Source organism: Arachis hypogaea, chromosome 1 (assembly GCF_003086295.3).
Source record: "Arachis hypogaea cultivar Tifrunner chromosome 1, arahy.Tifrunner.gnm2.J5K5, whole genome shotgun sequence".
In the NCBI taxonomy this organism is placed as follows: domain Eukaryota; kingdom Viridiplantae; phylum Streptophyta; class Magnoliopsida; order Fabales; family Fabaceae; genus Arachis; species Arachis hypogaea.
Genome location: NC_092036.1, coordinates 18051647 through 18123735, shown reverse-complemented (window position 1 = coordinate 18123735; position 72089 = coordinate 18051647). Strand labels below are relative to the sequence as shown.

At 39.1% G+C, this 72089-nt stretch overlaps 1 non-coding gene across 1 annotated transcript; it reads left to right on the top strand.

Annotated features, from left to right (window-relative positions):
• Nucleotides 1–45746: 45746 nt before the first annotated feature.
• LOC112711571 (small nucleolar RNA R71) lies at nt 45747–45854 on the top strand. The gene has a single exon (XR_003157529.1). It is a non-coding gene; the product is annotated as a small nucleolar RNA R71 (small nucleolar RNA).
• The last annotated feature ends 26235 nt before the right edge of the window (nt 45855–72089 follow it).

Below are 72089 nucleotides of genomic sequence, written 5' to 3'. Positions count from 1 at the left end.
AGAATCTTCGTGGTATAAGCTAGATAGATGGCGGCATTCATGAGGATCCAGAAGGTCTAAACCTTGTCTGTGGTATTCCGAGTAGGATTCTGGGATTGAATGACTATGACGAGCTTCAAACTCTTGAAGGCTGGGCGTGATGACAAGCGCAAAAGAATCAAGGGATTCTATTCCAACCTGATTGAGAACCGACAGATGATTAGCCGTGCTGTGACAGAGCATAGGAACGTTTTCACTGAGAGGATGGGATGTAGCCACTGACAATGGTGATGCCCTACATACAGCTTGCCATGGAAAGGAGTAGGAAGGATTGGATGAATGTAATAAGAAAGTAGAGATTCAAGAGGAGCACAGCATCTCCATACGCTTATCTGAAATTCCCACTATTGATTTACATAAGTATTTCTATCCTTTTATTTCCTTTTTATTATTAATTTTTGAAACCCATAAACATTTAATCTGCCCAACTGAGATTTACAAGATGACCATAGCTTGGTTCATACCAACAATCTCTGTGGGATCGACCCTTACTCACGTAAGGTTTATTACTTGGACGACCCAGTACACTTGCTGGTTAGTTGAACGAGATTGTGGAAAGAAAGTGCTGAGTTAATGTTTTTGTGCACATACTAAAGAGCTATTATTGTTGATCACAATTTCGTCCACCAAGAAGTATCTAAACAAGACATATAAACCAAAACAGAGTCCCGAAAACAAAGAATCTTTGCTAATCCAGAAGTCTCCAGCATGCCTCAGCGAGAAACCTCACGTCCTGCATCTGAAAACCACAAAATCCGTATGGGTGAGAATCAGAGGTTCCCAGCATGGTAACAGTTCCCATATATAAAACACGTAATAATAGAGGAAAGCCGAAGACAATCCTAGAACTTCCTCTAGATAAAATCAAAGCTTATAAACAAGCTAAACCATAAGTGGCAACTGACTAAAGATCCTTAAGTCTAACTAATACTTCCCTTTCCAATTCCTTCAGACCTCCCAACCACCAGCAGGAGTATAATATGGCAAACATAGTTATTTCAGACAAGAGATATACAATTAGGAACAAATAAGGCATTTAGACAAATAGCGAGTAATATGTAGTCAAATAAGCAATCTCAAACAATTCCATAGTATGCATATAATGAATGCCTGTCCCTAATGGCTGATGATATCATCTGTCGGTTATAGAGCTAACCCGACAAGTTCTGGTAGCTAACCATTGGACTGTCGCTCTGTCGTGTCTCCCCAACTCGAGTTATACTCAATATAAATTTGATCATAATCATGATCCATATCCATCACCCTCACTGGTGAATATTTATGGGGGTGAGCTTATCTGGGGCTTTCACAATGCCCGGCCACCCTGACGACATAGGGTCAAAAGAGTTTCGAGTCTCATCCTGGACCGCGTGGTGGCTAGCCACTGCTTTCTACCAGGGAAACTCTTATCTTCAATAGTGAAAGTGCAACATTCACAATTCATTCAACAACATATATGCATTTATTCTTAGCCATAATCGTGGCTCTGCCGTAACATGGCAATAATCTAGCCATCCAGCTCACGGTTAAATCCATAACCAGCCAATTCATTAACAATTATGGCCCTTCGGCCCATGGCATAACAAGGACTTCCACAGCCATCCTCCGCGTCTCACATAATCATCTTTGATCCTCATTGATCATTCATTTTCCCTTGCTTCACTTGCAAGTTACCACATTCACTAGCTCCTTTTCTCATTGCTAGGCATATCATAATGATTTAAGACATAAGTGGTGAAATCGGAGTCTTAGAAGTATAAATTTTGGCTTTTAAACTCAAAAATCAACTTTGGAATAAAAACTGGGCCACACGCACGCGTGGATGGCTACAAAGCTCACCGACATGTATGCGTCATTCACACGGATGCGTGGATTGAAAAAATAGCCAAACAAAGCATACGCGTTAGCCACGCGTATGCGCGGGTACATTTGTGCCCCAGGCACAAAACTGGTACAACTTTGGCATAACTCTCGAAAAAATGGCTGGGCAACCATTTCAACACATCGACGCGTACGCGCACATGACGCGCACGCGTGGATGGTGCCATCTAGAAAAATGACACGTGCGCGTCAAGGACGCCTACGCGTGGGTGGTCATTCTGCTAAAAATTTTTCTAAGTTAAAAGCTGCGGAATTCACAGATTCAACCCTCAATTTTTCGACGGACATAACTTTCTCATTTTAAATCATTTTTCGCCCGTTCTTCAAACAGCATGGACATCCCGGATCCAATTCCATTTCTAAACAAGTTTGGTACAAAACGGAGATCTGTAGTCCAAGTTATATCCCATCAAAGTATGCCCAAAAACTATGTTTTCATACAAAACCACAAAGTGCCATTTTTGAAACAAGCCATTTTCAACCCTTTTTAAAATCAACCAAAACATGCAAATTTCATCCCTTTTTGAAATCAATCAAAATATACCAAAGACAACATCAAGCCTCCTCAACTCTCACTTTAACACTTTACCATAATTCCCAAAACATCATCCCACCATTTTAATCCACTTCACCCAAGTGGCTGAAACTCAAACACATTTACATATCATTTACTCTTCTTCATGCCAATTTTCAACAACACCATTTCCAATTAACCATCATTGCACATAACCAATAACATACTCACCATCAACATGGTTTCACCCACAATTCAACCTTAATCAATCATCAAGCATATATCACAACATGCATATTTCTCATACCTCATGTCATCAAGGCATCAATAATCATCATCACATATATGACCACATCATATATCTCAACCATTCAACAACAGCAATTCAATGCCTATCTTAGGGCCTCTAGCCTAAGTATTTCCTACCACATTATATATTAGATATGAGAAACCGAGACCATACGTTAGCCGATTTCCCAAGATCAATCGGAGCACTTCCAAACCACTTTTCTTCAAGCTCTAAAAGTTTCAACACCTCCAAGAACAGATTTTTGCATACAAAACCCTCTTCAAGCTTTTCAAAGTCTCAAATATTCACATATACACAACCTAAGCTACAATCATCATACCTATACACAACATCTCAATATCCAAACATCGTAGAATAACAAATTACACTATGGTTGAGAATCTTACCACACCTAAGGTCCAAGGAGACAAGATTAATCTTCTCCTTCAAGAGAGTTGGGTCCTATAACATCAAAGAACCCAAAATCTCAATATTTTTGCTCATAAAACTCGAAATCAAAGCTGGAAATTCGAAGAGAAAACTATGGCTTACCTCAAGATTGGTTGTATGGGTTTTGTAGAGCTCTCCACGGTTAATGCGTGGCCGCAAACGGTGCGGTAATCAGAGCTCTAGATCAAAAGTTATTGTGGTTTGAAGATCAACCAAGGGAGAGAATTTGAGAGTGTTCTTCCCTTGCTCTCCATCATTTCAGCGTGAATTAGAGTGTTGTGAGGAGAGAGAGTGCTGAAAACTAGGGTTTTGGTTTAGTTTAGTTGGGCCAAGGGCCCACTTTGGGTTCGGTTGGCCCGGTTTGGCCCGTTCGGTCTAATCTTGGTCCGATTTCTATAAAATTGGTATCGAAATTCTCGTCTCAAACTCCACTGTCATATTAAGCCATAAAAATCACATTTTTGGCTTTCTAGAATAAATTCTCATTTATGAGTTAATTAGCCAATAATTAACCGGGTTTTACAACACACACATACAAAATATACATCAAGGAAAATTTGCGGCAAACAAGTATGATGCATGTCTGTCCTATACAAACCATGAGCTCACGTGTCGGTTTACACTCTACAGTCCGACATTACCTCCGCACAAGTTCCAAATATGGCTTTCCAGTTGCATCAATTGCATATAAGTCGTATGCCGAAACCACATCAATTGACTTTTAACCCCTTTTCTACAGATATGCATACCCCTAGAAAGCAGTTCTCAATTTATGGGCGTTCCTACTATACAATCGACACCAAGACCCAATCAATATTTACCTATCAATTTTTCTTTTCTATAAATCCTTTTTAATTCATTTCTCTATTCTTTCTCTGTTTCTTTTTACTTAACCGTTCCTTTCAATTACTAGTTCTCAATTACTATAACTCCTCTTAATTTCTCTTTTTCTTTTATTCTTTTCTCTCAATTACATTTTTTGATATCCATTTTTCTGTCATTTATTCTTATGTGTCATTATTCTTTTTCTATTTTCTTTTATATTCTTAATCAATCTTAGTCACTTTCACTTACTTCACTTTGATCTTTTAGAGCATAGCCCGCTTCTAGTAATCTTATTTTTCTTTTCTCTTATATTAATGTCTTCTCTTAATATTTTTAATTTTTTTTAGTATTATAATTAATTATAAACCTCTTTTTGAGCCTTTTCCTTAGTGTTTTATAAAAAATCTCTAGAATTTAGGATACTAAATTATCTTTCTACGTCTTTTATTATAATTACTATTATTATATTCTTAAATTTTACGTTACTTACTTCAACCTATACTTCAATTCTTTTTACACTTTTTAATTTCTAATATTAATTTATAACTTACGTTTAATTTCAAAATTTTAACTAATTGTAATTTAGTTCATAAACTTTAATTAATTATAATTTAACTATCTGAATTTTTACTAATATTACACTAATATTATACTTTAATTAATTTCAAAATTTTTGCATTAGTTACGTTTTAATTCTATACCTTTAATAAATTATATTCTTCTCATTATTATTATTATTATTATTATTATTATTATTATTACAACAAAAGCGGCACTTAGCGGCGATTTTTGGAGCCATTTAGCGACAGTTTTGAACTGCTATAAAATATTTCGCGGCAGTTTAAGGAAACGCCGGAAGATGGGGCGTGGCTAAATGGATAGCGGCGGTTTTATTCAATCGCTGGAATAATCGCGTTAAACGTCTATCAATTTTGCGACGGTTTGTAACCGCCACTAAATAATAAATAAACGAAAACAGCATTTATTTTGCGGCGGTTTTAAACCGTCGCCAAATTTCAGTATTTCCGTTCATAGTTATTAGAATCAGACCAACCGGTGGTCCAATGGTCCAACCGACTCAATCACTAAACCCGCGCTTCCACCCATAGAATATCAACTCTATGTAAAGCTCGAACCTGGAACCTGGAAGAAGGAATGTCATGTTACCACCAAGCCAAATGACTCTTCGATGTATATAGCGCTAATAATTATATATATTATATGAACACATTTGATTGCCACACAATTTTTTGTTGTATACTTTATATCTGATCATAGTTATTATAGGCACCTTATATATTGGGTAAAATGCACAATTAAATCAAATGGAGGACCAAATTACACAATTCTAGTAAATTGAAAAACATTATCAGGATCTTCCAAAAGTACATTCTTATGTAATTCGAATCAGTCTCGTTCGAATTAGACAAACCAACGCTAATTTGAATTAGTCCTATTCGAAGTAGTAGTAATGCTTGTAATTCGAATTTGTCCAATTTAAATTATGCTTGAATGTAGTCTTAGGGTAGTTCGAATCACGGTGATTCGAATTTTGCACGCTAGGACGTCCATAGTAATTCGAATACGTCTGCTTCAAATTAATTTTGGACCATAGTAGATCGAATTAATTTACATCTATTTATATATGATCCAAGCGTATACAAAGAGTACAATAAATAGTACATTTAATAATATTCATAATACATTCAATCATAAATAAAACAAAATAATAATTATAAATATTTTTTATAAATTATTAAAAATCAAATATTTTCTAGAAATATTTAATATTTAAAATTAGTGAAATATTTGCCAAAACATTATATTTTGTTGGTCAGTTAGCATTATTGAATCTATTAACTACGATAATATGCAGATGATTGATTGGTTTTCATATAAAAATATTTTTATTCTATTTAGTATTTAATTTTGATAAAATATTAATTAATTTTAAATTCAGTTATTATGAATTCTTATATCTAAAAATACAAGTTAAGATTGTTATTAAAAGAATTTTAATTTTTTTATTTTAATAAATGCTCAACAAATCAATAAAATAAAAAATTTAAAATTTAAAAATATAATTTTGGTAAACTTATAAAGTTTTGAATTTTTAATGACTTGTAAAAAATATTTTTAATTATTAATTTTTTGCCAGGTCAATATGATGTTGTAGAGAAATTTTGATTTTTTATTATAAGAGTTATGTTGATTCCCTTAATTTAATGATTTGGGTCGCAGGTTTACATGTTTATCTACTCTTAGAGTTTCTTAATTTATGTTTAGTAAGGCATAACTTTAAAGAGGAGTAATTTTAATATATTCTCGTTACAACTTTATTTTAACTTTATAAAATCAGCCTATGACTATATTTTCTTATTTTACATTTATATTTAAATGCAAATTTAAATAACAATAAAGTAAACGAGGAAATCTTATTGGTAAATGTGTTCACATGAGTTAACATATATAGTTTATTTAATTTGTGAAATTTTTTACGTAAAACGGATTTAAAAAAAAGTGTTACAAAATTAAGTAACAATGATTAAACCATATGTAGGCTAAAATAGTAGTATTAAATTAACTAGATTATACCCAGATGATTGTTATTAAAGGAAACCAATAAAATATGTCGTTATACGTATTTTGCGACGGTTGGAATAAAAATTGCCGCAAAATGTAAAATGATGAGTCACTCGACGTTACAGATAGCGGCGGTTCGTTGAAAAACCGCCGCTAAATACAATTCTGATTGAAGCATCGCCACTAACCGCCGCGATATGCGCCGCAATATGTCATTTGGCGGCAATTCAAGAAAAACCGCCACTAAATACAATCTTGATTGCAGCCTCGTCTCTAAGACTCTAACCGCGATGATATGCACCACAATATGTCATTTGGCAGCGGTTTTGTAAAACCACTGCAAAATTTCTGCCTGTCATATTTATTGTAGTGTATTATTATTATTATTATTATTATTATTATTATTATTATTATTATTATAATATACGTTATTAATTATATAGTATATACAATATACATACGTTAATGATTATTATGTAAAATATATACTATATGTTATATCTTATAGGAAACGTTTCAGGTGAAACAATCATGAAAATAGTATTTCAGTGCTTCAAGTAAGATTAGGTATCAGCTATTAGTTTGTTATATAGCTCGGATTAGAATGACATTGTATCCTTCATTTATAGTGTCCCAAAACGGTAATGGACAGCTTCAAAATGAGAGAGAAGTGGACAACAACTTATTGAAAGATGGACTAAAAAAAGAGCTCGGCTCTAATGGTGAGATATATATATTATTAAAAAAATTATGATTAAAATAATATTTTGATTTAGATTGATTTACAAAATAAAAAATGATACAATTTATTATTATTAAATCAAATTAAATAAATTTACAAGTAAAATTTAAATATAATATAAATTTAATTAAAAAATTAGTTATAAATTGACATTGTTGTAATTTACGAGACTTAGTTTAAGTCATTAATAACTACTCTTTTTATTCCAGTTTTAAGTATTTTCTATCTCCCAATGTTGTAAAATTACATGATCCTAAATAGTTAATCATTCCTACAAACTTATAAATCTTTTATTTTTTTGAAATTCTCAATATGATAAATGACCATGCAACAAACAGAATTTAAAATATATAATTTAAATTTAAAAATTAATACTCAAGAGAATACATAAAAATTTAAAAATTTAGAAATATTAGATAAAAAATAAATACTCCTCTTAAAAGAATACATAAAAATTAAAAAAATTAATATTTAAAAGAATACATAAAAAATTTAAAAAATTTGACCAAAGTATAAGATTTTTGTTCATACCCTGACCCAATACTATGACCTAGGTCTAAATAAGCCAAAAAGACCCAATCCAAAGATTGGCTTTCACCACTCACCCGACCTCTTCTAAAGAGGTCGGGCTAGAGATGAGCTGGCAGATAACACTTATTCAAATAAGTAACTGCCCCTAAAATCTCTCAACCCACTTCTAGGAGCAATATCTCAACAACCCTAAGATAAAGGGACGGTTATCCACCTTCAGAAGTGGAACTACTCTAACGGTAGTTATTGGATCACTACTATATATACCCTAACACCCCTCAAGTATCTCTAAATTCCAATACATTCTAAACTTGCTAAACCCCTTGCTAACTTAAGCATCGGAGTGTCTTTGTAGGTACCGCCCCCTATTCCTTCGCACACACAACTCGGACGGCGCCTCCCGGACGTGAATCAAGTCGGAGACCACCTTCTATTAACACTTGGGCCAATCCTTCCAGCCCAATCCACTTATCTCAGGTTAAATACATAACATTGGCGTTGTTGCCGAGGACCTGGGAGATCAACGCATGATGGTGGATGGCCTGAACGAAGACAGAAACACCGTGTCCAAATCTGGGAAAGAAAACCAAGACGCTGGTAACAACGACAGAGCTATAATCACTTTACAAGGGGCTGGTAACTAGCATAGAGAAGGCCTCTAAGGGGTGAAGGATCCGAAGGGGATCCCCTCTGAAGCGAACAAACCAAAAAAGGGGATGAGGGACAACCTCATGCCGCTGACCTCCTGGGCCTACTTCACGGCCATCAGGGACAGCTAGAACAGTTGGAGCAAGAAATGGAGAGACAATGAGAAGTAGAAAAAAACCTAAGAAGGGAGGTCGAGCGACGAAAAGAGCTTGAAGAAAAGCTCTTAAGATTGGAATCCAACCTCCGAAGTAAAAACTCTCGCAGTGATCGAGAAAATTCTCCTTTGGGAGGAGAAGATCCATTCAATAAAGATATAATGAGGGCGAAAGTTCAAGGAACTTCAAAAGCCCCCGACATGGATCTGTACGATGGGACCACCGATCCAAAGCATCATCTGAGCAACTTTAAAAGTCAGATGTACCTAGCCGATGCCACTGATGCTACTCGTTGCAAAGCCTTTCCAACAACTCTGACAAACGCAGCAATGAAGTGGATCGATAGCCTCCCCCCAAGGTCGGTCACCGGTTTTGACAACCTCTTGTGTAAGTTTCTTATGCGATTTTCAATCCAAAAAGACAAAGTCAAGCACGTGCCGTGTCTCTTGGGAGTAAAACAGGAGGTCGGAGAATCTCTGAGGGACTATATAGAAAGGTTCAACAAGGCGTGCCTAGAGATTCAAGACTTGCCCACAGAGGCGGTAATTATAGGCCTGGTAAATGGACTACGAGAAGGTCCTTTTTCTCAGTCCATCCCGAAAAGGCATCCAACTTCTTTAAGTGACGTACAAGAAAGAGCTGAAAAGTACATCAACATGGATAAAAACGTCAGGCTGCGAGAACCAAGCTGGTGACCTGGGCACTCTCACTCATCAAAGGAGAAGGAAAGAGAGCCCAAGAAAAAAGAAGTCGGGTCCAAAAGACCCAGGAGATATCACTCTTATACTCCTCTGCGAATTTCCCTAGTTGACATCTACAGGAAAATTTGTCACACTGAAAGGCTACCTCCCCCTCGGCTCATTAAGAACAAGAAAGGGGGAATTCATAGCGAATACTCTGAGTACCATAAGCTGTATGGGTACTCAACAAATGATTGTTACGACAAAAAAAATGTGATAGAAAAGTTGGCCAGGAAAGGTCGGCTTGACAGATATTTCATGGAAAGGTCAGATCATCATGGCAAGAGGAAGAGAGATGAGGAGGATCGAAGAGATCCGCCACCACAGACCCTGGAAAGACATATACATATGATCTTAGGGGGGTTGCTGGAGGAGGTCTCGCAAACTCATCTCGCAAGAGGCACCTGAAGGAAGTCTATCAGGTCAGGGGTGAACTGCCTGACCTCCCAACGATCTCCTTCACCAAAGAAGATGGACAAGACATTGTTCCCAGATATGATGATCCGATGGTGATTACCATGATTCTCGCCAATTCCCATCTACACAGAACCCTGGTGGATTAGGGGAGCTCGGCTGATCCTGTTTAAACCAGCATTTGACAAGTTGGGATTGGATGAAAAAGAGTTAATAGCATACCTTGATACCCTATACGGACTGGGGGGATATACCCATAAAACCACTAGGATTCATACCCCTACATACAACTTTTGAAAAGGGGATGAAATCCAATACTCTAAGCATCAACTTCATAGTCGTTGATGTGGGTTCAGCCTATAACGCTTTAATAAGCAGAACAACCCTAAATCGGCTTGGAGAAGTGGTATCCACCCCCCACCTTTGCATGAAATTCCCAACACCAGATGGAATTACAACCATCAAAGGAGATCAGAAGTTGGCGAGAAAATGCTACAATGAAAGTCTAAACCTAAGAGGTAAAGGCAAGGAAGTTGATACCATTGAGCTCGGGGGAATCCAAGCTAAAGAATAATTACGACCACAGGCTGGGGGAAAAACTAAAGAGGTACAGATTGGGAAGGAGGATGGAAAGAATACCAACATAGGAGCCCACTTGAAAGAAGACTTGAAGCAGAAGTTGATAAGGCTCCTACAGGAGAATTCAAACCTCTTCGCTTGGAAAGCCTCCGACATGACCGGGATAGATCTCGAGCTCATGGCGCACAAACTGTCGGTATACCCCGGATCATGACCTGTTTAGCAGAGAAGACGGAAGCTCGGCCCTGAACGAGCTCAAGTGGTCGAAGAGCAAATACAAGCTCTCTTGGAAGCCGGCTTCATCAGAGACGTCCAATATTTGGCTTGGCTGGCAAATGTAGTGCTAGTCAAGAAACAGAACGGCAAGTGGAGGATGTGCGTCGACTATACTGACTTGAACAAGGCGTGTCCAAAAGACCCATATCCTCTCCCAAACATTGATACCCTAGTAGATTCCAGCTCAGGATATCAATACTTGTCGTTCATGGATGCATACTCGGAATACAACCAAATTCCGATGTACAAGCCGGATCAAGAAAAATCATCCTTCATCACACCTAGAGCAAATTATTACTATGTGGTTATGCCTTTTGAGTTAAAAAATGCAGGAGCCACATATCAAAGGCTGATGAATAAGGTGTTTGCCCCTCACCTTGGAAGTTTAATGGAGGTATATGTGGACGACATGTTAGTAAAAACCAAGGATGAGGCCAACCTTTTGATTGATTTCTCACAAGTCTTCAACACCATAAGGACGCACGGGATAAGATTGAATTCCACAAAGTGCACCTTCGCGGTAGAGGCTGAAAAATTTCTAGGGTTCATTCTACCGCAAAGGAGGATAGAAGCTAATCCCGACAAATGTAGAGTGGTCCTAAAAATGAAAATTCCGACTTGCTTATGAGAGGTCCAACAGCTGAATGGCCAACTTACAGCTCTCTCCAGGTTCTTAGTAGGATTAGCATTAAGATCCCTGCCACTTTTCTCTCTAATAAGAAAAGAATGCCAATTCGAATGGACTCCAGAATGCGAAGAAGCTTTCCAAGAGTACAAAAGGTTTTTAAGCCAACCTTTCGTTCTGACCCGACCTAAAGTCGGGGAAGAACTTATCTTGTATTTGTCCGTAGCTAACAAAGCTGTAGCATCAGCTCTAATACGGCAAGACGAGGTCAGATAGCATCCAGTGTATTTCACCAGTAAGGTTCTACAAGGCCCCGAGGTAAGGTACCAAAAACTCGAGAAGTTTGTATATGCCTTAATAGTGGCGTCTCGAAGACTACGACCCTATTTTCAAGCTCACACAATAAGAGTTCGAACGAACCAGCCCATGAACAAATTCTTCAAAAAATAGATATTACAAAAAGCATGGTTCAATGGGCCATAGAGCTATCCGAGTTCGACCTCAGGTATGAAACTCAGACAGCAATTAAAGCTCAATATCTCACCGATTTCGTGGCATAATATGCAGGTGACCAAGAGGAAACCTCCATAACTTGGGAGTTGTATGTGGATGGTTCTTCCAACAAAATTGGAAGCGGTCCAGGCATAATACTTGTCAACCAAGAGGAAACTCAAATTGAAGTCTCCCTGAAGTTTGAATTCCCAGCTTCCAATAATCAGGCAGAATATGAAGCCTTGATTGCCGGGTTAAAACTCGCAGAAGAAGTTGGTGCAACCAAAGTAGTGGTATTCAGTGACTCTTAGGTAGTGACCTCTCAAATCAATAGAGAGTATCAGGCTTAGGGGTGGTAATGGGTAGGGTAGGGTAGGTTTTGGATCCAACCCTAACCCTATCCGCGGGTTGAGATTTTTATATAAACTCAACCCTACCCTACCCGTGGGTTGAGAATATTCCAATATTAACCCTATCCGCTTTTAACCCGCGGGTACCCGATCCTACCCATGGGTTACAAAAAATATACAACATTATTATATAACTTGATGATAATTTAAAATAGAACTGATTTTTATGTAAAAAATATTAAATTATCAATTAATGATTTTCTTTTAGTGGTTAAGGATCTTTTGCATTTAGTGAGAGGTCTTTGATTCAACATCCACTTAAAACATATTTTTATATAAGTATATAACATAACTTATACAGAGTGCGGGTTGGTCGGGTACGGTTGAGGCCCAACTTGCACCTTACTTGACCCGCACGAGAACCCTACCCTACCCGCTGCGGATCGGGTTGGCAACCCTACCTGATCGGGTGGGGTTGGGTACCCGCGGGTAGGGTACATATTGCCACCCCTAATCAGGCTAAAGACCCCAATATGAAGAGGTACTTAGAGATAAAACCTTGGAATATCTTAGGCAGTTCTCAGAGACCGAGGTCAAACACATAACTCGGGACCTCAACAGCAGGGCAGACGCCCTTTCCAAGTTAGCAAACACTAAACTAGGAGGGAATAATAGAAGCCTGATTCAGGAAACTGTCTAAGAACCCTCTGTCACAAAAACATAGGCTAAACTAGATGTCCTAGAGTTATCCGGGTTGGACCTCAGGTGGATGACTCCCTTGATCGATACATGAAATTCGACATCCTACCCAAAGAAGAAAAATAGGCCAAGAAAATTTGGAGGGAGGCACAAAACTACATCTTAGTGAAGAATATCCTCTATAAAAGAGGAATATCAACACCATTGTTGAAGTGCGTCCCGACCTCAAAGATAATAGAAGTCTTAGAGGAAGTGCACAATGGTATCTGTGGAAACCATCTCAGAGCAAGGTCTTTGCTAGGAAAGTCATTCGAGCTGGATTCTATTGGCCGACCTTGCAGAAAGACGCCACCGAATTTGTGAAAAAGTGTCAACCATGCCAAATGCATGATAACTTTCATGTCGCTTCCCCCGAGGAACTCATCAGCATAACTTCTCCAAGGCCTTTTGCAAAATGGGGGTTGGACCTACTCGGACTCTTTCCCTAGGCACCTGGACAAGTGAAGTACCTAATAGTGGGAGTGGACTACTTTACGAAGTGGATCGAAGCAAAGTCATTGGCCACTATCACAGCCCAGAGAAGTCAGAAGTTCCTCTACAAAAATATCATTACAATGTATGGAATTCCCCATTCCATCACCACTGATAACAGAACTCAGTTCACCGACTCTACTTTCAGAAATTTGGTAGCCAACATGAAAATCAAACATCAGTTCACCTCAGTTGAGCACCCACAAGCAAATGGGCAAGCTGAGGCAACCAACAAAGTTATACTCCCTGGATTAAAGAAAAGGTTGAAAGATGCAAAGGGAGCTTGGGCTGAAGAACTCCTTCAAGTACTATGGGCATATCGGACTACACCTCAGTCTACCACAGGAGAAACACCCTTCCGACTTGCTTATGGCATAGAAGCCAAGATACCAGTTGAAATCAACAAGCAAAGTCCAAGGGTGAGATTCTATGACGAGGTTGGCATCATTCAGGCACACAAAGAAGAACTTGAACTACTCCCTAAAGTCCGAGAGCAAGTCCAGATAAGGGAAGCCGCGCTGAAATAAAAGATGACAAATACATATAACAAGAAAGTTATTCGAAGAAGCTTTACCTCACACGACTTGGTCCTGATCAGAAATGACATCGGCGTTAACAAGTTAGAGGAAGGAAAACTCGCTGCTAATTGGAAAGGACCATACAAGATAAGTAAAGTCCTAGGAAAGGGATACTTCAAGGTCTCCGACTTGAGCGGCACCGAGCTTCCAAGGTCGTGGCATGCTTGCAACATGAAGAGGTATTATAGCTAGAAGCGAACTCCATTCCCAAATGTACTCTTTTTCTCGACTTCATGGTTTTTTTCCCGAAAGAGAGTTTTCCTGAAGGGGGTTTTAACGAGACATCAAAGTGGGGGCTAAGGGTTGACAAGTCTTAAAATCCCTTAGTAGCTAAGATCAAAAGTTACCTCCATCAATAAATAAAGATTTTATTCTGTCTCTTTATAATTCCATTATCGCCATTATTGCTCTATGAAAGGCACTGATTTAAGCTCGAAAAAATGTGAAAATCCCATGCCCGACCTAAGTGGTCGGCAAGATAAAACAACGAGGTACAAATTGATGTAAAGAGGTTATGAAGACGATTATAATAACTCGAGAGTATTATCACTAAAATGACCTACTAGTCGAAAAACCCGAGAAGAATCGAAATACATCGCGAAAATAACCTAAGTTATGAAATTTAATAAGCAAAAATTGAATATGTGAGGAATACAAAAGAGATAAGAAAAATCCCTCAAAGACAAAGGCTGTTTCAAATCTTCGAGAAAACCTCACGGTAACTTAGACAAAAACAGCCTGCCTAGTAAAAAGATTTTTTTTCTATAGGTTTTTCATAAAAATCTCACAAAACATCACAACGAAGCATGCACATGCAAAAATATCTCTTAAAAGCCCTTATCCAAAAAAGGGCAAGCCAAACAAAGCAATTTTTTGTTAACGGCCATAAAAGGCCGAAAATGTCAAAGAACCACCACCACATAAAAACATGAAAAATAAATTGTTCGAGAAAAGGGCCCATAAGCTGGGCCCTAACATAGCTAAAATCATTGGGAAAGAATATTGGGGTCATTGATAAGCGGATAATTTGTACGCTTTTTGACATTGTTTTTAGTATGTTTTTAGTATGATCTAGTTAGTTTTTAGTATATTTTTATTAGTTTTTAGTTAAAATTTACTTTTCTGGACTTTACTATGAGTTTGTGTGTTTTTCTGTGATTTCAGGTATTTTCTGGCTGAAATTGAGGGACCTGAGCAAAAATTTGATTCAGAGACTAAAAAGGACTGCAGATGCTGTTGGATGCTGTTGGCGCGCTCTCAACGGCGTTGGAAAGTAGACATCCTGGGCTTTCCAGCAATATATGATAGTCTATACTTTGCTCAAGATTTGATGGCCCAAACTGGCGTTCAAAGTCACCCTCAGAATTCCCAGCGTTAAATGCCGGAACTGGCACCAAAGTGGGAGTTAAACGCCCAAACTGGCATAAAAGCTGGCGTTTAACTCCAAGAAGAGTCTCTACACGAAAATGCTTCAATGCTCAGCCCAAGCACACACCAAGTGGGCCCGGAAGTGGATTTTTATGTCATTTACTCATCTCTGTACACCCTAGGTTACTAGTTCTCTATATATAGGACCTTTTACTATTGTATTTTAGAGCTTTTGATCATGTTTTTATGATTGAACCCTCTTTGGGAGGCTGGCCATTCGGCCATGCCTAGACCTTGTTCTTATGTATTTTCAACGGTGGAGTTTCTACACACCATAGATTAAGGTGTGGAGCTCTGCTGTACCTCGAGTATTAATGCAATTACTATTGTTCTTCTATTCAATTCCGCTTGTTCTTGTTCTAAGATACCACTTGTTCTTCAACTTGATGAATGTGATGATCCGTGACACTCATCATCATTCTCACCTATGAACGTTTGCCTGACAACCACCTCCGTTCTACCTTAGATTGGGTGGATATCTCTTGGATTCCTGATACATGATGCATGGTTGATCGCCTGACAACCGAGTGCTCGCCTGACAAACAAGCCAGCCATTCCGTGAGATCAGAGTCTTCGTGGTATAGGCTAGAACTGATGGCGGCATTCAAGAGAATCCGGAAGGTCTAACCATGTCTGTGGTATTCTGAGTAGGATTCAATGATTGAATGACTGTGACGTGCTTCAAACTCCTGAGGGCGGGGCGTTAGTGACAGACGCAAAAGAATCACTGGATTCTATTCCGGCCTGATTGAGAACCGACAGATAGATAGCCGTGCCGTGACAGGGTGCGTTGAACATTTCCACTGAGAGGATGGGAGGTAGCCACTGACAACGGTGAAACCCTTGCATAAGCTTGCCATGGAAAGGAGTAAGAAGGATTGGATGAAGATAGTAGGAAAGCAGAGAGACGGAAGGAACACAGCATCTCCATTCGCTTATCTGAAATTCCCACCAATGAATTGCATAAGTATCTCTATCTTTATCTTTATGTTTCATTCGTATATCACCCATATCCATTTGAGTTGCCTGACTAAGATTTACAAGGTGACCATAGCTTGCTTCATACCAACAATCTCTGTGGGATCGACCCTTACTCGCATAAGGTTTATTACTTGGATGACCCAGTACACTTGCTGGTTAGTTGTGCAAAGTTGTAGTGATCACAATTTCGCGCTACCAAGTTTTTGGCACCGTTGCCGGGGATTGTTCGAGTATGGACAACTGACGGTTCATCTTGTTGCTTAGATTAGGTATTTTTTTTCAGAATTCTTGAAGATGAATTCTAGTGTTTCATGATGATCTGTTGAAGTCTGGCTGGCTGTGAAGCCATGTCTAATTTCATTGGACCGAGGTTTCAACTTATCATCACAAGAGCTTGTTGATTTCTATCAATCTTGCTGTTGGAGCAGTGATCTGCTAAGGCTTGGCTGGCCATTGGCCATGTCTAGTGTTTTGGACCGAAGCTTTCTTTGAAAGCTTGGCTGGCTGTGAAGCCATGTCTAATTCCTGGACCGGAGTCTTAGACTAAACATTGCATGATTCCTGGAATTCTCATTAAGAATTTTGATACCTTTATTTTCTTTTTCCACTTAATTTTCGAAAATCACACAAAAAAAAAATTACAAAATCATAAAATCCAAAAATTTCTTGTTTGAGTCTAGTGTCTCATTTTAAGTTTGGTGTCAATTGCATGCATTCATTCATGCGTCTTAAGGATCTTCAAGTTGTTCTTGATGATTTCATTGCTCTGACCTTTGAATTCTCTTGACTTGAGTGTTTATGTGTCTCATATGCATTCTCATTTTGTCAGTAGTACACAAACTGCTAAGTTTGGTGTCTTGCATGCATTGTTATTTAGTTGCATTTTGATTATTAAAAATCCAAAAATATTTTTAATTTGTGTCTTTTCAAGTCAATAATACAGAGAATTGAAGATTCAGAACATACAGCAGAGGAACTACACAGAAAAAGCTGGGCGTTCAAAACGCCCAGTGAGGAAGACAAACTGGCGTTTAAACGCCAGCCAGGGTGCCTGGCTGGGCGTTTAACGCCCAAAAGGGTAGAGTTTTGGGCGTTAAACGCCAGAATGTGCACCATTCTGGGCGTTTAACGCCAGGATGGCACAAGAAGGAAGATTTTGTTTTTAATGCAATTTTTTTTCAAGTTTTCAAAGTTTTTCAAAATCAAATCTTTTTCAAATCATATCTTTTCAATCATATGTTTTCAAAATTAATTTCTTTCCTTTTTCAAAGATACTTGCTATCAATTAATGATTTGATTCAACATTTCAAGTATGTTGCCTTTTCTGTTGAGAAAGGTTTAATGTTTGAATCATATCTTTTCTTGATAGCCAAGTCATTAATTTTCAAAATCAAATTTTTTAAAATGTTTTTCAAATCATATCTTCTCAATCACATTCTTTTAAAACCAATCATATCTTCTTAACCACATCTTTTTCAAAATAGCTTTCTATCAAATCTTTTTGATTTCTAATTTCAAATTCTTTTTCAAAAAATCACTTGATTTCTTTCCCACTTTTATTTTCGAAAATCAAGTAGTGTTTTTTCAAAATGTTTTCAAAATCTTTTACTTAATTTTCGAAAATTACTTCCCTTCTTCTCACATCCTTCTATTTATGGACTAACACTATTCCTTGATGCAAAATTCGAACTCCATCTTCTTTGATAAGTTCGAATTTTCTACTTCTGCCTTCTATTTTTCTTTTCCTCTGACACCTCAAAGAATCTCTATACTGTGACATAGAGGATTCCACATTTTCTTGTTCTCTTCTCTTTCTTATGAGCAGGAGCAAGGACAAAAGCATTCTTGTTGAGGCTGATCCTGAACCTGAAAGGACCTTGAAACGAAAGCTAAGAGAAGCTAAGGCACAATTCTCTGTAGAGGACCTAACCGAATTCTTCAAAGAAGAAGAACACATGGCAGCCGAAAACAACAACAATGCCAACAATGCAAGGAAGGTGCTGGGTGACTTTACTGCACCTACTCCCGACTTCTATGGGAGAAGCATCTCTATCCCTGCCATTGGAGCAAACAACTTTGAGCTTAAGCCTCAAGTAGTTTCTCTAATGCAACAGAATTGCAAGTTCCATGGACTTCCATTGGAAGATCCTCATCAGTTCTTAGCTGAGTTCTTGCAAATCTGTGACACTGTCAAGACTAATGGGGTTGACCCTGAGGTCTACAGACTTATGCTATTCCCTTTTGCTGTAAGAGACAGAGCTAGAATATGGTTGGATTCACAACCTAAAGAAAGCCTGAACTCTTGGGAAAATCTAGTCAATGCCTTCTTGGCAAAGTTCTTTCCACCTCAAAAATTGAGTAAGCTTAGAGTGGAAGTCCAAACCTTCAGACAGAAGGAAGGAGAATCCCTCTATGAAGCTTGGGAAAGATACAAACAATTAATCAGAAAGTGTCCCTCTGACATGCTTTCTGAATGGAGCATCATAGGTATTTTCTATGATGGTCTCTCTGAACTATCCAAGATGTCTTTGGATAGCTCTGCTGGAGGATCTCTTCATCTGAAGAAGACGCCTACAGAAGCTCAAGAACTAATTGAAATGGTTGCAAATAACCAATTCATGTACACTTCTGAAAGGAATCCTGTGAACAATGGGACTAGTCAGAAGAAAGGAGTTCTTGAGATTGACACTCTGAATGCCATATTGGCTCAGAACAAAATATTGACTCAACAAGTCAATATGATTTCTCAAAGTCTATCTGGAATGCAAAATGCACCAGGTAGTACTAAGGAAGCTTCATCTGAAGAAGAAGCTTATGATCCTGAGAACCCTTCAATTGAAGAGGTGAATTACATGGGAGAATCCTATGGAAACACCTATAATCCTTCATGGAGAAATCATCCAAATCTCTCATGGAAGGATCAATAGAGACCTCAACAAGGTTTCAACAATAACAATGGTGGAAGAAACAGGTTTAGCAGTGGCAAGCCTTTTCCATCATCTTCTCAGCAACAGACAGAGAGTTCTAAGCAGAACACCTCTGACTTAGCAACCATGGTCTCTGATCTAATCAAAACCACTCAAAGTTTCATGACTGAAACAAGGTCCTCCATTAGAAATTTGGAGGCACAAGTGGGTCAGCTGAGCAAGAAAATTACTGAACTCCCTCCTAGTACTCTTCCAAGCAATACAGAAGAAAATCCAAAAGGAGAGTGCAAAGCCATCAACATGGCCGAATTTGGAGAGGAAGGAGAGGCAGTGAACGCCACTGAGGAAGACCTCATCGGACGTCCACTGGCCTCCAATGAGTTCCCCAATGAGGAACCATGGGAATCTGAGGCTCAAAATGAGACCATAGAGATTCCATTGGACTTACTTCTGCCATTCATGAGCTCTGATGAGTATTCTTCCTCTGAAGAGGATGAGTATGTCACTGAAGAGCAAGTTGCCAAATACATTGGAGCAATCATGAAGCTAAATGACAAGTTATTTGGAAATGAGACTTGGGAGGATGAACCCCCTTTGCTCACCAAAGAACTGGATGACTTGTCTAGGCAGAAATTACCTCAAAAGAGACAAGATCCTGGGAAGTTTTCAATACCTTGTACCATAGGCACCATGACCTTCAAGAAGGCCTTGTGTGACTTAGGGTCAAGTGTAAACCTCATGCCTCTCTCTGTAATGGGGAAGCTAGGGATCTTTGAGGTGCAAGCTGCAAAAATCTCACTAGAGATGGCAAACAACTCAAGAAAACAAGCTTATGGACTTGTAGAGGATGTTCTGGTAAAGGTTGAAGACCATTACATCCCTGCTGATTTCATAGTCCTAGAGACTGGGAAGTGCATGGATGAATCCATCATCCTTGGCAGACCCTTCCTAGCCACAGCAAGGGCTGTGATTGATGTTGATAGAGGAGAATTGATCATTCAAGTGAATGAAGAATCCTTGGTGTTTAAGGCTCAAGGATATCCCTCTGTCATCATGGAGAGGAAGCATGAAGAGCTTCTCTCAAAACAGAGCCAAACAGAGCCCCCACAGTCAAACTCTAAGTTTGGTGTTGGGAGGCCACAACCAACTTCTAAGTTTGGTGTTGAACCCCCACATTCAAACTCTAAGTTTGGTGTTGGGAGGTTCCAACATTGCTCTGAGCATTTCTGAGGCTCCATGAGAGCCCACTGTCAAGCTACTGACATTAAAGAAGCGCTTGTTGGGAGGCAACCCAATGTTATATTTTATCTATTTTCTTTTGTTATTTTATTTTTTTTGTAGGTTGATGATCATGAGAAGTCACAAAATCAATGAAAAAAGCAAAAACAGAATGAAAAATAGAAAGAAAAATAGCACACCCTGGAGGAGAGCGTGCTGGCGTTTAAACGCCAGTAAGGCTAGCTGTTGGGCGTTTAACGCCCAGTCTGGCACCATTCTGGGCGTTTAACGCCAGAAAGGGGCACCAGACTGGCGTTAAACGCCAGAAAAGGGCAAGAAGCTGGCGTTAAATGCCAGAAATGGGCACCAGCCCGGCGTTTAACGCCAGAATTGGCTCAAAACGCATTTTTGCATGCCATTTGGTGCAGGGATGACTTTTCCTTGACACCTCAGGATCTGTGGACCCCACAGGATCCCCACCTACCCCACCACTCTCTCTCTTCTTCTTCACTCATTCACCAATCACCTCAACACCTCTTCCCCAAAAACCCTTCACCTATCAAATCCCATCTTTCTCTTCACCACTCACATCCATCCTTCATAAAACCCCACCTACCTCACCATTCAAATTCAAAACACTTTCCCTCCCAAACCCACCCTCACATAGCCGAACCATAACCATCCCCCCCACCCCTATATAAACCCATCTTCACTCCTTCATTTCCACACAACCTAAACACCACTTCTCACCCTTTTTGGCCGAACACAAAGCCATTCCCTTCTTCCTCATTTCTTCTTCTTCTACTCTCTTCTTTCTTCTTTTGCTCGAGGACGAGCAAACCTTTTAAGTTTGGTGTGGTAAAATCATTGCTTTTTGTTTTTCCATAACCATTTATGGCATCCAAGGCCGGAGAAACCTCTAGAAAGAGGAAAGGGAAGGCAAAAGCTTCCACCTCCGAGTCATGGGAGATGGAGAGATTCATCTCAAGGGTGCATCAAGACCACTTCTATGAAGTTGTGGCCTTGAAGAAGGTGATCCCCGAGGTCCCTTTTTCACTCAAAAAGAGCGAATATCCGGAGATCCGACATGAGATCCGAAGAAGAGGTTGGGAAGTTCTTACCAACCCCATTCAACAAGTCGGAATCTTAATGGTTCAAGAGTTCTATGCCAATGCATGGATCACTAAGAACCATGACCAAAGTGTGAATCCGGATCCAAAGAATTGGCTTACTATGGTTCGGGGGAAATACTTGGTTTTTAGTCCGGAAAATGTAAGGTTGGCATTCAACTTGCCCATGATGCAAGGAGATGAACATCCTTACACTAGAAGGGTCAACTTTGATCAAAGGTTGGACCAAGTCCTCACAATCATATGTGAAGAGGGCGCCCAATGGAAGAGAGATTCAAGAGGAAAGCCGGTTCAATTGAGAAGGCATGACCTCAAACCCGTGGCTAGAGGATGGTTAGAGTTCATCCAACGCTCAATCATTCCCACTAGCAACCGGTCCGAAGTTACGATAGACCGGGCTATCATGATTCATAGCATCATGATTGGAGAAGAACTAGAAGTTCATGAGGTTATAGCTCAAGAACTTTATAAGGTGGCGGACAAGTCATCTACCTTGGCAAGGTTAGCCTTTCCTCATCTCATTTGTCACCTCTGTTATTCAGTTGGAGTTGACATAGAGGGAGACATCCCCATTGATGAGGACAAGCCCATCACTAAGAAGAGGATGGAGCAAACAAGAGACCCCTCTCATCATCAAATCCCTGAGATGCCTCAAGGGATGCACTTTCCTCCACAAAACTATTGGGAGCAACTAAACACCTCCCTAGGAGAATTGAGTTCCAACATGGGACAACTAAGGGTGGAGCACCAAGAACACTCCATCATCCTCCATGAAATTAGAGAAGATCAAAGAATCATGAGAGAGGAGCAACAAAGACAAGGAAGAGACATTGAGGAGCTCAAGCACTCCATAGGATCTTCAAGAGGAAGAACAAGCCGCCATCACTAAGGTGGACCCGTTCTTTAATTTCCTTGTTCTTTATTTTCTGTTTTTTTTCGAATTTTAGTGCTTATGTTTATCCATGTTTGTGTCTTGTGATCATTAGTGTCTTAGTGTCTATGCCTTAAGGTTATGAATGTCCTATGAATCCATCACCTCTCTTAAATAAAAAAAATGTTCTTAATTGAAAAAGAAAAGAATTGCATGAATTTTGAATTTTATAACAGTTTCATTATTTTGATGTGGTGGCAATACTTTTGTTTTCTGAATGTATGCTTAAACAGTGCATATGTCTTTTGAATTTGTGGTTCATGAATGTTGGCTCTTGAAAGAATGATGAAAAAGGAGACATGTTACTGAGGATCTGAAAAATCATAAAAATGATTCTTGAAGCAAGAAAAAGCAGTGAATACAAAAAAAAAAGAAGAAAAGAAAAATTTCGAAAAAAAAAGAGAGAAAGAAAAAGAAAGAGAAAAAAGAAAGAAAAAAGAAAGAAATAAAGTTGTGATCCAAGGCAAAAAGAGTGTGCTTAAGAATCCTGGACACCTCTAATTGGGGACTCTAGCAAAGCTGAGTCACAATCTGAAAAGGTTCACCCAATTATGTGTCTGTGGCATGTATGTATCCGGTGGTAATACTGGAAGACAGAGTGCTTTGGGCCACGGCCAAGACTCAATAAGTAGCTGTGTTCAAGAATCATCATACTTAACTAAGAGAATCAATGACACTATCTGGATTCTGAGTTCCTAAAGAAGCCAATCATTCTGAATTTCAAAGGATAGAGTGAGATGCCAAAACTATTCAGAAGCAAAAAGCTAAAAGCCCCGCTCATCTAATTAATACTGATCTTCATAGATGTTTTTGGAATTCATTGCATATTCTCTTCTTTTTATCTTATTTGATTTTTAGTTGCTTGAGGACAAGCAACAATTTAAGTTTGGTGTTGTGATAAGCGGATAATTTGTACGCTTTTTGGCATTGTTTTTAGTATGTTTTTAGTATGATCTAGTTAGTTTTTAGTATAATTTTATTAGTTTTTAGTTAAAATTCACTTTTCTGGACTTTACTATGAGTTTGTGTGTTTTTCTGTGATTTCAAGTATTTTCTGGCTGAAATTGAGGGACCTGAGCAAAAATCTGATTCAGAGACTAAAAAGGACTGCAGATGCTGTTGGATTCTGACCTCCCTGCACTCGAAGTGGATTTTCTGGAGCTACAGAAGCCCAATTGGCGCGCTCTCAACGGCGTTGGAAAGTAGACATCCTGGGCTTTCCAGAAATATATGATAGTCCATACTTTACCCAAGATTTGATGGCCCAAACCGGCGTTCAAAGTCACCCTCAGAATTCCCAGCGTTAAACGCCGGAACTGGCACCAAAGTGGGAGTTAAACGCCCAAACTGGCATAAAAGCTGGCGTTTAACTCCAAGAAGAGTCTCTACACGAAAATGCTTCAATGCTCAGCCCAAGCACACACCAAGTGGGCCCGGAATTGGATTTTTATGTCATTTACTCATCTCTGTACACCCTAGGTTACTAGTTCTCTATATATAGGACCTTTTACTATTGTATTTTAGAGCTTTTGATCATGTTTTTATGATTGAACCCTCTTTGGGAGGCTGGCCATTCAGCCATGCCTAGACCTTGTTCTTATGTATTTTCAACGGTGGAGTTTCTACACACCATAGATTAAGGTGTGGAGCTCTGCTGTACCTCGAGTATTAATGCAATTACTATTGTTCTTCTATTCAATTCCGCTTGTTCTTGTTCTAAGATACCACTTGTTCTTCAACTTGATGAATGTGATGATCCGTGACACTCATCATCATTCTCACCTATGAACGTGTGCCTGACAACCACCTCCGTTCTACCTTAGATTGGGTGGATATCTCTTGGATTCCTGATACACGATGCATGGTTGATCGCCTGACAACCGAGTGCTCGCCTGACAAATGAGCCAGCCATTCTGTGAGATCAGAGTCTTCGTGGTATAGGCTAGAACTGATGGCGGCATTCAAGAGAATCCGGAAGGTCTAACCTTGTCTGTGGTATTCTGAGTAGGATTCAATGATTGAATGACTGTGACGTGCTTCAAACTCCTGAGGGCGGGGCGTTAGTGACAGACGCAAAAGAATCACTGGATTCTATTCCGGCCTGATTGAGAACCGACAGATGGATAGCTGTGCCGTGACAGGGTGCGTTGAACATTTCCACTGAGAGGATGGGAGGTAGCCACTGACAACGGTGAAACCCTTGCATAAGCTTGCCATGGAAAGGAGTAAGAAGGATTGGATGAAGACAGTAGGAAAGCAGAGAGACGGAAGGAACATAGCATCTCCATTCGCTTATCTGAAATTCCCACCAATGAATTGGATAAGTATCTCTATCTTTATCTTTATGTTTCATTCGTATATCACCCATATCTATTTGAGTTGCCTGACTAAGATTTACAAGGTGACCATAGCTTGCTTCATACCAACAATCTCTGTGGGATCGACCCTTACTCGCGTAAGGTTTATTACTTGGACGACCCAGTACACTTGCTGGTTAGTTGTGCGAAGTTGTAGTGATCACAATTTCGCGCTACCAGTCATCCAGAGGAGAGGAGCTCGGATCTACTGCTGAGGTCGGGGGAGTCAGAGTAGTGTCCTCAACAGCTAAAGTCGGAACCTCTAAAGAACTCGGCAGGAATCCCTCATGTTGCTCCTCACGAGGAAGAGACTCAACAATCCTTTGCCCATGAGTATTCAGTTCAGAGTCCATCTCAGGGCGAGGAGGGGAGACAATAGCTCCATCAACAACGATCTTGTCAGGATGAAGAGGAGAAAGGTCCAAGCCAGGAGCAATGACTTCGACTTGTTCCTTAAAAACTCTCCAAGCCTCCTCCGAACTCTCAACTATTGAATCCTCCAACTCCTGATAGGCCTTCCGGTTTAACTCCAGCTGCTTCTGAAGGTCAATATTTTCAAAGAAGAGCCTGACGTAATTTTGCTCCACCTTCTCCTTCAAACATGGGCCAGCTCATCCTTCAGCCATACAACCTCCCTCTGAAGCCTCTTCTCCTCTTCTTGATGAAGGACAATCCTCTCCTGAAGTTCTTCTACAGATTTTTGGGAAGAGCCCAAAGAACTCAAAGGAGTTTTGTCCAGGATATCAAGAAGAGCAGTGCAGACTCCAACAGTCTGAACGCCTCCTCGAACCATAATTTGAAGATGATTTCGAAGGAAAGCATCATCCATAGCGATTTGGCTATGAGGAAAGATGTGCTTCCGAATGAACTTAGGACCATCAAAGTTGGCCTCTCCAGAAGGAGAAGAGCCATACTCTGAGGTCTTGTGTTTCTTTTTTTTCATGTTCAGAGGGAGGTCAGACTAGGGGGATAGGAGGAGGAAGAGGAGAAGGAGAGGAAGAGGTTACCAAGATTGGACGAGAGGAGGTCCCCGAGTCATGAGGAGGAGGAGGAGCGCCAATAGTCCCGACTTTAGCAGCGTCAGCTCGGATCCGAGCCTTCTTCTTGGCCTCCTGGACCTTCTGATAAGCAGTGCTGGATCCACTTTTCAGCATTTCTGAAAAGGAAAGACAAAAAAAAAAAACAATCAACAAACAAATCGGAGAACACAACAAGTCAGGAACCTTCAGAAACAATTACAAAAAAGCTACCTAGTTGGGTCTTCACGAAACTCGGAGAACCCAGAAGAAACTTCTTAGTATCCAGGTTAGGGGCTCTACCCCAAACTTCTTGGAAAAACCCCACTATGGCCTCCTCAACCTCGTCCAAGTCATCTAGGCCATACTTCTTTACAGAGGAGGCTTCCAACCAATAAAGAGGAAATCGGGGACAATTGTTTTGATCAAAGAAAAAGGGATGGTGATCCTCTATAGCTTGCACTTTGAAGAAAAAGTTTTTGAAGTCATGAAAGGATTCGTCAAAAATAGAAAAATCTTTCCGACCCTGAATGGCCCGAAAAGATACCCACTGTTGTTTATTATTTTGAGCGCTAAATGGCTTGGTCAGATGAAAAAGATAGAAAAAGATCTTTAAAGAAGTCATGAACTATAGCTCTCGGCTGACAAGTTGGTAAAATTTCATGACACCCCAAGAGTTGGGGTGAAGTTGGGTAGGAGCAACTCGGCAGTGAGACAACACTCCCATTTCAAAATCAGAAAAAGGCAAAGAAACCCCCAGACGAGTAAAGAGGCAATCATACATAAAGAAAAAGTGTGTGTCGAAATCAGCAACCTCCCGAAACAAACCCGGTCTTCAAGACCTGGGGCTAACAACTCGAATTTTGAATGAGAGAAAGCGAGAAGTACAGGCAAGAAACTTCAGAGACGAAAGAAAATAAAGAAAAGAGAGGGAAAAGTATTTATAACATGACAAGGACACAATGGTAAACTAACGCGGTCATTAAAGAAACGCGTTGTTACCAATGTAACTGCTCCCATGTGTAAATATGAAACCCCAACGGACGCGACGTTTGATTAGACATGACGGTTGAAAAATTTAAAATCATGTCGATTTCCTACTAGGACAAACCCGAGTTCAATTAATACTCGAATCAAACTCAGAAGCAAAGAGATCGGACTCGAGTAGGGGCAATTAATACTGGAAAGAAATTGATTTTGAAAATATATGATTGAAAAGATATGATTTGAAAAAGATATGATTTTGAAAAATTTTGAAAACTTGAAAAAAATTTGAATTTAAAACAAAATCTTCCCTCTTCTGCCATCTTGGCGTTAAACGCCCAGAATGGTATCCATTCTGGCATTTAACGCCCAAAACTCTACCCTTTTGGGCGTTAAACGCCCAGCCAGGTGCCCTGGTTGGCGTTTAAACGCCAGTTATCCTTCTTCACTGGGCGTTTTGAACGCCCAGCTTTTTCTGTGTAATTCCTCTGCTGTATGTTCTGAATCTTCAATTCTCTGCATTATTGACTTGAAAAGACACAAATTATAATTTTTTTGGATTTTTAATGATGAGGAAAAATCAAAATGCAACTAAAATCAAATAAACAATGCATGCAAGACACCAAACTTAGAAGTTTGTATACTACTGACACTAACAAATTGAGAATGCATATGAGAAACAACAAAACACACAAAACAAGAGAATTTAAAGATCAGAGCAAGTAAATCATCAAGAACAACTTGAAGATCAATGAAGACACATGATAAATGCAAAAAGAACAGAAACATGCAATTGATACCAAACTTAAAATGAGACACTAGACTCAAACAAGAAATATTTTATGTTTTTATGATTTTGTAATTTTTTTGGTTTTTTTTTCAAAAATTATATGGAGAAGAAAATAAAGAAATTCAAAATTTTTAATAAGAATTCCAGGAATCATGCAATGTTAGTCTAAAGCTTCAGTCTAAAGGAATTAGACATGGCTAGCCAAGCTTCAGCAGGACATTACATTCAAGAGCTAAATTGATGAAGATAAATCAGCTTTGGTGATGATAAGAACATCACCTTGAAACACTAGAATTCATTCTTAAAAATTCTGAAAAATACCTAATCTAAGCAACAAGATGAACCGTCAGTTGTCCAAACTCAAACAATCCCCGGCAACGGCGCCAAAAACTTGGTGCACGAAATTGTGATCATCAATGGCGCCATCAACATGGTACGCTTAATTGCAATCTCAACTCTTTATCACAACTTCGCACAACTAACCAGCAAGTGCACTGGGTCGTCCAAGTAATAAACCTTACGCGAGTAAGGGTCGATCCCACGAAGATTGTTGGTATGGAGCAAGCTATGGTCTTCTTGTAAAACTCAGTCAGGAAAATTCAAATGGTTATGAATGATTTATGAATAAAGCATAAAATAAAGATAGAGATACTTATGCAATTCATTGGTGAGAATTTTAGATAAGCGTATGGAGATGCTTTGTCCCTTCCGTCTCTCTGCTTTCCTACTGTCTTCATCCAATCCTTCTTACTCCTTTCCATGGCAAGCTGTATGTTGGGCATCACCGTTGTTAATCGCTACAATCCCGTCCTCTCAGTGAAAATGTTCAACGCGCTCTGTCACAGCACGGCAAATCAGCTGTCGGTTCTCGATCATGTCAGAATAGAATCCAGTGATTCTTTTGCGTCTGTCACTAACGCCCCACAATCGCGAGTTTGAAGCTCGTCACAGTCATTCAATCCTTGAATCCTACTCAGAATACCACAGACAAAGTTTAGACCTTCCGGATTCTCTTGAATGCCGCCATCAATTCTAGCTTATACCACGAAGATTCTGATTAATGAACCCAAGAGATATCCACTCAATCTAAGGTAGAACGGAGGTGGCTGTCAGGCACACGTTCATAGGCGAGAATGATGATGAGTGTCACGGATCATCACATTCATCAAGTTGAGGAACAATTGATATCTTAGAACAAGAATAAGCTGAATTGAATAGAAGAACAATAGTAATTGCATTAATACTCGAGGTACAGCAGAGCTCCACACCTTAATCTATGGTGTGTAGAAACTCCACCGTTGAAAATACATAAGAACAAGGTCTAGGCATGGCCGAGAGGCCAGCCCCCATGATCTAAGATAGCATAAGACTACTCAAAGGTAGCTACCAAGATGAGAATACCATAGTAAAAGGTCCTATTTGTAGAGAACTAGTAGCCTAGGATTTACAAAGATGAGTAAATTACATAAAAATCCACTTCCGGGCCCACTTGGTGTGTGCTTGGGCTGAGCATTGAAGCATTTTCGTGTAGAGACTCTTCTTGGAGTTAAACGCCAGCTTTTGTGCCAGTTTGGGCGTTTAACTCCCATTCTTGTGCCAGTTCTGGCGTTTTACGCCAGAATTCTTGAGCTGACTTGGAACGCCTATTTGGGCCATCAAATCTCAGGCAAAGTATGGACTATTATGCATTGATGGAAAGCCCAGGATGTCTACTTTCCAACGCAGTTGAGAGCGCGCCAATTGGGCTTCTGTAGCTCCAGAAAATCCACTTCGAGTGCAGGGAGGTCAGAATCCAACAGCATCTGCAGTCCTTTTCAGTCTCTGAATCAGATTTTTGCTCAAGTCCCTCAATTTCTGCCAGAAAATACCTCAAATCATAGAAAAACACACAAACTCATAGTAAAGTCCAGAAAAGTGAATTTTAACTAAAAACTAATAAAAATATAATAAAAACTAACTAAAACATACTAAAAACATACTAAAAATAATGCCAAAAAGCGTATAAATTATCCGCTCATCACAACACCAAACTTAAATTGTTGCTTGTTCCCAAGCAACTGAAGATCAAATAAGATAAAAATAAGAGAATATGCAATGAATTCCAAAAACATCTATGAAGATCAGTATTAATTAGATGAGCGGGGCTTTAGCTTTTTGCCTCTGAACAGTTTTGACATCTCACTTTATCCTTTGAAAATCAGAAAGATGGGCTTCTATAGGAACTCAGAATCCAGATAGTGTTATTGATTCTCCTAGTTAAGTATGATGATTCTTGAACATAGCTACTTTATGAGTCTTGGCCGTGGCCCAAAGCACTCTGTCTTCTAGTATTACCACTGGATACATACATGCCACAGACACATAACTGGGTGAACCTTTTCAGATTGTGACTCAGCTTTGCTAGAGTCCCCAATTAGAGGTGTCCAGGGTTCTTAAGCACACTCTTTTTGCCTTGGATCACAACTTTATTTTTTTCTTTTTCTTCTTTTTTTTTCGTTTTTTTTAATTCAATGCTTTTTCTTGCTTCAAGAATCATTTTTATGGTTTTTCAGATCCTCAGTAACATGTCTCCTTTTTCATCATTCTTTCAAGAGCCCACATTCATGAACAAAAAATTCAAAAGACATATGCACTGTTCAAGAATACATTCAGAAGTTAAAGTATTGCCACCACATCAAAATAATTAATCTGTTATAAAATTCAAAATTCATGCAATTCTTCTCTTTTCCAATTAAGAATATTTTTCATTTAAGAAAGGTGATGGATTCATAGGACATTCATAACTTTAAGGCATCGACACTAAGACACTAATGATCATAAGACACAAACATAGATAAACATAAGCATGAAAATTCAAAAAACAGGAAAATAAAGAACAAGGAGATTAAAGAACGGGTCCACCTTAGTGATGGCGGCTTGTTCTTCCTCTTGAAGATCTTATGGAGTGCTTGAGCTCCTCAATGTCTCTTCCTTGCCTTTGTTGCTCCTCTCTCATGACTCTTTGATCTTCTCTAATTTCATGGAGGAGAATGGAATGTTCTTGGTGCTCCACCCTTAGTTGTCCCATGTTGGAACTTAATTCTCCTAGGGAGGTGTTGATTTGCTCCCAATAGTTTTGTGGAGGAAAGTGCATCCCTTGAGGTATCTCAGGGATTTCATGGTGAGTGGGATCCCTTGTTTGCTCCATCCTCTACTTAGTGATGGGCTTGTCTTCATCAATGAGGATGTCTCCCTCTATGTCAATTCCGACTGAATAACAGAGGTGACAAATGAGATGAGGGAAGGCTAACCTTGCCAAGGTAGAGGGCTTGTCCGCCACCTTATAAAGTTCTTGGGATATAACCTCATGAACTTCTATTTCCTCTCCAATCATGATGCTATGAATCATGATGGCCCGATCTATAGTAACTTCGGACCAGTTGCTAGTGGGAATGATTGAGTGTTGGATAAACTCCAACCATCCCCTAGCCACGGGCTTGAGGTCATGCCTTCTCAGTTGAACCGGCTTCCCTCTTGAATCTCTCTTCCATTGAGCGCCCTCTTCACAAATGTCTATGAGGACTTGGTCCAACCTTTGATCAAAGTTGACCCTTCTAGTGTAAGGGTGTTCATCTCCTTGCATCATGGGCAAGTTGAATGCCAACCTTACATTTTCCGGACTAAAATCTAAGCATTTCCCCCGAACCATTGTAAGCCAATTCTTTGGGTCCGGGTTCACACTTTGATCATGGTTCTTGGTGATCCATGCATTGGCATAGAACTCTTGAACCATTAAGATTCCGACTTGTTGAATGGGGTTGGTAAGAACTTCCCAACCTCTTCTTCGGATCTCATGTCGGATCTCCGAATATTCACTCTTTTTGAGTTTGAAAGGGACCTCGGGGATCACCTTCTTCATGGCCACAACTTCATAGAAGTGGTCTTGATGCACCCTTGAGATGAATCTCTCCATCTCCCATGACTCGGAGGTGGAAGCTTTTGCCTTCTCTTTCCTCTTTCTAGAGGTTTTTCCGGCCTTAGATGCCATAAATGGTTATGGAAAAACAAAAAGCAATGCTTTTACCACACCAAACTTAGAAGGTTTGCTCGTCCTCGAGCAAAAGAAAAAAGAAGAGAGTAGAAGAAGAAGAAATAGAGGAGATGGAGGTGGCTTTGTGGTTCGGCCAAGGGGGAGAAGTAGTGTTTTGGTTGTGTGAAAATGAAGGTGTGAAGATGGGTTTATATAGGGATGGAGAGAGGGGTAGGGTTCGGTCATGTGAGGGTGGGTTGGGAGGGAAAGTTGTTTGAATTTGAATGGTGAGGTAGGTGGGGTTTTATGAAGGGTGGATGTGAGTGGTGAAGAGAATAGTGGGATTTGATAGGTGAGGGGTTTTTGGGGAAGAGGTGTTGAGGTGATTGGTGAATGGGTGAAGAAGAGAGAGAGTGGTGGGGTAGGTGGGGATCCTGTGGGGTCCACAAATCCTGAGGTGTCAAGGAAAATTCATCCCTGCACCAAGTGGCGAGCAAAAATGCTCCTTCTGCCAATTCTGGCGTTAAACACCGGGCTGGTGCCCATTTCTGGCGTTTAACGCCAGCTTCTTGCCCCTTCCTGACGTTTAACGCCAGTCTGGTGCCCCTTTCTGGCGTTAAACGCCCAGAATGGTGCCAGACTGGGCGTTAAACGCCCATTTGCTGCCCTTACTGGCGTTTAAACGCCAGCAAGTTTTCCTCCAGGGTGTGCTATTTTTCTTTCTATTTTTCATTCTGTTTTTGCTTTTTCAATTGATTTTGTGACTTCCCATGATCATCAACCTACAGAAAACATAAAATAACAAAGGAAAAATAGATAAATATAACATTGGGTTGCCTCCCAACAAGCACTTCTTTAATGTCAATAGCTTGACAGTGGGCTCTCATGGAGCATCACAGATACTCAGAGCAATGTTGGAACCTCCCAACACCAAACTTAGAGTTTGAATGTGGGGGTTCAATACCAAACTTAGAAGTTGGTTGTGGCCTCCCAACACCAAACTTAGAGTTTGACTGTGGGGGCTCTGTTTGACTCTGTTTTGAGAGAAGCTTTTCATGCTTCCTCTCCATGGTTACAGAGGGATATCCTTGAGCCTTAAACACAAAGGATTCTTCATTCACTTGAATGGTCAATTCTCCTTTGTCAACATCAATCACAGCCTTTGCTGTGGCTAGGAAGGGTCTGCCAAGGATGATGGATTCATCCATGCACTTCCCAGTCTCTAGGACTATGAAATCAGCAGGGATGTAATGGTCTTCAATTTTTACCAGAACATCCTCTACAAGTCCATAAGCTTGTTTTCTTGAATTGTCTTCCATCTCTAGTGAGATTCTTGTAGCTTGTACCTCAAAGATCCCTAACTTCTCCATTACAGAGAGAGGCATGAGGTTTATGCTTGACCCTAGGTCACACAGAGCCTTCTTGAAGGTCATGGTGCCTATTGTACAAGGTATTGAGAACTTCCCAGGGTCCTGTCTCTTTTGAGGTAATTTTTGCCTAGACAAGTCATCCAGTTCTTTGGTGAGCAAAGGGGGTTCGTCCTCCCAAGTCTCATTACCAAATAACTTGTCATTTAGCTTCATGATTGCTCCAAGGTACTTAGCAACTTGCTCTTCAGTGACATCTTCATCCTCTTCAGAGGAAGAATACTCATCAGAGCTCATGAATGGCAGAAGTAAATTCAATGGAATCTCTATGGTCTCAGTGTGAGCCTCAGATTCCCATGGTTCCTTATTAGGGAACTCATTGGAGGCCAGTGGACGTCTATTGAGGTCTTCCTCAGTGGCGCTCACTGCCTCTTTCTCCTCTCCAAGTTCGGCCATGTTGATGGCCTTACACTCTCCTTTTGGATTCTCTTCTGTATTGCTTGGAAGAGCACTAGGAAGGAGTTCAGTAACTTTCTTACTCAGCTGACCCACTTGTGCCTCAAAGTTTCTAATGGAGGACTGATGAGCGGATAATTTATACGCTTTTTGGCATTGTTTTTAGTATGTTTTTAGTATGATCTAGTTAGTTTTTAGTATATTTTTATTAGTTTTTAGTTAAAATTCACTTTTCTGGACTTTACTAAGAGTTTGTGTGTTTTTCTGTGATTTCAGGTATTTTCTGGCTGAAATCGAGGGTCCTGAGCAAAAATCTGATTCAGAGACTGAAAAGGACTGCAGATGCTGTTGGATTCTGACCTCCCTGCACTCGAGGTGGATTTTCTAGAGCTACAGAAGCCCAATTGGCGCGCTCTCAACGGCGTTGGAAAGTAGACATCCTGGACTTTCCAGCAATGTATAATAGTCCATACTTTGCCCGAGATTTGATGGCCCAAACAGGCGTTGCAAATCAGCTTCAGAATTCCCAGCGTTTAACGCTGGAATGGCATAAAACTTGGAGTTAAACGCCCAAACTGGCATGAAAGCTGGCGTTTAACTCCAGAAAAAGTCTCTACACATGAAAGCTTCAATGCTCAACCCAAGCACACACTAAGTGGACCCAGAAGTGGATTTTTACATCATTTACTCATTTCTGTATACCCTAGGTTACTAGCTTACTATTAATAGGATCTTTTGACATTGTATCTGTACCTCATGACACTTTACACGTTTCTTTGTGTACTTCCCACGGCATGAGTCTCTAAACCCCATGGTTGGGGGTGAGGAGCTCTGCTGTGTCTTGATGGATTAATGCAATTACTATTGTTTCTTATTCAATCATGCTTGCTTCCGTTCTAAGATATCACTTGTTCTTAACCCGGATGAATATGATGATCCGTGACACTCATCATATTCTCAACTATGAACGCGTGCCTGACAACCACCTCCGTTCTACCTTAGATTGAGTAGATATCTCTTGGATTCCTTAATTAGAATCTTCGTGGTATAAGCTAGAACTGATGGCGGCATTCAAGAGAATCCGGAAGGTCTAAACCTTGTCTGTGGTATTCTGAGTAGGATTCAATGATTGAATGACTGTGACGAGCTTCAAACTCCTGAGGGCGGGGCGTTAGTGACAGACGCAAAAGAATCACTGGATTCTATTCCGGCCTGATTGAGAACCGACAGATGGATAGCCGTGCCGTGACAGGGTGCATTGAACATTTCCACTGAGAGGATGGGAGGTAGCCACTGACAACGGTGAAACCCTTGCATACAGCTTGCCATGGAAGGAGCCTTGCGTGCTTGAAGAAGAAGACAGTAGGAATGCAGAGATTTAGAAGATGGAGCATCTCCAAAACCTCAACCTGTTCCCCATTACTGCAAAACAAGTACTTACTTCATGTTCTTTTACTTTTCACAATCAACCCTGATAATTTTTAATATCCTGACTAAGATTTACAAGATAACCATAGCTTGCTTCAAGCCGACAATCTCCGTGGGATCGACCCTTACTCACGTAAGGTATTACTTGGACGACCCAGTGCACTTGCTGGTTAGTTGTGCGGGGTTGCAAAAGTGTGATTGCAATTTCGTGCACCAAGTTTTTGGCGCTGTTGCCGGGGATTGTTCGAGTTTGGACAACTGACGGCTTATCTTGTTGCTTAGATTATGACTGTTTTATTTTTGTTGGTTTAGAGTCTTTTAGTTGAGTCTAGTTTCATATTTTAAGTTTGGTGTCAATTGCATGCTTTTGCTTTTCTTTTAATTTTCGATTTTGCATGTCCTTAGTCCCTTTTTGATCCATAAAAATTCTAAGTTTGGTGTCCTCTTTGTGTTTTTCCCTTAAAAATTTTCGAAAATTAGTGTTTGATTTTCTAAAAATTTTAAGTTTGGTGTCATTTTGTTGTTTTTCTCTTTCTTCTTTTCAAAAATCAAATCTTTTTTTATAAAAAATTTTCAATCATATCTTTCTAATTGCTAATCTCAAAATCTTTTTAATTAACTAATTGATTCAGTTTTCAATTTGCTTTGATCTTATTTTCTTTTAATTTTTGAATTTTTTCTTTTTCTTTTTATTTTCCTTTCGTTTTTTTTATTTTGTTTTTTTTTCGGTTAATTCAAAAAAAAAACTTTACTTGTGAATCCATATCATATTCCCTTTCTCCATCATGGACCTAAGTGGAATTGAACAGTCCAGAAGGACTCTGGGGTCATATGCTAACCCCATTACAGCTGCATATGGGAGTAGCATCTGTACACCTCCCATCAAAGCAAGCAGCTTTGAGCTAAATTCTCAACTCATTATCATAGTGCAGCAAAATTGCCAGTATTCCGGTCTTCCACAGGAAGAGCCTACTGAGTTTCTGGCACAGTTCTTACAAATTGCTGACACAGTACATGATAAAGAGGTGGATCAGAATGTCTACAGACTATTACTGTTTCCATTTGCTGTAAAAGATCAAGCTAAGAGGTGGTTGAATAACCAACCTATAGCAAGCATAAAGACATGGAAACATTTATCAGACAAATTCCTGAATCACTTTTACCCTCCAAAGAGGATGACACAGCTAAGGCTGGACATCCAAGGCTTTAAACAAGAGGATAATGAATCCCTTTATAATGCCTGGGAGAGGTATAGAGGTATGCTAAGAAAATGCCCCTCTGAAATGTTTTCAGAGTGGGTACAATTAGACATCTTCTACTATGGGCTTACAGAAAAAGCTCAGATGTCTTTAGACCACTCAGCTGGTGGATCTATACACATGAGGAAGACAATTGAAGAGGCTCAAGAGCTCATAGACACTGTTGCTAGAAACCAATATTTGTACTCTAGCAATGAGTTCTCTCCAAAAGGGGAAGTCATGGCAGTAGCCACTGATCTTAATCCTCAAGAATAGATGATTGAGCTTAATCAACAATTACTCCTGATGACAGAACAGTTAGCAGAATTTAAAGAGATGCTCCATGAAACTAAAGTTGCTAACAAGAACATAGAACTGCAGTTGAATCAAGCAAAACAGCAGATATCTAAACAAATAACAGAAGAATGTCAAGCAGTTCAACTGAGGAGTGGGAAGACACTGAATAACACGGCTCAAAGTAGCAAAATGTCAGTAAAGGAACAATTGACAGAGGATAGCCAAACCACTATCCAAAATCCCTCTGAGGACAGTAAGAGCCCAGAGAGGAATGCTATTGGCGTTCAAATGCCAGAAAAGGAGGGAAAGCTGGCGTTAAACGCCCATTCCCTGCCCAGTTCTAGCGTTCAAATGCCAGAAAAGGGGGAAAAGTTGGCGTTAAACGCCCATTTTCCTCCCAATCCTGGCGTTCAAACGCAAAAGGGGAACCAGACACCTGAGAGTGCTGATAGTAATCCCTCTAAAAAGGCTTCTTCAACCACTTCTGTAAGGGATAAACCTGCAGCAACTAAGGTTGAAGAATATAAAGCCAAGATGCCTTATCCTCAGAAACTCCGCCAAGCGGAGCAGGATAAGCAATTTGCCCGCTTTGCAGACTATCTAAGGACTCTTGAAATAAAGATTCCGTTTGCAGAGGCACTTGAGCAAATACCTTCTTATGCTAAGTTCATGAAAGAGATCTTAAGTCATAAGAAGGATTGGAGAGAAACTGAAAAAGTATTTCTCACTGAAGAATGCAGTGCAGTCATTCTGAAAAGCTTACCAGAAAAGCTTCAAGATCCAGGAAGCTTTATGATACCATGCACATTAGAAGGTGCTTGCACCAAGACAGCCCTATGTGATCTTGGAGCCAGCATCAATCTAATACCTGCATCCACTATCAGAAAGCTTGGGTTGACTGAAGAAGTCAAACCAACCCGGATATGCCTCCAACTTGCTGATGGCTCCATTAAACATCCATCAGGCATAATAGAGGACATGATTGTCAAGGTTGGGCCATTCGCCTTTCCAACTGACTTTGTGGTGCTGGAAATGGAGGAGCACAAGAGTGCAACTCTCATTCTAGGAAGACCTTTCCTAGCAACTGGACGAACTCTCATTGATGTACAAAAAGAGGAGGTAACCCTGAGAGTCAATGAGGATGAGTTCAAGTTGAATGCTGTAAAAGCTATGCAGCATCCAGACACACCAAATGACTGCATGGGCGCTGACATTATTGACTCTCTGGTAGAAGAGATCAATATGACTGAAAGCCTAGAATCAGAGCTTGAGGACATCTTCAAGGATGCTCAGCCTGATCAAGAAGAACCAGAGGAAACAAAGGAATTTTCGAAAATTCCTCAGGAGGAGGATAAGCCTCCCAAACCTGAACTCAAACCACTACCACCATCCCTGAAGTATGCATTTCTGGGAGAGGGTGACACTTTTCCAGTGATTATAAGCTCTGCTTTAAATCCACAGGAAGAGGAAGCACTGATTCAAGTGCTTAGGACACACAAGACAGCTCTTGGGTGGTCCATAAGTGATCTTAAGGGCATTAGCCCAGCTAGATGCATGCACAAGATCCTGTTGGAGGATAATGCCAAACCAGTGGTCCAACCACAGAGGAGGCTAAATCCAGCCATGAAGGAGGTGGTGCAGAAAGAGGTCACTAAATTACTAGAGGCTGGGATTATTTATCCTATTTCTGATAGCCCCTGGGTGAGCCCTGTACAAGTTGTCCCCAAGAAGGGAGGCATGACAGTGGTTCATAATGAAAAAAATGAACTGGTTCCTACAAGAACAGTCACAGGGTGGCGTATGTGTATTGACTACAGAAGGCTCAATACAGCCACCAGAAAGGATCATTTTCCTTTACCATTCATAGACCAAATGCTAGAAAGACTAGCTGGTCATGATTATTACTGCTTTTTGGATGGCTATTCAGGTTACAACCAAATTGCAGTAGATCCTCAGGACCAAGAGAAAACAGCATTTACTTGCCCTTCTGGCGTGTTTGCCTACAGGAGAATGCCTTTTGGTCTGTGTAATGCTCCTGCAACCTTTCAGAGATGCATGTTATCCATCTTCTCTGACATGGTGGAGAAATTCCTGGAAGTCTTCATGGATGACTTCTCAGTATATGGAGACTCATTCAGCTCCTGTCTTAACCACCTATCACTTGTCCTGAAAAGGTGCCAAGAGACTAACCTGGTTTTAAACTGGGAGAAATGTCACTTCATGGTGACTGAAGGAATTGTCCTTGGGCACAAAATTTCAAGCAGGGGAATAGAGGTGGATAAGGCAAAGGTAGAGGTAATTGAAAAATTACCACCACCTGCCAATGTTAAGGCAATCAGAAGCTTTCTGGGGCATGCAGGATTCTACAGAAGGTTCATAAAGGATTTTTCGAAAATTGCAAAGCCTTTGAGTAACCTGCTAGCTGCTGACACACCATTTGTGTTTGACACACAGTGTCTGCAGGCATTTGAGACCCTGAAAGCTAAGCTGGTCACAACACCAGTCATCTCTGCACCAGATTGGACATTGCCATTTGAACTAATGTGTGATGCCAGTGACCATGCCATTGGTGCAGTGTTGGGACAGAGTCATAACAAGCTTCTGCACGTCATTTATTATGCCAGCCGTGTTCTAAATGATGCACAGAAGAATTACACAACCACAGAAAAAGAGTTACTTGCAGTGGTCTATGCCATTGACAAGTTTAGATCCTATCTAGTGGGATCCAAAGTGGTTGTGTACACTGACCATGCTGCTCTTAAATACTTACTCACAAAGCAGGATTCAAAACCCAGGCTAATAAGATGGGTGTTGCTTCTGCAAGAGTTTGATATAGAAATAAGAGACAGAAAAGGGACAGAGAACCAGGTAGCTGATCATCTGTCCCGAATAGAACCAGTAGCTGGGGCGTCCCTCCCTTCTACTGAGATTTCTGAGACTTTCCCAGATGAGCAACTTTTTGCCATCCAGGAAGCTCCATGGTTTGCAGATATTGCAAACTATAAAGCTGTGAGGTTCATACCCAGGAGTACAGCAGAGTGCAAAGAAAGAAATTAATTTCAGATGCCAAGTACTACCTATGGGATGAGCCATATCTCTTTAAGAGATGTGCAGACGGAATGATCCGCAGATGTGTACCCAGAGAAGAAGCACAAAGGATCCTATGGCACTGCCATGGATCACAGTATGGAGGACATTTTGGAAGTGAGCGAACAGCCACTAAAGTCCTCCAATGTGGCTTCTACTGGCCTACTCTCTATAAAGATGCCTGAGAGTTTGTGCGTAACTGTGATAGTTGCCAAAGAGCTGGTAACTTGCCTCACGGATATGCCATGCCTCAACAAGGGATATTAGAGATAGAATTGTTTGATGTATGGGGAATTGACTTCATGGGTCCATTCCCACCATCATACTCAAACACTTACATTCTGGTGGCAGTGGACTATGTATCTAAGTGGGTAGAAGCAATTGCTACACCCACTAATGATACCAAGACCGTGCTGAAATTCCTCCAGAAACACATCTTCAGCAGGTTTGGTATTCCCAGAGTACTAATCAGTGACGGAGGCACTCATTTCTGCAATAGACAGCTATACTCTGCTATGGTCAGATATGGAATTAGTCACAAAGTGGCAACTCCGTATCATCCACAGACAAATGGGCAAGCTGAAGTCTCCAACAGAGAGCTAAAAAGAATCCTAGAACGGACTGTGATGGCCCGAAGAAAGGATTGGGCAAAGAGTTTGGATGATGCTCTGTGGGCATACAGAACAGCATTCAAGACTCCTATAGGAACCTCTCCATACCAACTGGTGTTATGGGAAGGCCTGCCATCTGCCCGTGGAACTGGAAGCCTACTGGGCAACCAGGTTCCTAAACATGGATGCTCAATTAGCTGGTGAAAAAAGGTTGCTCCAGCTAAATGAGCTAGAGGAGTTCAGACCCAATGCCTTTGAAAATGCAAAAATTTATAAGGAAAAGGCAAAGAAGTGGCATAACAAGAAGTTGTCATCCAGAGTCTTTGAGCCAGGACAAAGAGTTCTGCTCTTCAACTCTAGGCTCAGATTGTTTCCAGGAAAACTTAAATCCCGATGGAGGGGTCCGTATGTGATTACAGGAGTATCACCATATGGATATGTTGAGCTTCAGGATATTGATTCTGACAAAAAGTTCATTGTTAATGGACAGAGAATCAAGCATTATCTTGAAAGCAATTTTGAGCAGGAATGCTCAAAACTGAGGCTGGACTGATCCTCAGTAAAGGTCCAGCTAAAGACAATAAAGAAGCGTTTGCTGGGAGGCAACCCAGTCATTAGCAGGTTATATGTTTTATTTCTACAGAGGCAATTATCAAAATTAAAGGAATTCACAGAGTTACAGAAGGATTCAGCACAAAAAGCAGAGAAAAAGAGCTTACTGGCAAAAAAACGCCAGTAAGGGGCATTTTGGGCGTTAAACGCCAGAATGGGCACCATTCTGGGCGTTTAACGTTAGTAAGGGTGCCATTTTGGGCGTTAAACGCCAGGTGTGCAGCATCCTGGGCGTTTAGCAAAACGCCCAGTGAAAAAGGGGATTTTGGCGTTTAACGCCAGCCAGGGCACCTGGCTGGGCGTTAAACGCCCACATTGGCTAGCAAATGGGCGTTAAACGCCAGAATGGATACCATTCTGGGCGTTTAACGCCAGAAAGGTGGGGGACCAAGATTTTGTTTTCCGATCAAATTTTTTTCAAACTTTCCTTTTCTTACCCATACTTTTCTACATAAACACATTTCAACCTTTCATCATTCACTTTCAAATCTTCAAAAATCAAAATCATTTTTCAAATCTCTCTCAAATCAATCCCAAATCTTATTCAAAAACTCACCCTTCTCTCAAATTCTCTCCATATCTTCTCAAATCTCCTTTCAATTTTTTTCGAAATCTCCTTTCACCCCCTTATAAAAACACGTTCGGCCTCCTCATTCCCCCACACTATTCAAATTTGCTCTTCTCCTCTCTCTTCTTTCCTTTCTTTTGCTTGAGGACAAGCAAACCTCTAAGTTTGGTGTGCTTTTCCGTGATCACTAAGCCAAGATTCATCAAGATCATGGCTCCTAAGGGAAAACAAACCAATTTAAGAGGAAAGAAAGAGAATAATCCAAAGAATCTTTGGAATCAAGAGAAGTTCTTAACCAAAGAACATGAAGACCATTATCACAAAATAATGGGTCTGAGGTCAGTGATCCCGAAAGTTAAATTTGATCTGAAAGAAGATGAATATCCGGGGATCCAAGAGCAAATTCGAAACAGAGGATGGGAAGTTCTGACCAATCCTGAGATAAAGGTTGGAAGAAATATGGTTCAGGAATTCTACTCAAATCTGTGGATAACAGATAAGCAGAGAATGACTGGAACTGCTTACCATACTTACAGAACCATGGTCAGAGGGAAAGTTATGTACTTCCATCTGGATAAAATAAGAGAAATCTTCAAATTGCCTCAACTGCAGGATGATCCTGAATCCTTTAATAGGAGAATGGTGAGAGCAGATAAAGGGTTGGATCAAGTTCTAGAGGACATATGCCTCCCTGGAACTAAGTGGATAACCAATTCAAAGGGTGTCCCAAACCAACTCAAGAGGGGAGACTTCAAACCAATTGCAAGAGGTTGGCTAGACTTTATTGGGCGTTCCATACTGCCCACTAGCAACCGTTCTGAGGTCACTATCAAGAGAGCAGTGATGATTCATTGCATTATGCTTGGAAAAGAAGTGGAAGTTCATCATGTGATTGCTTGTGAGATCTACACAATTGCAAATAAGAATTCCACTGAAGCCAAACTGGCTTATCCAAGCTTGATCTCCTTGCTCTGTAAAGAGGCTGGGGTAAAGATGGGAGTAGATGAATTCATACCCATTGAACATCCAATCACCAAGAAGTCAATGGAAGGACAAATGCAAGACAACTCTATCAAAAGGAGGGCGCAGGAGTTCCTCCCTGAATTTCCTGAAATTGGCTACTGGGCCAGCCTAGAAGCATCTATCACCAAATTGCAAGAGACTATGGAGCAACTTAAGGAAGAACAGCAGAATCAGAACTGAAGGAACAAGAGAAGCAGGGGCGTGAACTCCAAGAGCTGAAACGCCAGAAATTCTCCTCTCAATTTGAGGGAGCATCCACTTCTCAAAATCAAGGTTGTTGAGTTCTAACTCTGTGAAAACCTTTATCATTAAGGGCCTATTTAAATTTTTTTTTGTTTTTCTATTTTTTAATCTCATCTTATATCTATTTTTTAGTCTTGTTTTTAATTCATAATTAATAAAATTTAAAATTCATGTCTTAAAGCTATGAATGTCCTATGAATCCATCACCTCTCTTAAATGAAAAATGCTTTAATCACAAAAGAACAAGAAGTACAGGATTTCGAATTTATCTCTGAAACTAGTTGAATTAGTTTGATGTGGTGACAATACTTTTTGTTTTCTGAATGAATGCTTGAACAGTGCATATGTCTTTTGAATTTGTTGTTTAAGAATGTTAAAATTGTTGGCTCTTGAAAGAATGAAGGAAAAGGAGAACTGTTATTGAGGATCTGAAAAATCATCAAATTGATTCTTGAAGCAAGAAAAAGCAGTGAATAAAAAAAAACGGAAAAAAAAAGAGAGAAGAAAAAGAGAAATAAAGTTGTGATCCAAGGCAAAAAGAGTGTGCTTAAGAACCTTGGACACCTCTAATTGGGGACTCTAGCAAAGCTGGGTCACAATCTGAAAAGGTTCACCCAAGTATGTGTCTGTGGCATGTATGTATCTGGTGGTAATACTGGATGACAGAGTGCTTTGGGCCACAGCCAAGACTCATGACATAGCTATGTTCAAGAATCATTATACTTAACTAGGAGAATCAATAACACTATCTGAGTTCTGAGTTCTTATAGATGCCAATCATTCTGAACTTCAAAGGATAGAGTGAGATGCCAAAACTGTTCGGAAGCAAAAAGCTACTAGTCCCGCTCATCTAATTGGAGCTAAGTTTCCTTGATATTTTGGAGTCTATAGTATATTCTCTTCTTTTTATCCTATTTTGATTTTCAGTTGCTTGGGGACAAGCAACAATTTAAGTTTGGTGTTGTGATGAGCGGATAATTTATACGCTTTTTGGCATTGTTTTTAGTATGTTTTTAGTATGATCTAGTTAGTTTTTAGTTAAAATTCACTTTTCTGGACTTTACTATGAGTTTGTGTGTTTTTCTATGATTTCAGGTATTTTCTGGCTGAAATTGAGGGTCCTGAGCAAAAATCTGATTAAGAGACTGAAAAGGACTGCATATGCTGTTGGATTCTGACCTCCCTGCACTCGAAGTGGAATTTCTGGAGCTACAGAAGCCCAATTGGCGCGCTCTCAACGGCGTTGGAAAGTAGACATCCTGGGCTTTCCAGCAATGTATAATAGTCCATACTTTGCCCGAGATTTGATGGCCCAAACAGGCGTTGCAAATCAGCTTCAGAATTCCCATTGTTTAACGCTGGAACTGGCATAAAACTTGGAGTTAAACGCCTAAACTGGCATGAAAGCTGGCGTTTAACTCCAGAAAAAGTCTCTACACATGAAAGCTTCAATGCTCAGCCCAAGCACACACTAAGTGGACCCAGAAGTGGATTTTTACATCATTTACTCATTTCTGTATACCCTAGGTTACTAGCTTACTATTAATAGGATCTTTTGACATTGTATCTGTACCTCATGACACTTTACACGTTTCTTTGTGTACTTCCCACGGCATGAGTCTCTAAACCCCATGGTTGGGGGTGAGGAGCTCTGCTGTGTCTTAATGGATTAATGCAATTACTACTGTTTCTTATTCAATCATGCTTGCTTCCGTTCTAAGATATCACTTGTTCTTAACCCGGATGAATGTGATGATCCATGACACTCATCATATTCTCAACTATGAACGCGTGCCTGACAACCACCTCCGTTCTACCTTAGATTGAGTAGATATCTCTTGGATTCCTTAATCAGAATCTTCGTGGTATAAGCTAGAACTGATGGCGGCATTCAAGAGAATCCGGAAGGTCTAAACCTTGTCTGTGGTATTCTGAGTAGGATTCAATGATTGAATGACTGTGACGAGCTTCAAACTCCTGAGGGCGGGGCGTTAGTGACAGACGCAAAAGAATCACTGGATTCTATTCCGGCCTGATTGAGAACCGACAGATGGATAGCCGTGCCGTGACAGGGTGCATTGAACATTTCCACTGAGAGGATGGGAGGTAGCCACTGACAACGGTGAAACCCTTGCATACAGCTTGCCATGGAAGGAGCCTTGCATGCTTGAAGAAGAAGACAGTAGGAATGCAGAGATTTAGAAGATGGAGCATCTCCAAAACCTCAACCTGTTCACCATTACTGCAAAACAAGTACTTACTTCATGTTCTTTTACTTTTCACAATCAACCCTGATAAATTTTAATATCCTGACTAAGATTTACAAGATAACCATAGCTTGCTTCAAGCCGACAATCTCCGTGGGATCGACCCTTACTCACGTAAGGTATTACTTGGACGACCCAGTGCACTTGCTAGTTAGTTGTGCGGGGTTGCAAAAGTGTGATTGCAATTTTGTGCACCAAGGACCTTGTTTCAGTCATGAAACTTTGAGTGGTTTTGATTAGATCAGAGACCATGGTTGCTAAGTCAGAATGGCTCTGCTTAGAATTCTCTGTCTGTTGCTGAGAAGATGATGGAAAAGGCTTGCCATTGCTAAACCTGTTTCTTCCACCATTATTGTTGTTGAAACCTTGTTGAGGTCTCTGTTGATCCTTTCATGAGAGATTTGGATGATTTCTCCATGAAGGATTATAGGTGTTTCCATAGGGTTCTCCCATGTAATTCACCTCTTCCATTGATGGGTTCTCAGGATCATAAGCTTCTTCTTCAGATGAAGCGTCCTTAGTACTGCCTGGTGCAGCTTGCATTCCAGATAGACTTTGAGAAATCATATTGACTTACTGAGTCAATATTTTGTTCTGAGCCAATATGGCATTCAGAGTATCAATCTCAAGAACTCCTTTCTTCTGATTCGTCCCATTGTTCACAGGATTCCTTTCAGAAGTGTACATGAATTGGTTATTTGTAACCATTTCAATGAGTTCTTGAACTTCTGCAGGCGTCTTCTTCAGATGAAGAGATCCTCCAGCAGAGCTATCCAATGACATCTTGGACAGTTCAGACAGACCATCATAGAAGATACCTATGATGCTCCACTCAGAAAGCATGTCAGAAGGACACTTTCTGATCAATTGTTTGTATCTTTCCCAAGCTTCATAGAGGGATTCACCTTCCTTCTGTCTGAAGGTTTGGACTTCCACTCTAAGCTTACTCAATTTTTGAGGTGGAAAGAACTTTGCCAAGAAGGCATTGGCTAGCTTTTCCCAAGAGTTCAGGCTTTCTTTAGGTTGTGAGCCCAACCATATCATAACTCTGTCTCTTACAGCAAAAGGGAATAGCATAAGTCTGTAGACCTCAGGGTCAACCCCATTGGTCTTGACAGTGTCACAAATTTGCAAGAATTCAGCTAAAAACTGATGAGGATCTTCCAATAAAAGTCCATGGAACTTGCAATTCTGTTGCATTAGAGAAACTAATTGAGGCTTAAGCTCAAAGTTGTTTGCTCCAATGGCAGGGATAGAGATGCTTCTCCCATAGAAGTCGGGAGTAGGTGCAGTAAAGTCACCCAGCACCTTCCTTGCATTGTTGGCATTGTTGTTGTTTTCGGCTGCCATGTCTTCTTCTTTGAAGATTTCTGTTAGGTCCTCTACAGAGAATTGTGCTTTAGCTTCTCTTAGCTTTCGCTTCAAGGTCCTTTCAGGTTCAGGGTCAGCCTCAACAAGAATGCTTTTGTCTTTGCTCATGCTCATATGAAAGAGAAGAAAACAAGAAAATATGGAATCCTCTATGTCACAGTATAGAGATTCCTTGAGGTGTCAGAGGAAAAGAAAAATAGAAGGAAGAGGTAGAAGAATTCGAACTTAGAAAGATAGAGTTCGAATTGTACATGTTAGTCCATAAATAGAAGGATGTGAGAAGAGGGGAAGAAATTTTTGAAAATAAATTTAAAAAGATTTTAAAAACATTTTGAAAAATTAAAGAATGATTTTCGAAAAATATGATTGGGAAAGAGATAAAGTGATTTTTGAAAAAGATTTTGAAATTAGAAATCAAAAAGATATGATTGAAAACCTATTTTGAAAAATATGTGATTAAAAAGATATGATTGACAATATATAGTTTTAAAAAGATATGATTGAGAAGATATGTTGAAAAACAATTTAAAAAGATTTGATTTTTAAAATCAATGACTTGGCTAACAAGAAAAGATATGATTCAAACATTAAACCTTTCTCAACAGAAAAGGCAACATACTTGAAATGTTGAATCAAATCATTAATTGTTAGCAAGTATTTTTGAGAATGGAAAGAAATTGATTTTGAAAATATATGATTGAAAAGATATGATTTGAAAAAGATTTGATTTTGAAAAATTTTGAAAACTTGAAAAAAATTTGAATTAAAAACAAAATCTTCCCTCTTGTGCCATCCTGGAGTTAAACGCCCAGAATGGTATCCATTCTGGCGATTAATGCCCAAAACTCTCCCTTTTGGGCGTTAAACGCCCAGCCAGGTGCCTTGGTTGGCGTTTAAACGCTAGTTTTCCTTCTTCACTGGGCGTTTTGAATGCCCAGCTTTTTTTTTGTGTAATTCCTCTGCTGTATGTTCTGAATCTTCAATTCTCTGCATTATTGACTTGAAAAGACACAAATTAAAAATTTTTTGGATTTTTAATGATGAGGAAAAATCAAAATGCAACTAAAATCAAATAAACAATGCATGCAAGACACCAAACTTAGAAGTTTGTATACTACTGACACTAAAAAATTAAGAATGCATATGAGAAACAACAAAACACACAAAACAAGAGAATTTAAAGATCAGAGCAAGTAAATCATCAAGAACAACTTGAAGATCAATGAAGACACATGATAAATGTAAAAAGAACAGAAACATGCAATTGACACCAAACTTAAAATGAGACACTAGACTCAAACAAGAAATATTTTAGGTTTTTATGATTTTGTAATTTTTTTGGTTTTTTTTTCGAAAATTATATGGAGAAGAAAATAAAGAAATTCAAAATTTTTAATAAGAATTCCAGGAATCATGCAATGTTAGTCTAAAGCTTCAGTCTAAAGGAATTAGACATGGCTAGCCAAGCTTCAGCAGGACATTACATGCAAGAGCTAAATTGATGAAGATCAATCAGCTTTGGTGATGATAAGAACATCACCTTGAAACACTAGAATTCATTCTTAAAAATTCTGAAAAATACCTAATCTAAGCAACAAGATGAACCGTCTGTTGTCCAAACTCAAACAATCCCCGGCAACGGCGCCAAAAACTTGGTGCAGGAAATTGTGATCATCAATGGTGCCATCAACATGGTACGCTCAATTGCAATCTCAACTCTTTATCACAACATCGCACAACTAACCAGCAAGTGCACTGGGTCGTCCAAGTAATAAACCTTACGCGAGTAAGGGTCGATCCCACGGAGATTGTTGGTATGGAGCAAGCTATGGTCATTGATGAGAGAACTTTTGCGTGGTCTAGAAATTTGCGGATAAATCCTCGTTGCAAGTATAGTTTCTAAACTTTCAAAAGTCCTTTCATACAAACGTTTTGGTTGTCACAAGTAACAAACCCCTTGAAATTGATAACCGAGTATTCAAACCTCGGGTCGTCTTCTAAAGGAATTGCAGGGAGGTATGTTCTTATTATTGGTTATGAGTTCGTAAATTAGGGGTTTTAGAAATTAGGGAGCAGTATGTCGCATAAGAAGAAATAAAATAAATAAATAACTATAAAATAAACTCTTGGCAAGGTACGAAAATAGGAAGTCCTATCCTGGTTATCCTTATCAATTGTAAAGAGAATTGGATTCTTCTCCCACTTTGTTAACCTCTAACTATGAAGGTAAGTTATGTGGATGAATTAATTCTGATTCCTCAGGTCCTAATCTTTCCTTGGGAAAGACTAGAGTTATTGGAACTTGAATTAATTCTTGAAGAATTCCAATTTTCAATCAACAATGAGTTTGATAACTCAAGGGTCACCAATTATTTAACCAAAGCCGAAAGGGAAAAATAAATCTAAATTGAATTGAAAGCAATCTTAAACAGAATAAAACAATCATAATCTGAAATACCTCAAAATGCATTAATAAAAGAAATCAATTCTAACATGAAGTTCGTAAACCAACATTAACAAACTAAAATAAAATAATAGAATAAATAAAGAACCCGGGATTGAGAGCCACTCCTAAAACTTAAGAGAAATCCTAAATCCTAATACTAAGAGAGAGGAGAGAAACTCTCTCTCTAAAAACTACATCTAAAACATGAAAAGTGAATTATGAGAGCCTCCTCTTGAATGAATGGATTCCCCCACTTTATAGCCTCTAATCTGTGTTTTCTGGGCCGCAAACTGGGTTAAAAACAGCCCAGAAATCGACCCCAGCGTATTCTGGTACGTACAGGTCGCAGAAAAGTGATGCAGCCGCATGGCTCACGCGGCCGCGCGGGTTGTGTTCCTGCCAGGTCACGCGTCCGCGTGACCCACGTGTTCGCATCGCCTGACGTCGGGGCATATATGGTAAATTATATATCAAATCGAAGCCTCGGACGTTAGCTTTTTAGCGCAATTAGAACCGCGTTGTTTGGACCTCTGTAGCTAAAGTTATAGCCGTTTGAGTGCAAAGAGGTCAGGTTGGACAGCTTAGCAATTTCTCCAACTTCTTGTATTCCTTCCAGTTTTGCATGCTTCTTTTCCATCCTCTGAGCCATTCCTGCCCTGTAATCTCTGAGATCACTTAACACACATATCAAGGCATCTAATGGTAATAAGAGAGGATTAATAATAAACAAATATAAGATCAAAGAAGCACGTTTTCAATCATAGTACAAAATCAAGAAGGAAATATAAAACTATGCAAATATTATGAATAAGTGGGTAAAGAGTTGATAAAATCCACTCAATTGAGCATAAGATAAACCATAAAATAGTGGTTTATCAACCTCCCCACACTTAAACACTAGCATGTCCTCATGCTAAGCTCAAGAGAAACTATAAAGATTAAGAGGAATGGTAGATTAATATGAAATGCAATCCTATCTATATGAATGCAACTACATGCAGAATGTTTCTACCTACTTGGTTAAAATAAATAAATCTTTCAAGAACATATATGAACTGGATTTCACTGATTCAAATCATAAAAATTAAGTAAAAGTAAACTTGCAGAAGAAAATAGCTCATGAAAGCCGGGAACAAAGAATCGAGCATCGAACCCTCATTGGAAGTATATACACTCTAATCATTCAAGTGTTTAAGGTTCAACTCTCTCAATTCTCTACTAACCTTGCTTTCTAAGGCTTACTCTTCATCTAACAATCAACAAAAATTTAATGCATAAATACACATATCAAGATGTCTTTTAAGGGTTGTAATGGGGTTAGGGTCAAGGTAGGATTGTATTTGGCCAAGTGGACTAAAAATCTTAATCCTTAATTAACTTAAACTTTTCCACCTAACTTAGACAATCCATGTAATCATAATACAACATCTAACCATCCATTAACTATGTTTTCCACATATTCATACATTCTAATTTCAAGTACAACTCATATGCATTGCTTTCACCACTCACTTTGGGGCATTTTGTCCCCTTTTATTTGCTCTTTTTCTTTTCTTTTCTTTTCTTTTTCTTTTATTTTTCTCTCTTTTTTTTATATTATTTTTCTTTTGTTTTTCTCAATGCATATGATTAAATTATTGAATGCATAAACATGTCCTAAACATTTCTTTCACATTTTCAGAAATTTCTAACATACTCAATTCTCAAACCAAATGTTTCCAAACACAATTTTCCCACACTTAAATCATAAGCACTTTCACTAGTCTAAGCTAACCAAGGATTCAAATTAAGGACATTATTGTTTTTCACTTAGAGTTGATGATGTGCTAAAATAAAGAACAAATGGGTATAATAGGCTCAAAATTAGTTTGCAAGGGATAATGAAAGGTAAGGCCATATGGGTATGTGAGCTCAGTGAAACAAAGGCCTCAATCATGTAAGTGCATGTATACATCAAATAATGGAAATATAGAATTAAGCAAGACAAAGATCACAATTTTAGAGACAAAAACACACATCAAAAATAAATTATTGGTTGATAAAATGCAACCAATCAATTAGGCTAAAAAATCTTACAGGTTTTGTGTGTTCGAGCTCTAAACCATGTTCCAATATAATATTTCTTCAAACAAGTGTAACAAAAAATTTTATTCAAATTAGTGAAATACTTTAAAAGGTTTCTTGGAAAAGAAAATATTACTTCAACCAAGTGGTAAAATATGCAAAATATCAAACAAATATGCAATCAATTATGCAAATGCAACAATGAACAAACAAATAAAATAAAAAATTTTTGGTGTTGAGTCAAGAAATAACTAACCCATGGAGATCGGTATCGACCTCCCCACACTTAAAGATTGCACCATCCTCGGTGCATGCTGAGATGTGCAAGTGGATGGGGGTTGTGGTTTCTCAGCTGAGCTCTTTTTGTTCCTTTCCTTGCCGGCGGTTTGGGAGTAGCTTTCTCCTTTCCTTCCTTGGTGGCCATCCTGAAGAAGGAAAGAGAAAGTAAATTAAATTCAAATAGATATATAGCAAGGAAGAGAACGGAAGAGTGGTGATAGATGCACATTAGGATGTAATTGACATTAACACATGCTCGCGAGTACATGTGAAAAGCCATCAATTGAAAATAGCTAGTGCATATAAGGACAAGTGAATGCAAGGTGTTTATGGGCATGCCGGCAAAGGGCATGAGTAGCATAGACCAAGCATCACTTGTAATAAATCACCATGTTTGTATTGACAATTATATTCAATTAATAAAATAGTAAAGGGAGTTTATGAAAAGCAAGCATTGAATAGTATAAAGTATAATAGAGAAGTGCATAATGCCATTGGGCTTTTTCACAAACACATAGCATGTATAGTAAATAAGCTATTGAAAGTATTAAATTGAACATGCAAGCAACCCTTCAAAAAGTAATATATAATTGTCAAATAATTTCATAATAATTTACAAGAAAATAATTTTCCAATTAAATTTTTAACACCAAAATAATAAATTTAGAAAAGAAAATAAAAATATGCACAAAATAAAAAAAATGCAATGAATGAAAGTATGCAAATAAATTAAATAAAATAGAATGGAAGTGAGAGAAAATAAGAAAGGAAGAAGAAAGAAATAAGAAAAGATAAGAAGAATAAGGATTCGGAGAAGAAAAGATAAGAAAATTGGCACTAATCTGGAGAGGTTGTGCGACGCTGGCGACGCGGTCGCGTGGGTGACGCGGTTGCGTGGTGCGCAATAAGGTTAGGCGACGCGGACGCGTGGGGCACGCGATCGCGTGACTTGATTTGTGCTAGTGGCGCGAGTGCAGCCTCGCGGTCGCATAACTCTCTGTTCAAAACTTAGTATTGCCAAAATCCAGGGTGACGCGGTCGCGTGGTCGACGCGATCGCGCGGGTGGCCTTTTTCTTAAAATGACGCGGCCGCGTGGGGCACGCGGTTGCATGGTAGGGCTTGGGCTTCCAGCACGAGTCCAGCCCAATTCCCGCTCAACTTTTGGCCATACACCTTGTTACGTCGAAATCCAGGGCCACGCGGTCGCGTGGGTGACGCGGACGCGTGGGGAAGCCATTTTGCAAATGACGCGGCCGCATCAGCGATGCGGTCGCCTGGGATGATTTGTGCCCTTGGCACGCCTCCAGCCCTGCTCCTGTGTAACTCTCTGTTCAATTTCTTTTCCTCCTAACGCACATATGACGCGGACGCGTCAGCGACGCTGTCGCGTCGCGTGCGTAAATCCCTTTTTTTTTTGAAAATTGAAGAATGCAGTGTTAATATGAATGTGACGCAAAACTCCAGGTTCAATATAATAAAATAAAATAAAACTAGAAAACAATTAAAACTAAATAAAAATAAAAAATGAACGATCGTACCATGGTGGGTTGTCTCCCACCTAGCACTTTTAGTTAAAGTCCTTAAGTTGGACATTTGGTGAGCTTCCTGTTATGGTGGCTTGTGCTTGAACTCATCCAGGAATCTCCACCAATGTTTGTGATTCCAGTGTCCTCCGAGATCCCAAACTAAGCATGTAAAGCCCTTAAGAAGCTTCAAACAGATTCTTAGGCTCCCGGGGTGATAAATGCCAGAACAGATTCCAGGATCCCAAACTTTACTTTTACACCCATTTTTGTCTCGATCTGCATTTTTCCAGCCGGGTGAAAGGTGATATGAATTCTCACTGCAGCGACCAAATAGCTTTCTAGACCCATTCAGTTGAGCTTTATACCAACCTTTGCGTTTAAACTTAAAGCTTCCAACCATGATGAACCTTGCAGGACAATTCTTACCACTGACTATCTTCCTCTTACTCTTGATGCCACAAAGAGCTCTAAGTTGACCATCCGTCTCCAGTAGCCCATATTCAAGTGGGATTAGAAAGCTAAGGGATATGAATTTTACCCACTTGAATGTTGTGAAGGATGATGGCAACTTAGGGGGAGGTATTTTTAATGAAATTGCAAGCTCCACTCCCTTGTGCTCCTTTCTGATAATTACCACCTCTTGGCAAGCTTCTTCAATTTCAACCTCTTCCTCTTGGTAGCTCTCTTTCAATTCAATCTCCTCTTTATTGCTTTTCAAGGGCATGGTAGGTTGTGCTTCTTCTTCTTGAATCTCCATCTCTTGATCAACCTCTTCCAAGTATTCAACTATGATATGCTTTGGAGGCTGTACACCCTCCTCGGCATCAATTTCAACCGTCTTGGAAGGAGACTCTATGTCTTGACTTTCCCATGGAGGTTCTGCATCTCCTAAGTCTTCAACCACTTCTTCTTCTTCTTGAACAATGACAGCGTCTTCTACTTGTTCTAGTATGAATTCATTCTCTGTCTTGTCCACTGGGGTTTCTGGTATCTCCGTCATGCTACGCTCTTCAGTAGACTGTCCATATGGAGATGTGGCTGATCCTTGTATATTTGAGCACCTAGAAACCCATTGAATTACTACTTGCTCCATTTGTTGAATGGTTGCCTGAAATCGATCCACTGTTTCCTTGAAACGATCCTTTGTCTCTTGATGTACTCCGCTTTCATAAGTAGGATCATAGTGCTCTTGGATTGATGGATATGGAGATGATGAATATTGAAGTGGTGGTTCTTGGGAGTAATTGGGTTGGAATTAGGGTGGTTCTATATATGGTTCATATGGCTCATAAGGTGGTTGGTATGGTGGTTGAGGGTTAGGGTCATATGGAGGTGAATGGCGGAAAGGGGCTTGTGAGTTTGGTGGTCCAAAGTTATGTTGAGGAAAGGGTTCATAGGCATATGGTGGTGGTTGTTGATAGTCCATTGGAGGTGGTTGTTGCCATGAGGATTGATCAAGTCCTTGTGGCTCCTCCCATCTTTGATTGTTCCAACCTTGATGCCTGTTCTCATTGTAATTTCTTCTTCCTGCAACATTATTGTAACCAGACTCATAGCCAAAGGGGTGAGAGTTCATGATAGCAAATAAAAAAAATTAAAAACAAAAATAAAAACAAATTGAAATTAAAAGGTTATTTAAATTTTGAATTTGAAAATTAAATTTTGAAATTTGAATTTTAAATTTTGAAATTTGAATTTTTAATTTTTGAAATTTGAATTTTTTTTTTGAAATTTGAAAATTGAAAATTTTTAAATTTGATTTTTGAAATAAGATAAGATAAGATAAAAATTTTAAAATAAAAATCAATAACCTCTTAATTTACGAAAAAGCAAATAAAAATAAAAAATAAAAACAAATCAAAAAGTAAATATTTACAATAACCAATAATAAGGCACACGTTTGCAATTCCCCGGCAACGGCGCCATTTTGATGAGAGAACTTTTGCGTGGTCTAGAAATTTGCGGATAAATCCTCGTTGCAAGTATAGTTTCAAAACCTTCAAAAGTCCTTTCATACAAACGTTTTGGTTGTCACAAGTAACAAACCCCCTTGAAATTGATAACCGAGTATTCAAACCTCGGGTCGTCTTCTCAAGGAATTGCAGGGAGGTATGTTCTTATTATTGGTTATGTGTTTGTAAATTAGGGGTTTTAGAAATTAGGGAGCAGTATGTCGCATAAGAAGAAATAAAATAAATAAATAACTATAAAATAAACTCTTGGCAAGGTACGAAAACAGGAAGTCCTATCCTGATTATCCTTATCAATTGTAAAGAGAATTGGATTCTTCTCCCACTTTGTTAACCTCTAACTATGAAGGTAAGTTATGTGGATGAATTAATTCTGATTCCTCAGGTCCTAGTCTTTCCTTGGGAAAGACTAGAGTTATTGGAACTTGAATTAATTCTTAAAGAATTCCAATTTTCAATCAACAATGAGTTTGATAACTCAAAGGTCACCAATTATTTAACCAAAGCCGAAAGGGAAAAATAAATCTAAATTGAATTGAAAGCAATCTTAAACAGAATAAAACAATCATAATCTGAAATACCTCAAAATGCATTAATAAAAGAAATCAATTCTAACATGAAGTTCGTAAACCAACATTAACAAACTGAAATAAAATAATAGAATAAATAAAGAACCCGAGATTGAGAGCCACTCCTAAAACTTAAGAGAAATCCTAAATCCTAATACTAAGAGAGAGGAGAGAACCTCTCTCTCTAAAAACTACATCTAAAACATGAAAAGTGAATTATGAGATCCTCCTCATGAATGAATGGATTCCCCCACTTTATAGCCTCTAATATGTGTTTTCTGGGCCGCAAACTGCGTTAAAAACAGCCCAGAAATTGCCCCCAGCGTATTCTGGTACATACAGGTCGCGGAAAAGTGACGCGGCCGCATGGCTCACGCGGCCGCGCGGGTTGTGTTCCTGCCAGGTCACGCGTCTGCGTGACCCACGCGTTCGCGTCACCTGGCGTCGGGGCAGCTATGGCAAATTATATATCAAATCGAAGCCCCGGATGTTAGCTTTTCAACGCAACTGGAACCGCGTCGTTTGGATCTCTATAGCTAAAGTTATAGCCGTTTGAGTGCAAAGAGGTCAGGCTGGACAGCTTAGCAATTTCTCCAACTTCTTGTATTCCTTCCACTTTTGCATGCTTCCTTTCCATCCTCTGAGCCATTCCTGCCCTGTAATCTCTGAGATCACTTAACACACATATCAAGGCATCTAATGGTAATAAGAGAGGATTAATAATAAGCAAATATAAGATCAAAAAAGCACGTTTTTAATCATAGTACAAAATCAGGAAGGAAATATAAAACTATGCAAATATTATGAATAAGTGGGTAAAGAGTTGATAAAATCCACTCAATTGAGCACAAGATAAACCATAAAATAGTGGTTTATCAGTCATCTTGTAAATCTCAGTCAGGCAGATTCAAATGGTTATGAACGATTTATGAATAAAGCATAAAATAAAGATAGAGATACTTATGCAATTCATTGGTGAGAATTTCAGATAAGCGTGTGGAGATGCTTTGTCCCTTCCATCTCTCTGCTTTCCTACTGTCTTCATCCAATCCTTCTTACTCCTTTCCATGGCAAGATGTATGTTGGGCATCACCGTTGTCAATGGCTACAGTCCCGTCCTCTCAGTGAAAATGTTCAACGCGCTCTATCACAGCACGGCTATTCAGCTGTCGGTTCTCGATCATGTCGGAATAGAATCCAGTGATTCTTTTGCGTCTGTTACTAACGCCCCACAATCGCGAGTTTGAAGCCCGTCACAGTCATTCAATCCTTGAATCCTACTCAGAATACCACAGACAAGGTTTAGACCTTCCGGATTCTCTTGAATGCCACCATCAATTCTAGCTTATACCACAAAGATTCTGATTAAGGAACCCAAGAGATATCCACTCAATCTAAGGTAGAACGAAGGTGGTTGTCAGGCACACGTTCATAGGCGAGAATGATGATGAGTGTCACGGATTATCATATTCATCAAGTTGAGGAACAAGTGATATCTTAGAACAAGAATAAGCTGAATTGAATAGAAGAACAATAGTAATTGCATTAATACTCGAGGTACAGCAGAGCTCCACACCTTAATCTATGGTGTGTAGAAACTCCACCGTTGAAAATACATAAGAACAAGGTCTAGGCATGGCCGAGAGGCCAGCTCCCATGATCTAAGATAGCATAAGACTACTCAAAGATAGCTACCAAGATGAGAATACCATAGTAAAAGGTCCTATTTGTAGAGAACTAGTAGCCTAGGATTTACAAAGATGAGTAAATTACATAAAAATCCACTTCCGGGCCCACTTGGTGTGTGCTTGGGCTGAGCATTGAAGCATTTTCGTGTAGAGACTCTTCTTGGAGTTAAACGCCAGCTTTTGTGCCAATTTGGGCGTTTAACTCCCATTCTTGTGCCATTTCCGGCGTTTTACGCCAGAATTCTTGAGCTGACTTAGAACGCCTGTTTGGGCCATCAAATCTCGGGCAAAGTATGGACTGTTATACATTGCTGGAAAGCCCAGGTAGTCTACTTTCCAACGCAGTTGAGAGCGCGCCAATTGGGCTTCTGTAGCTCCAGAAAATCCACTTCGAGTGCAGGGAGGTTAGAATCCAACAGCATCTGCAGTCCTTTTCGGTCTCTGAATCAGATTTTTGCTCAAGTCCCTCAATTTCAGCCAGAAAATACCTGAAATCACAGAAAAACACACAAACTCATAGTAAAGTCCAGAAAAGTGAATTTTAACTAAAAGATATGATCAGCAATCTTTTAAACATTTCTCTAGAGCTTTTCCTATGGTAACACCAGTATGATCAGCAATCAAATTAAAAGATATGATCTTCTTATTCAATGCCCACCCATCATCAATATAATGAGCTGTTACACACATATAGTTCATGTTTTGAACAGACGTCCAAGTATTAGTAGTTAAAGAAACCATCTGATGATTCAGCTCCAAAAGGGACTTAAGTTTGGTTTTTTCCTCTACATACAACTGCATACAATCCCTAGCAACTGTCATACGACTCGGAATCTTAAATTAAGGTTGCATTTCACCACAAAATCCCCTAAAACCAGTATTTTCCACAAACCTAAATGGAAACTTATCAATTATCACCATCTTACAAAGTGCAAGCCTACACCGATCTTGATTAAAGTCTACTGCCTTTAATGTTGGTGGTTCCTCTAAATTAGAATTTGTGAACACAAGAGTTTTCTGTTTTTTATCAACATGATTTTTTGGGTTCTTCGCACAAGTTCCAATATATTTTTTTTAGGTTAGAGGTCCCATCTCTACGACTATGACATTGTAACCATATCAAACAATGCTTACATTGAGCCTTAGTTTTTTCTTCATTTTTTTTGAAGTGATCCCAAATAATAGAAGGGGGTCTAGTAGACTTTCTTTTACCTGACTGGCTAGATTGTGCTGCTGTCGCCAAAGAAGGAGCATCACTTAAAGCTGGATTGGTATTTGTTTCTCCTCCCCTTGTTGATTCTTCTGGTGTAGATCCAGCGACACTAGGTGGAGTAGGAATGCTCCCAACTTCAGACCCACTTGAATTGGTTGTAAGCGCTTGTTTATCAGCCATTCTAATTTTCCAACACAATCCTATAATTAAGTAAGCCATATCACTATATCAGTTTACAAACAACAGACCCTCAGTGCCATATGACTTCAATTAAATAAACCATCTTAATTTTCAAACAATTAAACATTTAAACCATATAAACCCTCAGTGTCATATCTGTTCACAGTTGAATAAACCATTCAAATTTACAGATTTTATTACATAATAATAGTATAACACAATGATTCAAGTACTTTAAAATAAGCCATAACACTATATCAGTTTACAAACAACAGACCCTCAGTGCCATATGACTTCAATTAAATAAACCATCTTAATTTTCAAACAATTAAACATTTAAACCATATAAACCCTCAGTGCCATATTTGTTCACAATTGAATAAACCATTCAAATTTACAGATTTTATTACATAATAACAGTATAACACAATGATTCAAGTATTTTATAATAAGCATTTGTGTACAAATAATTTTTAATTTAAAAATAAAATTAATTTACCCATAATACCTGATCAGTCAAAAAGCCGAGAGCAAAAATGATGGAGAAGAAGGACGGCTTGTCTAACTCTGACAGATTCACAAAGCTGCTTGGGGAGAACAAGAAACGATGAACGCGACCGTGAGCGCTGGAGGAGGTGACCGTACTACTGGAGGAAACCACCGACTGTGAGCGCTGTGCCAGTGAAGAACACGACCTATGAAGAACGCGTATGGAGAACGACGCGGCCGCCGTCCACCGCGTCGACGGAGGAGGCGATGACCGTGCAGCTGGAGCCTGGAAGAACAAGAAATAATGACCTTAGGAGACGGTAATGGACAGCAAACACCGGTGATTGAGCGAGGTAGAGCCGATCAGAGAGGAGAAGGAGAGCCAGAGTTTGAGAGTCTGAGTGAGTGAGTGAGGATCTGAGACTGAGAGGAGAGTCCAGAGTCCAGAGAGTGAAAGAAGTGAGGAGCACCGTAAGGTAACATTAGGGATTTAGGGTTAGGTCAAAATAACATAACATTAGCTATTTATATGATGTGCGAATCTGTGCGGATCTGCGGATCGGATCCGCGGGTATCACTGCCAAATCCGCAATCCGATCCTACCACAGTACGGATCGGATCTGATCCGATCCGATGACTCTGTGGATCGGATAATATCCGCGAAATTCAGATCGGATACGGATAATTACCGCGGATCTGCGGATATTATCCGATCCATGTGCAGTCCTAGAGTTGGTGCCTAAATTTTGCTTAACTTACCTTTTGTAGTATGTTTTGATTTTTTAAAAATTATTTATTGTTATATCTTTTAAATTAAATATTATTTTTTAACCTTTTTAGTAAATATGCACCACCTTTTAGGCACCATAGCATTCACCTTATTTTAGTTGGCCGTCTGGCGCTCATGTTTTACATTCGACGTTGGTGATTCCAAGCCCGGTGTCCAAAGTGTCTTAGAGAGGGACGCCTGGCATTTCTGATGTGAAGTCCAGGATCTACGATCTTTTTTTTATGTGTTTTTTGTACTTTTAAAAAATATTAAAATATTAAATAAATATAGTTTTATGTATTTAAAAAAGTTCAATCAACAATCAAGCAACAAAACACAATTTATTTATGTTTAATTTAGCAAATCTTACCTCTCGAAATTAGCTCACAAAAACCAATTCTTCCGATAATTTTTAATTCACATTCTTCCTAACTGATTTTAGTTAAAGCAATGTTTTAAACCTATATATAGAATGAGGGAGACAATAATTTTAGTGTACAATGTGTACAATAGGAGTAAAAAAGAAATTAAGATTATATAATAATTAATTTAATTCATTTTTAATAATTACCCTTTTTGAATTCAAACAAAAATTAGGATTTGCATTTAAACTCATTCACACTACGGTTATTTCTAATATCATCATAATCGCCAAAACTCGTTGTCATATTTTCCGGTCTTCACCTCACGCTGCTGCACTCCCCGCAGGCTATACCGACGCCAATGCAGCCTCCCGCCGACACCGTCTCCACCTCCACCGATCAATCCGACTTGCCTCGCCTTCCGGCGCTCAGTCCAACGTTGCTACCGCTGTTTTTGTGCCACTCTTCCTTGACCGCATTGCTGCGATGTTGCAACAACCCTCTCGTGGAGTTATTGCTACATCGTGGAGTTGATGGTGATCATATGAGCCATTCTTGATGGCTTTGAAGCCCAAATTGGTTAAAAAGTTTTATAGCAACATGGATCCCCATTCCGGGTTTTGTTGGAGTCATAGTATCATCTCTACTAAGCCATCCTTTGAAGACATTTCCAAATCCTCTCTCACCAAAAAAATGTTGTCTCTTAAAATTCTTTGTTGCCAACTTAAGGTGTTTGTATGTGAAGCTTTTTGGATTAACCACCCTTTCTTCATCAATCACTACTATCTGAGTAGTGATGGTGGATCCACCAGGCCCATGAAAAAAATTGGAGAATCGCTTGGAGTTGATGATATGGGACCAATAATTTTTCCCTCTACTCTCGGATTACTCTTGGATTATATTAATTTAATGGCCAGTTTAGGATGGTTATTTTAATTGTTATGTGAATGATTATTTTGATTGGATTGAGTGTAGCTATATATAATTAAAATGTGTTGGATGTTCAATTTATTAGGTATGCGGATATTATTTTTATCCTTAAATGGATAGTTATTTTCACTATGGGTGAGCAACGCCGGTGGCGGCGTGTGACAAGGCAAGTAGCGACGGTGAAGTACGATGATTATTGATGAAGTTGGGGTCAGAGGATATTGAAGTGAAATACTTTGATAAATTAGAGTTTGGGATAATTATTTTTTTGTAATAAATGATTGAGTTTTTTTATTTAGATAATTTATGGAGTGTTTTTTATTTTTTATATGTATTTGAGCTAAATCACTAGCCCATTGTATACATTGTCAAGATTCTTTATTATCTCCCTAGCGGAGTTCAGAATGAATAACCAAATCGTAAGTTCAAAAGAAAAATCCTCATCTTGCTGAAACTAGTACGGTTGTAAAGAGGAAGAAAAAAACGAATACTTTAATCGATTTAAAATCTTCGTGGAATTTTTGAATTAAATGATCGAGCCTCAGAAGCTTGCCGGCTATTGAGCTTCAGCTTTTATCTCTCGTTCTTTTTTTTAACATCACGTATGAAGAAAAAAAGGAAAGAAATAGTTCTCGAGATTATGTATAAAGAAAAAAAGGAAGCAGGAAGTAGTTGAAAATGAAGAACCGTGAGAATTATTTGGGTGAATTATCAAAATAAATTAATAAAATATTATTATAATAAAATATTAATATACTAAAATATTTTTATTTAAAAATATTATTAAATAAATATTATTATTACCCATAAAATTATTATTATTTCTTTTTCTACATATTCAAAATCAACTCCGCAAACTAAATCTAACCGTGTCACTTGAATTTTACTAGTTCTCTAGTTCAACCGATCCAACCGTAATTCAACCGGAAAAACTGTTTATAATAAAATAATAAATAAATTATAAATAAAGATTTTGCTAACCCAATTGTTACGAGTACTATGTAACCGTGGTTCACTGTATACATAAATAATAAATAAATATTTATGTAAATTCATAAGGTAGATATAACGGGATCTAAACTTGTAAATTTGTTACGAATTTACCAATTAACTCGAGAATTTGATAACCTTGTTCCTATAGACAACAAAATACAAAGTGCAACATAATCCTATCTTCACTAATGATACTATCGGCATCCATTACATTTCAACAAATAGATAGAATGGAAATCAAAAACTGAGCTTACTTAGGATGTAGTAACTAACTAAATAAATAGTATCTGTTGTTGGTAGAAAAAACAAAGTCCCTGGGATCAGAACTAACTAATAGGAGTTAGAAAAAATTACAGCATATCTATATCTGCTTTAGAAAATAAATAAAAAAAATTCAACCCAATCTTATCTTCAATGAACCCAAGAAAAAAGAATAAAAAAGCAGGAGTTAGAGAGCACAGACGGTGGCCGAGATTGATGGACAAACAGTGGCAGTGGCTCCACGGACGGGCGGCGACAGTGGCTTGAAGAGTGGTTAGGGTTGGAGAAGGGGAAGTGATTGAAATATTCACAAAGTTATAAACAGCAGCAGCACAACCAAATATTAATTAATCATCCATAATTTCATAGCTGAAATCAACAAGGCAACACACTACCAGAAGCTTTCAAAGGATCCCAGTCAAAAATTAAACCAGAAAAATTAAGAAACAGCATACTCACTTCCTCAGAAATTAAACCAAAGGATCTCAAGAACAATCAGCAACAAAAATTAAAAAAGCAGCAACAATTAATCACCTTAAACAAAAAATCAATAAATATATCAATTAAAATTCAAAATCAGCATACTCACTTCTTTAGAAATTAAAATTCAAAAACAGCATACTTCACTCAGATGCATGTCAATAAAAAATAAAGAACACATAAAACAACAACACAGCAACACACAAAAAAGTAACACAGCAGAACCAGAGCTCATTCAATAAAAAATCACGACACACAAAAACAGTAACACAGCAGAACTAGAGCTCATTCAAATAATCATTCAATAAAAAATTAAAACACAACATTTAAATAATCAGTAATCAAATAATCATTGAACATGGTATAAATAAAAGACGCAAAAGAAGTTGGCAGTGAACTGAGAACTAACCTTCGAAGTCTAGGGTTTTTTCTTGGTTGAGCTTTTGCTCTCTGTACTTGAAGGAAGAAAATTGAAATGGAGAAGGGTTTTTCTTCTGGGCAAAAGAGCAGAACCGCGACGGAACAGGGGCTAGGCGACGAACATGACTCAGAAGACAGTGGTGGGTTGGAAGAACCTGCGACTGAGTAAACGAAGAGCAGAAAGACTCCAAGCTCGAGGAAGAAGTTACAATTGGTGGATTGGGGACTTCAAGCACGACGACCAGACGAAGACGATGGTGCCTGAGCGTGTAATGAATGGCGGCAGAAGGGCGACGGAGCAGATGAAGACCAGGGATTGATGCACCGAGCTCGAGGAAGAAGCTGCGATTCTTGAAGGAGGAAGAAGCATGGACGACTAGACGATGATGGTAGTGGAGAAGCTAGGGTTTCTTGTTTCAACTTTTTTTTATTTGGGGAGAAGCTATTAGGTTAGGTGTTTGGAATGAAGACTGAAGGGAAGGGGAAGAAAGGTCATGCGTGCGGGAACCAAAACGACACAGTTTCATCTAAACTGGCCAGTTTCGATTCCAGTCCAACCGACCGAATTTTCGGCCGGTTCAACGATTTGCTAGCAATTTTTTAATTTACAGTTTTACATGATTAACCGAACCGTTAATATTGCCGGTTCACAGTTTGACCAATTTGACCGGTCAGTCCAGTCCAATTTTTAGAACCATGATAGAGCTTAAGAAATCTGTTGTTGAAAATCTGGATTGTTATACAATACGTCATCACCATAAAAAAATCTAAAAAAATCAACCTTCATTTGTCGTGGAGGAGCATGCAAAGCACAACCCGGTAGGTGACATCTAGTCCTGCCGAAGAGAGTTCTCCCAAGTTTGTGCAAGTTGGATCTGGATCGAAGCCAGTGATTGAGTAATCACAACAAGTTGTTCATTGTAACCTTTAGATTGTTCGATGAGATTGGCATTCACTATCTGCATTGTCTGAAATGCAGTGCTCTTCGCCATCAAAACACAATGAAAGTACCAAATGATACTATTGCTAAATGAATGAATATGTGGAGGTTGAAATAATGAAGTACAAAAACTCAATTACAAGGAATGAAGAATGAATGTCTAATAAGTATAGTAAATTGTATGTATAAAAGTGGTTGCTCCATCTGCAATTTCAAAATGCACTGGATATTAGGGAGAAAAGAAGAATTTAATCATATGAAAAGAGAGAATATTCAGATAGAATAGGAGTAAATGCCCAAAATGGTCCCTGAATCTCAAATCGTTATTTAATTTAGTCCTTAATTTTAAAAAATGACCAACTAAATCCCTGACATTAAAAAACGTGTATCTCCGTTAGTCCCTCGCAGAAGTGCCGTCTAAACGTTGCTGATGTGGAACGTTAACTGCCATGTGGGCATTCTATTAAACGACGTCGTTGAAGCTAAGGATGCCCTAAGTGTGTGAAACGACCTCGTTTCAAATAACATCTTCTCCCCTTTGAATAAACAATTCTTGTTGATCCCCCTTCCACTTCAACGTTTTCCACCAAAACTTCAGAAAAGCTTTCTCTTCTTCTCTGTCCGTTCATTCTCCCATTTTTCCCACTCACATTTTCTCGCCGAGGATCATCCTTAGAATCTGTTCTCCCCGGTCAGTGAAGTAGTTATCGATGAAGCATCACCTTCGCACATTGCTGACGGTGAGAGGTAACAGTTCATGTTGATCATTCTCTTCCATTTTTTTGTATTTTATTGAGGGTTCTTGATACTTATGTGTGAATGCGTTGTTGTATATGTAAGTGAGTGGTTTTGAATGTTGTAGTTGTTAATGGCACAGATGTTAGGGTTTAGGATTTCTAATATGAAACTTGTAACCACATAAATCATAATCTGGTTTAAGTTATAGTCAATAGGAAGTAAATATATGCATTCTTATTACAAATATAGTGTTGATTTCTAGTTCTTTGCAATATGGTTGTTTTGTGACAAAATGATTAATGATGTCTGCTTTGTGCATTGTGCTGTAAACTTCAAATGCTTGATCGATTGAAACTTATTTTTCACCATGGTGGAAAGTTTGAGACAGATCCTGGTGAAAATTTTATCTACACATCTGACTTGTATGATGAATGGGTTGGAGTCGATGAAGACTATCTTGACGTGTTTGCGGTAGCAGGTTATTATAGAGAAATGGGGTATGATAAGGCTGAAGCATGTTGGTTTTTGGACCCTGAAGATGGGTTGGAGTTTGGTCTTAGGAGATTGCAAGTGAACCAGGACCTTGTTAGTATGATCAAGCACTACCATGAGAATAACAACGTCATCCACATCTATTTTGAGCACGGACCTTTAATTCCTGATATAATTGATGTAATGGAGTTGTTTGGCAAGGATCATGCTATAGGCCAGAAGGTTGGAATGGAAGGCATGGAAGAAGATAGAGTAGAAGGTGTTAAAGCTGTGAAGAAAACCAACACAATATTAAGTCAACTTGAAAAACCAATTACCTTTATCCCAGTTGAACTGAAATCCACTGCACCAAGCCCACTGTCTCCTACCCACTGCCCCATGTCCACTGCCTCCCAATCTATTGCCCCCCCAGCCCACTGCCTCCAAGCCCATTTCTTCCAAGCCCACTGTGACACAAGCCATTGCCCCCTAACCCACTGCCTCCAAGCCCATTGTTCCCAAGCCCACTTCCCCCCAACCCACTCCCTCCAATCCTATTCCACCAAAATCAACTGCCCTCAATTTTAATGTCCATAAATCTTGTTCACAGGCGAAGTCCCCTAAATCTTTATCCCAACCAAACCCCATTACATCTAAACTCATATCTTATAAAGTCTGCTCTCAACCCACTCCCTCAACCAACAATGCACAAAGCAAGAAACCTAGTGTATCAAAGAAACAATCCAAGCCTATTAACTTTAAATTCAACACATCTACAAAAATACCTAGAAGGTATATCACAAGATCACAAGGCTTGAGGAAACAAGCAAGCAAGGAGCCAGTTCACTTGAATGTTGATAGCTCATCTGATTCTTATGAGTCTGCAGAAGACAGTTTATACAAGCCACATATGCCACTTGACTCTGTCGACTCAAGCAGTGACAACAATGATGATGTTGGTCCTACCAGCAATAGGAGAAAAAGAAAACCTGGCAATGACAATGATAAAAGCAAGAAAAAGGCTATTCGTGATGAAGATATTTGTTGTTTTCCTTCAATAGATGCATCTGATTATGAGAAGGAGGTAGATGATGATGAGAAAGAAGAAAACTTGCAATGTATGTTAAGTATATTTTTTTGGTTATGATTAATGTGCATATGTATTGAATTTATTCTTTTTACTGTCGGTGATGTAATGCATGAATCTGTATGGCAGTGTCTTTTTCTTATGATAGTTGGAAATCTGATGAACTCAAGACTCCACCAGACTCTGAGGATGAAGCAGACCCATCTGTGAATCCCATCTTCAATGATGCTACCAAGTTTGGACATGTGAGGTTAGAGTTAGGTATAGAGTTTACCACTAGAGATGCTTTTAAGAAAGGGTTTAGAAATTATACATTGCAAGAGGGTAGGGGTGTTAGGTACAAGAAAAATGACACTACTAGATGTAGGGTGGTATGCAAGAATGAAGATTGTCCATAGATGGTGTTTTGTTCTTATAGCAAACCGAATGGATGTTGGCATATTAAAACCTTTAATGATGATCATACATGTGAGAGAACTTTCAAGAATAGATGTGCAACTAGGTCTTAGGTAACTGATGTACTTGTTAAGAATGTTAGGAAGCTCCCAACATTTAGACACTGTGAGGTTTTTAATTACTTTAAAGTAAAAACTGGAATACAATTGTCTAGGACTACAATTACAAGAGCTTTGGGTGATGCAAGGAAAATAGTGAGGGGTGATGATGCTGCAGAATATACTAAACTCAGAGATTATGCAGAGGAGCTATTGAGATCTAATCCGGGTTCAACTGTCAAGTTAGGTGTTAGTCCGATGCCTAACGAAGAAGGTGTATTTGAAAGGTTTTATGTCTGTTTGCATGGATGCAAGAAAGGTTTTGTGGGTGGCTATAGACCCTTGATAGGACTTGATGGGGCTTTTTTGAATACCTATTATAGAGGTTGGCTGCTGTGCGTCATGGGTCAAGACGCGAATAATCATATGTACCCAATTGCATGGGCAATTGTTCATGTTGAAATCAAAGACAACTGGAAGTGGTTCTTGGAGCTCTTGCTTGAAGACATTGGAGATCAGACAGAGCATGGTTGGTGCTTCATCTCTGACATGCAGAAGGTAACCTATATGCTTCAATTAGAGGCACTTTATATAATTTTAAGAACCATTTTAAATTAATGAACCCAATTCGAAGGACTATTTTATATTAATAATGATTCCAAACAAAATAATTAATTTTAAATTCAATTCGTTTCAAGTAGCATTGAACTAGCCTTGCTGGATTTGTACTAGCCTTGCTGGATTTGTATAGTATAGAAACTTGGTTAGAAACTTGATTAGCCTTGCTGGATTTTTTATGCAATCAACTTCATTTAGTATACTATTGTTATTCCAATTGCAGAATTTAGGAATCCTTAAGCGCATAACTTCAAATGAGACCCTATTTTTTAATTTATTATTATATAACTGGTAAAACTCAAGAATTTGTTATTTGCTCAGGTTTTTTAGTGACTATTTTGTTATCTTGTAGGGTCTAATCCCAGCATTGTGTAAGGTTATGCCAGGTGCGCATCACCGCTTCTGTGCGTGGCATCTTTGGAAAAACTTTCAAAAACAATGGAAGGACTCACACTTGAAGAGTTTTCTTTGGAAGTGTGTTAGAGCAATGACTTTCCAGGAATTTAACGGGCATATGCAGTCTATAAAAAGGGTGAATGAGAAGGTGTGGGCATATCTAGACAAGTTTCCTAAGCAGGCATGGACCAGGGCTCACTACAAGGACTTTCCAAAGGTTGACAATGTGTGTAACAACATGTGTGAGGTGTTCAACGCTGCCACCAAACCATACAGATGCAAGCCCATCTTGACTTTACTGGAGGAGGTTAGGAGGTATGCTATGACTATTATAGCAAGAAACAAACGGAAACTCTATAGCCATGTGGGATACTTACCTCTGATTCAACAAAGTAGACTTGCGAATGAGAGGCACTACAGCAGGTATCATACACCAATGTGGTCTGGAGATGCAGCTGAACTCATGTTTGAAGTGCATGGTGAACCACATAATGTTGGTGGTTGATTTGGAAAACCAAACATGTAAATGCAGGTCTTGGCAGTTATCGGGTAAGTAATATTTTATTTTATTTTATTTTATTTGTGTAATTGCATGGTAGCATACTTATCAACACACTTAGTTACTCAAATTTATTATTTGCTAGGGTTACCTTGTCGTCATGCAATAGCTACAATTTCACTCATGAATGGTAGACCCGAGAATTATGTCCATGTATGGCTAACAATGGGCTCATACAACAATACTTATGAATACCATATCAACCCGGTAAGAGGCCAACAGTTGTGGGAAACCTCACAATACCTCCATTGCTTACCACCTGTAAGGAGCATACCCTGTGGCAGGCCATCACATTATGCAAGAAAAAAAAGATGCACATGAGGCACCTGTTCGGGGGAGCCAAGAGCGCACTGCAACAAAATTGAAGAAAAAATATGGCAAATTCCCCTGTGGGACATGTAAAGATGTTGGTCACACAACAAGGAGTTGTAAAATAGCAAAAAAACTAAAGGCTGATGAGCTAGCAGCTGCTGCAAAAGCTGTTGAAGATGCTGCAAATGAGGATGACGTTGGTGCTAAAGGTAACAAAGGTGAGGTTGTTAGTGCAGAATGTGAGGTTGGTGCTGAAGGCGGACAAACTTATACTCAAACAAAAGTTGCTGCTAAAGAGGGTCTAGGAGTTGAACAAGAGCTTGAGTTAAAAACTAATACTCAGCTAATAATAGTATTAAAAACATTAATCAAAATGAAAGCTTGAGTTAATCAATTTGGAAACAAATCTTTTTTCTTGTTAACTTGAGAGGATATGTTTTTGGTTAGCTAATATGATTCTTGACAACGTCATCATCCATATAATGAGACTTTTTATTGTTGTTATTGCTATCACAGGCTACAAAGACTATAAAGACTACCAAGAAAGGGCTTCTGAGAACTAAAACTGAGAGGTGCAACAAACTCCCTGTCAAGAGAACAACTTCATCCACTGCTGCTATTGCTGCGATTGCTCCACATCTAACTGAGCTTTCAAGAGAGACTATTCAGGGAGCTAGTACAGCAACCTCTGAAAAACTGGCCTCCTTCTTGAAATTTGTTCCAACTCCAGGATTCAACCCACCGAAAAAAATGTCTAACTAGCACAAAGTGTAGTGACTTTTTGAGTTCATGTTATTGTAGTTGAATGCTATGGTTAAACAATGTGTCTTTTTGTAATGTAACCTTTGAAACCTGTATGCATGGCCTTTGAATGTTGTTATGGCCTATGATGTTTTAGGTTGTGATAGTATGTTATGCACAATGTGCTTTAGCACAAACAACACTTGTTCCATGTTCCAGAATCAGTTATGCTATGTTAAATTAATTTCATATTAGCTTTGTTGCATGTTTTGATTTATCTCTTTTTTGTTTAATTGAACACAATTTTAGCAGAACAAGTGCAGCATCAAGAGTTGAACTCATGTAAAATTAGTGTTTCATTTCATTCCATCTTCATCAAGACATTACATACCACTTAACAAAATTAAAATTTCATAACATAATCATCATTTGTTGAATATAAACCCCAACAAGCTAAAACCTAAACACACACCAAAAGTAACTACAAAAGCCAGCAGCACCATTGTCATCATCTTCACGGTCTTAACATCACTCTCCAAGGTTGTCATCCTCCAATTTAACTCATGCAAAACTTCTTGTGGAATGGGTATTGCACAAACTGGTTCTTCACATCCATCAGCCCAGCGAAAAAAATTATAATGGATTCCATACTGCAGAGTAAAAAACGTTGGTGAATTTAAACTCAAAGTGAAACCATCTTAACATTTTCTTCACAGCCATAACCTTACTTCATATTTCGGACAACCATAAAATGGTCTACCAGGATTTTCTGCCGTTATTGAGTACTTCATCACCGTTCGAAGACGCAATTGCAAAAAACGGCATTCTTACCTCCCCTATTGCGCATTCCTTTGTTGCCATAAGGTCTACCTGCAAAGTTGTTCGTACTTGAGCTACTTTGCCTTCTCTCGTCACCACCCATCATCACTCACACAAACAAGAAATCAATTTGGATTTTAGCGCGAAGAATAGAGTTCGAAGAAGGAAAGGAGAGTCGAAGAAGAGGACACAGCATACAGTTCGAAGAAAAGAAGAAAATTAGGGTTTTATAATTGAAATGGACTGATTTGGATATTATTAGGCAATTCCAGATACCAATTAGAATCAAATTCAACCTTGGTACACATCAGCATACAGTTGGAATGCCCACATGGCAGTTAACGTTCAACATCAACAACGTTTAGACGGCACTTCTGCGAGAAACTAACAGAAATGCACGTTTTTGAATGTTCGGGATTTAGTTGGTCATTTTTAAAATTTAAGGACTAAATTGAATGACGATTTGAGATTTAGAGACCATTTTGAGTATTTACTCGATAGAATAGTACTCACAATAATCTCACACACCCCAAATCTCTCCTCTGCTCAATTAAATTGCTCTTCTATTTTTCTCCAAATTATTAAGCGCATTATTGCTTTCTGTTGGGTATTTTTTCTTTTCTGTTATGGTCATATTTTGAGATCCTCTCAGTTTTGTCTTTCTCTCCTTATTGGTTGTTGGTGGACGAAATTGTGATCAACAATAATGGCTCTTTGGCATGTGCCAAAAAGAACTAACTCAGCACTTTTTTTCACAACTCTGTTCAACTTAACCAGCAAGTGTACTGGGTCATCCAAGTAATACCTTACGTGAGTAAGGGTCGGTCCCACAGAGATTGTTGGTATGAAGCAAGCTATGGTCACCTTGTAAATCTCAGTTAGGCAGATTAAATAGTTTTGGGTTTTGAAAATTAATAATAAATAGACAATAAAAAGGGATAGAAATACTTATGTAAATCAATGGTGGGAATTTCAGATAAGTGTGTGAAGATGCTGTGCTCCTCTCGTATCTCTATTTTCTTATTACATTCATCCAATCCTTCCTACTCCTTTCCATGGCAAGCTGTATGTAGGGCATCACCGTTGTCAATGGCTACATCCCATCCTCTCAGTGAAAACGTTCCTATGCTCTGTCACAGCACGACTAATCATTTGTCGGTTCTCAATCAGGTTGGAATAGAATTCCTTGATTCTTTTGCGCTTGTCATCACGCCCAGCCTTCAGGAGTTTGAAGCTCGTCACAGTCATTCAATCCCAGAATCCTACTTGGAATACCACAGACAAGGTTTAGACCTTCCGGATCCTCATGAATGCCGCCATCTATCTAGCTTATACCACGAAGATTCTGTTGGGGAATCTAAGAGATATGCGCCCGGTCTAAAGTAGAACGGAAGTGGTTGTCAATCACGTGCGTTCATAGGTGAGAATGATGATGAGTGTCACGGATCATCACATTCATCAAGTTGAAGGGCAACGTATATCTTGGAATAAGAATAAAAGAGAATTGAATAGAAAGTAATAGTAATTGTATTGAAACTTGAGGTACAGCAGAGCTCCACACCCTTAATCTATGGTGTGCAGAAACTCCACCGTTGAAAATACATAAATAAAAGGTTCAGGCATGGCCGAATGGCCAGCCCCCTGAATGTGATCAATAGCCTCCTAAGATGAAGAATAAAACAAAACTAAGACCAAAGATGTCTAATACAATAGTAACTTATCCTATTTATACTAGACTAGCTACTAGGGTTTACATGAGTAAGTATTTGATGCATAAATCCACTTCCGGGGCCCACTTGGTGTATGCTTGGGCTGAGCTTGATCTATCCACGAGATGAGGCTTTTCTTGGAGTTGAACGCCAAGTTATAGTGTGTTTTGGGCATTCAACTCCGGATCATGACGTTTTTCTGGCGTTTAACTCCAGACAGCAGCATGTACTTGGCGTTCAACGCCAAGTTATGTTGTCAATTTCCGAATAAAGTATGAACTATTA